The sequence below is a fragment of the Myodes glareolus genome, chromosome 8 (genome assembly GCF_982192425.1).
Source record: "Myodes glareolus chromosome 8, mMyoGla1.1, whole genome shotgun sequence".
In the NCBI taxonomy this organism is placed as follows: Eukaryota; Metazoa; Chordata; class Mammalia; order Rodentia; family Cricetidae; genus Myodes; species Myodes glareolus.
In genome coordinates this window covers 77,630,779-77,701,407 of record NC_142033.1, presented here as the reverse complement: position 1 = coordinate 77,701,407, position 70,629 = coordinate 77,630,779, and the positions used below count along the sequence as shown (strand labels likewise).

Below are 70,629 nucleotides of genomic sequence, written 5' to 3'. Positions count from 1 at the left end.
GCCTCAGTTTCCTTATCACAAGCCAGTGACACCCATCACCAGTCAGACTACCATTCCCTGGCCCCCCAGGAGCATGGATTGTCCCACGGCCTTTCACCTCATACCTGGAAGCCTGACCCTGCCCAGCCCACAGATGGGAAAACTCAAGACAGAGGTCGTAGACTCTCATCCCACATGCGCTTGCTGCCAAACGCCTCAGCTGTTCAATGCCCCTCGATTTTAGCTTCTTCCTAGAGAACCAGCATGGAGGAAGCCAGCAGTTGCAAAAGTAAGCTAATGTAGGGAGGGCCACAGCGGCCAGAGGCAGCAAGGAGAACAAGGAGAACCCACCATGGTGCCATAGAGGACGAGCTGCCAGGCTGTAAACAGAGCAGCATGGGCATGGCATCCTTCGAACCAACCATCGTGGGGCCTGGTTTCACGGCTGTCAGCCTGGAGCTGGGTCCTGGCCAGTCTGTAACAGCCCCTTAATCCCCCAGTCCCACTAGACCTGGACTCAGTGATACCTGCCCAGGCCCTCAAGCAGTTAGCAGAGAGCTCCAGATCAGATGGGGGAGGTGGGGCGGGGTGCCAACACTTCCACAGACAAGCAGCTAGGCGCATGCTTCTGTAGAACTTCCAGGAGTGTACTCGGGTAAGAAAGCCTAGCACAGAAGACAGAGTTGGAGTGAAGGGGCCACATCCAGTCCCCTAACCCCAATTACCAATGCAGTTTTTCCAGAACCTTGAGGGGGCATGCAGAGCAGAAACAGCCTCTCTAAATGATGACCTCCACGAGAGCAATCCTGTTTCCCCCTCTCCCCCTCTCTCCTAACAGCAGATCACAACCTCCAAAGAATCCAAGTGCTTATGGGAAATGCAATTACCCAAAGTACTGACCCCTTTCTAGGACGCCAGTCCTGTTGCCAAGACTAACATCATCACAGAAGCCGTCACCGGGGCTGTCGGACGAGCGTGGAGGGCAGACCAGGGGCACCCAAGAGCTACTTTCTACCTTGTAGGCTGCTGCAGGAGAAGGATGTGAACGCTTTGCGTCTTAAGGAACTCAGGTGTAAGGTTGGGGACAGAGCAGACGGCTGTCTCCGCTTCCCCCGAGCCTGGGACTGCTCGAAACTTTCCCACACTCAAGTTGCTCCCTGAGTCTGACCACGTACCCACGCCTACATGTGCTCCCTCGATTGCACTCCTGGTGACCCGCTCGCAATCCCAGTCAAAAACCCTCCTCGTTTGGGTGAGTCTCACATCGCCTTCCAGATGTTTACGTGGGTGGCCACCTGCTGCTGCCAAGACAACCGCAGTGTCACAGGCATGCAGACCCTGACGCGGGAGACGTGTTCTACTGCACGGTAAATCAACACTCTCTGTCTCTGAAACAAAGTGAGGAAATTGAATATCAGAAGCGGCTAAGGCGCGGGAGGACGGAGGAGAGATGCCCGAGCGGTGACTCATGCTGCCTTCGTTCGCCGTGGCACAGACCTGTGTTAACCCTGTGATGCCATCCCAGAGCTAGCCACTTCACGGCAGGTCCTGATGGAGATCTGGGAGCCAGAAAGCAGCACCATGAAGAAGTGAGAGTTGCAAAGCAACGGTCACGCCCAGGACTCTCCAGATCTTGTCTACGGTGATCCCTAGAGGCCTGATGGTACTGGGTCCCGGCAATGTCTGAGGAAATCGTTCTTGTAGACAAACCTGCCATCACCACTGTGAGGACCTCTGCAGACCTTGAAGATGTCCTTCCAAGGCGATTAAACAGGGGAAAAAGAAGAAGCACCCTTTCCCAAGATCAGTGACAGACCAAAAACATTCTAAACATTAGTTTATATTGAGTTAAAATGCAGGATTCTTTACCCAATAAAAGGTGCCTCTCTAACGAAAGGAGAAGGTGCATGTGAACACATCTCCTATACGCTATTGTTTTGGAGATGGTGGTCCACTCTACCACGCAGTCCTGCCAACTCTTCACCTGTAACGTTCACTTTGGCCTTTAGCAGATCAGCTATAAGGTGTTGACTGCACTTAGTACACGGGGCAATTAAGCAGGCCCACCCTCAAAATCAGACCATGGAGAGAGCAAAGGAATGAGGAGCTGAGACCACTCACCATTGGCAAGCAGTATTCAGACATGGAGGCCAAGACATCACTATGTGGCTACCTGGTCTCCATCTCCCACTGCTTGAAGAAGCCACCATGGCTAGAGGTGATAGTTAAGTGGCCTGTGGAACTGGAAAAACTAAAGGAACCATTCTTCTGGAGGTAAGGAAGGGCACCAAGTTTCCATTTGGGGCTGGTTGTCCCTTCATGTATCATTCCCAGGGGCCACACGGCTGAGTTCTACAGGCATTAGTAAATGTCCTACCCCATACTGGCAGTCCCTAGCCACACAATCTAATCTCACTCCATGTCTCCTAGAAACCCACAAATCCCAGAGGACCCCACTTCTGCAGTTCCCATTACCACCTAGAGTTTCCTTCTCCCTATTCTCCCCCCCCCCAACCCCAGCTCTTGGAGAATATTGGAGAGGAGTGCCCTGACAGAGAGAAAAGAAGACACCCAAAGCCTGGGAGGGCTGCAAGTCACAGGCTCCCCGGTCACTCACATGACCTCCGTGAGCTCTGCTTTGAATTGCCCCCGGGGTCTCAGGGCCCTCACAGGAAGCAGAGCTATCGGTGACACCCATCAACCTCACTACAAGCCGGAGAGTGGTGCTCATGCATCCAATTAGTCTCCTAGGAAACCAACTACCCAGAGCATCCATCCTGAGGAGAGAGAGCTACCTCTCTACATTCTTTTTCATAGCTGTTTTCTTGGGCCCAGAGCCCTTCCCTCCTCTCGGTAAAAATAAGTAACTGGGAATGAAGATGTCTTCAGGCACAGGTGAGCCAGGCCTAGAAACCCCTCCCACCTCTGAAGTCCAGCAAATGGAAAGCTGCTGGCATGATGATGCCAGGCCAGGTGAGTGCTCAGCAAACAGCCCTACTGCCCTTCCTTGGGGAGTGGCTGCAGCCCTACTTCAGCAGCACAGACTTCTGCAAATGCACAGCTCATGTACTGGGTGTCACCTGGCCCAGCTTTGGGGCTGGCTCACCTAACCCCATTGTTCCGAGATCAGACGTCGATGGGTACAGTGGTGGCTACCACCGATGCAAACCCACTGATCTGTTCAGGACAGGTGGCAGAAATGACCCAGGGACTCTGAGTTCTGAATATCAGCTCCCGGCTCTTTGTTTGGGAAGCTTTACCGATACTTCCCAGGGACCAGGAGGGATGCTGGTGAGCATGCTTAGGCTGAGGGTGCCTAAGGCGGAGACAGCAGACTGCCGTTGCTATAGCAATATCCGTGACAAAAATCAGAACAGCTTGTGAGTTTGGAGCAACCGAAGGCTCTACCAATGCCCTTATCTCAAGAGGCACAGCCGCCTTCCAATGGTCATCTCTGAGCCGGGATGGTTGAGTATGCCTTTCCATCTCCTGTTGAGGTAGGAGGCTGGGAACAGGAAGGGACCAAGTCTGGGCTGCCCTATCGTTACTGCAAGTCAAGACACTATCTAAACAAATACGCAAGTTTTCAGAAGAAATGGGGCTGTATATGTTGTTCCTTGACTTTGGGAAAGGAAAATGTAATTAACAAATGACCAGAGAGGGGGACATGAGGGACAAAGGGGTCAAGATCATCATCCCCTAAGGCCCTGCCTACTGACAGAAATGTGCCCAACCTTAAAAACCCAGCTGGAAAGAGACAACTACCATGTGTCTGTCTCCAAGACAAGTGTCAAGAAGGTCCCTTTGGTCTGCCCTCTCCTATTGCTCTGTAGAACTCAGGATAGCCACAGTTCCTGCTGGAAATCATTATAAAGAACTCATGACTAAAGCCATGCTCAGCTTCTAGAAGGTTCAGCCCTCATTATTGTGGCTCTGTGTTATTCTCACCTGGGATTTTCACCGGGAACAGAGGGCCTGAGCCTGATTGTCTCTGAGTTTTTCTGTTCATTCTAATGCCAGACATAGATCTCATGGTAGCATTAATGGCGGGTGTTACTTTAAGGCGCTGCGGCATGCCTTAAATGACAAACAAGCATTAAATTTGGTTAACAGCATATAACCTAAGACTCGCATACATACTGTATGAAGAGACAGCTGATTGGATGTAAGTCAGAACATGCATTCATTTTTAATAAGAATCCTGAGAACTCTGACTCTGCCTAATCCCCAACTCCCAGAGGGCAGGGGCTTTCCAGAAGACGCTGTACACAGCTCAGGATTTTTCAGGGCTGGGGAGCTACAGAGTGACAAAGTCCCAGAAGTCACATTGTGTGTTTCTTAAAGACCTCGGGGACTCTCTGCATGAATCGTTCCTGGATGTGGAAGAGGGCACGGGGCGTGAAGGAACACTAAGTCAGGTAGCCATGTTAGAGCATGAACCACTACTTTGTCAACTCAGGCTTTTCCCTTTACATTCATGCTGTGCTTCTCACGTGGGGAGTGGCTCTCCTTCACTGCATGCTCACATGGACTACGGAAACTAGTGGTGGCTTGCCCTGCCCAGCCTCTCCCAAGGCCCCCCGCTTTCACGTGACGCCTTCAACTGCAATAAGATTTTCCCTTACCTATGCCTGTGTTCCTCTGCCACACAAGCCAGTCACAAAGCAGCTCAATAGCTGGCACTCTTGACACCACCGTATCCAGCCACATAGTCCACCCGGGGGACCTGTTCAGTATGCAGGCCATTCCATTTCATCCCGTCTCTGAGATGTCACTATCATCCTGGCAGCATCTCTGACTGGCCAAAGGAGAAAAGCCTGTGCCAGGTCTCAGTGTCCAGCCACATAGGAGAGACAAACAGTAATTACAAAAGTATCAAACAGGCCAAAGCACGTAGTTTGGAGGGGCATCAGGGATAACATGAATGCGGTGTCCAGAAGGGCCTCTTAGGCCTGCATCTGGCCTGCAGTGGGTAAAAACAGCTATTAGGCCAGAGAACCCATGCCACTCTGACCATCTTCATGCAGGCTCCGTGTGCCCTTCGGGAACTACCCCAAGACATCATCATTATCATTGCTCTCACCCATGGCAGCAGTGAAATTGATGGGGAGGAACAATGGAAAATGGCCAGGTTCCATTAGAACACCCAAAAGCACTGGAGAAGGCAATACTGAATGAATTCGTGAAAACCAGCATCACATACCTTGCCCGAAGTGTCAACCATCCTGCTCTCAACTAGAAACTTCTAGAAATCCAGTGTCCTCCAAGCACGAGCTGTTAATTGGGTTGCATTTCTCCCAACTTGAAAGATACCTTCCTGGAGTGAGCAGATATGCAGCTTCCAAGGCTCAGGAGAGGCAGAAAGTTAAACAGTCTCACGCATTAAGAATCTGCCAAGCTGCCTGCGGGGAGCATTAGAGACACAGCTTTGCTAGAGTGGGCTCCACAGTGATGCCACTGCCCATGAGTCACCTCTGTGCCTGGAAGTAGCTCTCCTGGAAGTAACTCACTCGTTCTCCGGGCTAAAGTCAGATGGGGTCTTTTCTTTGGTCTGTCATCTATGCCCTATCTGAGGTAAATAGACATTATTTCCATGTCCCCCAGAAGTCAGGCAACAGGACCTCTCCAGAATGGCCTCCTTGCAGGGCAGACAAACTTTCTGGTACTGTGATAAACACCATGACCAAAAGCAACTTTGAGAAGGCAGAGTTTAATTCATCTTGCAGGTTATCGTCACTGGGGGAAGTAGAGACAGGAACCCAGGGTGGGATGTTAGAGCAGAAACCAAAGCAGAGGTCATGGAGGAAAGGTGCTTGCTGGCTTGCTCAGCTGCCTTTATTGTACAGCTGCCAGGCCAACCTGCACTGCCTGCACTGGGATGGGCCTGCCTACATTGATTGACAGTTAAGAAAATGCTGCAAATATGGTCACACACCATTCTGATTGGAAAAATTCTTCAGGCAAAGTTCCCTCTCCCTTGGTGAGTCCAGGTTAGTGCCAGGCTGACAGTTGAAGCTAACTATGACACCCACTAAAGAGAACATGGCGGAGGACCAACACTCCTGAAAGAGTGCTTAGGGGAGCTACGAAGAGTGAGTGATAGTGGAATAATAAGGGTGGGAGCCTGACTGTAAAATGGCTGCGTCTCTGCCTCCTGTATCTGCATCTGTATCTGTATCTTTATCTGTATCTGTATCATCTGTATCTGTATCTGTATCATCTGTATCTGTATCTGTATCTGTATCTGTATCATCTGTATCTGTATCTGTATCTTTATCTGCATCTGCATCATCTGTATCTGTATCTGTATCATCTGTATCTGTATCTGTATCTGTATCTGTATCTGTATCTGTATCTGTATCTGTATCTGTATCTGTATCTGTATCTGTATCTGTATCTGTATCTGTATCTGTATCTGTATCTGTATCTGGGGCTAGGAAGCATTCTCAAGCAGACAGTTCTGCATGCCCACAGCTGGAAGCTTCAAGTTCATAACCTTGGGTCTTTGAGGCCTGGTCCAAGGATTTCCTTGGATTGTTCATCCTCCAGGATGTGATCTAGCAGGGAGAGAAGTAGTGCCTCAAAATACAGAAGCCATGTGATACATGAGAATCACAATGTGAAGTCACCCACATTCTTGGGAAACTGAGCCCAAGGGAGAACGAGAAGGGCAATTGGCAAGGAACAGAGATTCCATTGAAACATGGAGGCTATTGGCCAAGAACCTCAGCATGGTTAGCATGAAGCGAGACAGACTGGATCATCCCAGAAATAGAGAAATTGACAGGATAAAGAAGAGAAGCAAAGAGTGGACAGAACTAGAGGGAGAAGGGGAAGCTGGCAGGAGATGAGCAGAATGACAACTCACTGTCTCCGGTTATCTGGAGTTCCCATCTTGAGTCAGTGTTGTAATCGGCACCAAGATCTCAAGGGCTCTCTTACAGAGCTGAGATCATCTTATCTGACCAGGATGCAAATGTCGCACTTCCGCCCTAATCCCAACTGCTATGGCACAGCTGCAGGTACCAGGCTTGGATGTGGGACAAGAAATTTTGTCCCAGGATACAAACAGAGGACTATCGGCTGGGCCAGTGGTGGCTACTTCTCTATAAGTTGTTGGTCAAGTGAGCTCCTTTTTGCAGTAAGCATTGGTTGCTGCAGAGACCCGTTACTGGTCAAAACACTAAGAATAAATGACTGCTGAGTGTTCAGCCCTAAAGTCAACATCTATATCATTCCTTCCAAGACTCAGAGGGCATGGCAGAAGAGAAGGGAGAAAGACTGTTAAAGCACGGAGGGGAGGAGGGATGTAGAGTGCTGTCTTATGGGTAGCGTATGGCCATGGGTAGCCTGTTGGAGTCACATTTCTAGCCTAATTCTCCTTCCCCAAGCAGCCATCAGGTGCCAATAGCTCCTCAGTGAGGGGTGGGACGTCAGGAGTGTTTTCCATCCATGCTGGGTTTTGGCTGGCTTGATCTGGTGCAGATCTTGTACATCCAGTCACAGCTGCTGTGAGTTCATGTGGGCCATAGTCCTGTCACGCCCAACAAATATGGCTTCATTACAGTTACATATTCCCCTCTGCCATCTCTTTCTAAATGTTCCAGGGTTCTAGCTAGAGGGGTGTAATACAGACATTCTTTTAAGAACTGAGAACTTCACAGTTTCTTATTCTCTGCATATTGACCAGTTGTGAATTTCTGTATGAACTTCCAGCCACTGCTAAGAGAAGTTTCACTGAAGGGGAAAAGATACACTGATCAAGTGCAAATCCTATGAAGGCAGAAAGGGGATAATGGAACATGAAGGGTTATGGTGGAGAGGGTGGCACAGGGTAGAGAGGATATGAAGAGGAGCAACTGCCACTAAATGCCTTTGAAAAGCTACATGAAAACCTTCTACAGTAGAAGCTTCCTACGGTATATTGATACAGATATTTAAAAGGAGTTTTAATTGAGTTGCTCTATAAAGAATGGAACAATACCTCTCCCAGCCATCACAGGCTATCAAATAAAATACCCTGTGACAAGTACAAATTACCTCTTTTTAGGTTGTTAGTCAATGATGTCCCATACCCACCAACATTACAGGCTAGTGCCATTGCTCTCAGAATCCTCTATAACTTCATGGGGAGACCCTACTGATGAAGATACCATATACTTGAATCACAGGACATGGAGAAACCACTCTAGTGCTGCCTTGGAAGCTTCAGCCTTACTGGCTAGCTTTCCTAATGCTGGAAGGTTCCATGCATGCCACTGGGGGAGAAAAAACAATCATCAGTCTCACCTAGCTGTGAACGCTGTTAGCTAAAACAATAACCGACCTGGCAAGATAAACCCACTAATACAGTAGTGGCTAGTAGCATGAATACTGTGAAATTAACTAACCACTTTATCTTTGTATAAAATCTCACTCCAACAAGACAGAACTCAAACCTGGTTCCATTAACTGGGCAAAAACACAGTGGGAGACTAAGCCATAACCCCCAGGGGAGAGTCTAACACTACTATCCTGTTAAATGGGCATGGTATTAAAGTGTCCCCTAAGTTCTTATCTTTATTTTTATTCTTTGAGAATTACATGTTTGTAGACAGTAAAACATGATTACATCTACCCCCACAACTCTTCCCAGATATCTCCTAGCACGTCAGACGCTCAACTTTGTCTTGTTCTCTCCCTTTCTCTCTGTCTATCTCTCTCTCATAACCCACACTGCTCATTGAGTGTTGCCCATAATTGCATGAATGTGGGGCTACCCACTAGGGCATAAACAATCCACCAGTGTCCACATGCCCAAATCATGATTCTCCCTCCCCCAGCAACTGCCAGCTCCCAAGAACTCCTTAGTTAGGAATGGGAGCCCTCCAATTCCACCCCCAACCTGTGCTATAATTTCGGCTGACTTACCCTGTGGAAGTCTTGTACAGGTAATCACAGCTGTTGAGATTAATGAGCATAATAATAGCCATGGCATGTCTAAAAGACAGTATTTCCTTCCCAGCACTCCTAGGCATCCTCCGGTATTTCCATCCTTTCTGCCTTCTCGTCCACAGCCCCCCTGAGCCTTGGCAGAGAGGTTAATAAATTGTAACATTTAGAATTGAACACTCTTTGGAAGTCACTTATTCTCAGCACTCTGGCCAGTTATGAATGTCTGTAGTTATAACTGCTGCCCACTGCAAAAAAGAAGTTTCTGGCCAAGGCTGAGAACAGCCCAGGTCTGTCAGCACAAACATAAATATTTAGAAGGTATTTGCTAAATACAACACGAGTATTTTGCAAAACAATAAAAGTAGATTTCACCTCAGGGTCTTTAACTTTTCCAGCCACAGACTTTTGACCAGGTTTACAATAAGTTCCCTTTTGTGCAGCAGGGCTTAAGTTCAATCAAAAAGTAGTTGGTTAGCCCATAACATCCATGTCACTATTGCACCAGTGAACTCCTGGCCTGGAGGTTCAGTGTGTAGCATGGAGGGGCCTCAGCTGGGAAACCCACTCATGTATTTCTCCCCCAGCAGCCTGCACAGTCCTTTCCAGCATATGAGAGCTAACCTCTCTCTGGTTAATCCATCCAACACCTAGCATTAAACTTCTTTGCTTTTTTTAAATTTTGGTTTTCTTTTTAATTTATTAAACTTCATTATAATAACTTGCAAATAAAAGAACATCATGGAGCAAAATTAACCAGACCCAAAGTCTATGCACTTCAATGAACTTCTGTACAGTTAATTCTGAAATCATGGAGCTTCACATTGGCTTTCACACTATCAATACCAAATACATTTTTATGCACTTACCCACCACTAACAAAAAATAAAAAAATCTGGGATAGAGTTGAAACTAGAAAAGCACGTAGCTTTACGTCTTTAATGACTCATGTCCATTGCCTACACTCAATCCTTCATCATTCCCTAATATTTACCTTTTCTTGTTCTCCTTCCTACAATGTTATGCTGTGCCCACATGCACACTTGTCTACATACATACATACATATACACATTATAGGATAGGATTTGCATGCTTTTCCCCAAAAGTCATGTGGCCTCATGTAAGATTATAATACTAAGTTCATCCATTTTTTTCCTGGAAATTTTGTGATTTCATTTGTTAGAGCTTATTTTCATTCTCTAATTATCTGTTGATGGACAACTAGGTTGGTTCTGTTCCCTTGACACAGTGAACAAATCAGCAATAAACATAGGAATACAAATATCTCAATGGCAAGGTATGGAGTTTTCTGGGTGTGTTCCCAGGGCCAAAATCACTGGGTTATGATATGGTAGCTCTATTTTTAATTTTTTGAGGATGTTCCAAAATGATTTCCATAATGGCCATGCTAATTTGAACCCCACGAGTAATAAATTAACCCTATCTTTCTCTCCATATTCTCTGCAACATTTGCTGTCTTCTGTTGACGGCTGCTCTGACTGCAGTAAAGTGGCTCTCAAAGTAGTTTTAATTTAAGTTCCTGATGGAAAAGTCCAGGGTCACCCATTCACAAGAAGAAGCCTTGTCCCTTGGGGGAACTGCTTTAGAAAAAGGTGAGGTAAGACCAGTTAGAGGGTAGCCCAAGGCGTGTGTGGACAAGAGTACTCTTTCCTGCTCACTGCATGAAGAGCCACACTGAACTCTGAAGGTTCTTCTCTTCCAAGGCCCCAATTTTCAGGGTCCACCCCACTGCCATCTGAGCCTTTTTCATCCTTGACAACCAAACTTACCTGGATTCACACTGCAGCCCCTGTCTCTACATGCAAGGCCTTCCTGTCTCCCACCAAGAGAAGTCCTTCAGCACCATGTAGGCTTGGAAAATGTGACCGATCAACTAACATGTACAATGTAAGCTTGGCAAATATGACCGATCTATTAATGTGTACAATGTAGGCATGGCAAATGCGAATGATCAACTAACATGCACAATATAGGTGTGGCACATGTGACTGATCAACTAACGCGTTTAAAGGAGTGCATACAAAGTCATGACAGTCAGGGAGCAGCACAGGCATGAAGTGGAGGAGAGGCTAGTTCTCCCCTTGGTCTCTTCTGGTTGAGCTCTGAGGAGGGCAGCAAGTGCACTTGTTGGGTTTTTATAGCAGTGGGGATTAAGCCAAGGGCTCCGCCCATGCTAGGTAGGCACTCTGCCCTCAAGCCGCCCTCAACCCTCACTTATTGCTGTTTATTCTAAGTTCCCTAAGCTAGCTTGAAACTTTCAGCCCTTCTCCCCGGGGGTCTGGAGTATCTAGGATCATAGGCCTGCTTCACCAGGCATGCCTGCGTGTTTTCTCTTACTCTGCAATTTGGGCTTTGGCGTCTGAACTCCGCCAAGTCTGGAGCAGAGCAATCTTTGGGTGGTAGAGTTGCACACACTTCTAATAGAAAAGGCATTTTAGCATATTTCCATCAGTGACCAAAGAACAAAAGCCACAGCACTGGCCCTGTGCTGGGACAGGAGGTCTGTCACCATGCACTGACCACACAGCCTGAAGCATCTTCTCTGGTGACTAACTCTCACAGGTCAGAAAGAGATGCCTTATCCCATGCTACACACTTAGAAACTGGAGTGGGGAAAGCCCAAATGCTGCTGCAATGCAGGGCAAGGCAGTGCTTCAGATTTTGAAGCAATGGGTGCAAACCCTTCTGTAAAAAGACACCGAGTTAGTAGGCAAACTCTTTCTCTCAACATAACATATGATAAAATGCTCTATGCAAACTAGTTTGTGGTTTTGGTTTTGGTTTTCACTAGATACAGTCGAAAGTTCAAAGGAGACCCATGGGTGTGGCTACTTTGTGTATAGACACTGCATCTCCTGTAAGCTGAGACCTATCGTTTGCTAGACATCTCAGCTCCAGCCAGACATCAGCTAGAGGAGACACTATTGAAGGTCTCCCTGCTCGCCTTTACTGTAACTAAGGCCACCAACATCCCCCTAAAATACTGCATGGGCCACTATGAGCAGAGGTCATCGCCAAAACTTTTTTCTGCATTTCAACAAAATATAATCTATCTTTGGCCATTGAAATGGTTTTCAAGTTGAACTGATGAATCTATGCCAGTCTTGACAATTATCACTTCCTTAATTATTGGCAATTATCACTTCAGCTAATACTTTGCTCAGATTTTAAGGTTAAAGAAAAATGATAAAATTATGGGTTTCCATCTCCTTCAAACCCATTCACACAAAATTCACACTTGGGTGACCGACAGACTCAGGCTCCTACTGTGTGTTTACAAGTGTACATTGACTCTCTTTCCGTGTCTGTCTGCCTGCCTATCTGTGTTCTTTGGAAGAGGATGTTTAAATGTCATAGAAATAAAATATCAGATCAAAATTCTTTCCTTTTGTGTCACTAGAAAATGGAGTTTTATCCAATAATAAAATTGCACCAAGCTCTCCAGAAGGAGCTGGTGGTATGCCCACACAATGCTAGGAGCTTCACTTTGTTTAAGTCTCAGAGTTAGCATATTTGCCTGAACCATCCCGTTTTCTCCCCTAATCTTCCCATTTTATTTTCTGTCAGTCCCTGGGCTTGAATACAGGACTCCCTTGAATAATAGCCTCCCTTTTCATATCCAAGGTCTCAAACCAGAAAGCAAGGACACAATCAATTTATAAATCTACTTATTTAAAAACAATAAATTCTTGAGCTAAAAAGTAGGTAGTTGAATGGTACCCAGTGAAGACATGATCATATGATAGAGCAGGGCCTGTTCTCCAAGGGCAGGGATCATAGGCTCTCTGGTGTGGGCGTTGCCCATTTTTCCCAACTTGATACAAGTTGGAGTTATCTGAGAAGAGAGAGCCTCAGCTGAAGAACTGTCTCCATCAGATTGGCCTGTAGGCAAGACTATGGGGCATTTTATTGATTAATGATTAGTGTGAGAGGGCTCAGCCAGATGGGTGGTGCCACCCCTGGGCAGGTGGTCGTGAGGGGGTATAAGAAAGCAGACTGGGCAAGTCATGGGAAGCAAGCCAGTAAACAGTGTTCCTCCCTGGTCTTGGCTTTGGTTCCTGCCCTTAGTTCCTGCCCTGATTTCCCCACACTGGCTGTCTTTAAGCTCTACAGTGAAATAAACTTTCTTCCCCAAATTGATTTTGGCCGTAATGTTTATTCACAGCAATAGACAGAAAATTAGGGCAGAAATTGGGGCAAGGAATTTGAGATATTACTGGGATAGACCTGACCATGTTGCTCCTGGGTAGGATTGTGGCAGCATTTGGGACTTGGGGCTGGAAAAGCCAGAGTACAACAGCTGGTTTATGGGGTCTTGGAATATCACGAGGGTGAGAAAACTGTAGATGATAAAGTCCCGGCATGTGAAATTTCAGAAGGAAGTCAAAAAGCCTCTCAAGGACTATATTTGGAAAGTTCATGGGATTTATTTGGACTAAGAATCTGTGGTTCTGATCAGCTGGGGTTGAAGAATCAACAGTGATGACCAGCACCACTGAAGTGAAATCGTTGCTTCCTGGAACAATCAATGCTGGTTGGCTAGGGCTAAAAACTAAACTGTGATTTAAACAAGACCAGTACCACTGAGATGGAACCTTGTGGAGAATATTTCCTCAAGGCTATGACCCAACGTGGGTCAAGGCTGCGAAGTAAAACATGCTGTCTGATGAACTTGGCAATGAGTAAGTCTCTCTCATGGTACTGTTTGAAAGCATGGAAGGGTCATGGGGAAAAGCTGAAGTCTACACTGTCAGAGGTCAGGAGTGTCCACTGGTTAAATGTAGGCTGCCCAGTTCGTTTCCCAGCTGCCCAGACATGAATAGTCACACAGAAACTATATTAATTACAACACTATTTGGCCAATAGCTTATGTATATTTCTAGCTAACTCTTCCATCTTAAATTAACCCATTTCTATTCATCCGTTTATAACACACAAGGCTGTGGCCTACCGCTAAGGTTCTTGTTAGCGGTTGGTGGCAGCAGTTACATGGAGTCTCCTGACTCCACCTACTCTCTTTCTATATCTCTGTTCAGATATCCAGCCTGGCTTTACTCTGCTAAGCCACTGGCTGAAATAGCCTTATTCATTAACCAATAAAAGAAACACATATACAGAAGGGACATCCCACATTAGTGAAGGCCCAGCTATAATTGTAGTGGAGGTCCCAGAATTTGAAGGTATTGTGGAGGGAAAGGGAAGGCTGGCACCATAAGTCAGGGTCAGAGTGTAGTGATAGGAGCAGCTGGCTGCAGCCCAGTATCCCGGCTAGCTTTACCCAAAATAATTACATGGAAACTGTATTCATTTAAACACTGCCTGACCCATTAGTTCTAGCTTCTTATTGACTAATTCTCACATCTTGCTTTAACCCATATTTAGTAATCTGTATAGTACCACGAGGTGGTGGTTTACCAGGAAAGATCCTAACCTGTGTCCGTCTCAGGCCAGAGCTTCATGGTACCTGCCTGCCTCTGCTTCTCTCTCCCAGCATTCTGTTCTATCTCCTCCATCTATCTAAGCTGCTGTCCTGTCAAAAGCCAAGGCAGTTTCTTTATTAACCAATGAAAGTAACACATAGACAGATGACCCTCCTACATCACAGAGTCCCTGCAGAAAGCCCAGGGATAGCTCGTGGTAAAGTCACAGCCTGAGGTACAGTAGTAGCATATTGGAGATGTCTAGACCCATGGGACAGATGCCAAGGGTAGCGGCAGATAGGAAAAGAAGTCCGAATGAGTGTATCAGACAAGCTGGGTGTTGCCAGTGGCAGAGCCAAAGGAATAACTGTCCAAGCCCCTTGAGCCCAGAAGTTCATGAGTGAGTCTGAGATGTCAGACACTTACTCAGACACTTACATTTTTACACTGTTGGATGTTTGTTTCAGTCAGATTTGATTATAGTTGTGCCTTTTTTCCTCTTGGAATATGATGTATGTTTGCTTATTGTAGATTGGCCTAGTGGGCAAAACTTCTGGACATTTTCTTAATTGATGATTGATGTGGGGAGGGCCCAGTCCACTGTGGGCAATGTCATCCCTAGGCAGATGAACCTGGGGGTGTATAAGAAAATAGACTGAGCAAGCTGTGATGATCAAACCAGGAAGGATCATTTCTTCTAGGTCTTGACTTCAATTTCTGCCTCTGGGTTCCTGCCTTGAGCTCTGGCCCTGACTTCCCTCAATGATGGACTGCTAGCTGTAACATGAAATAAATTCTTTCCTCACTAAGTTGCTTTTGGTCCTCACATTCACCATAGCAACGGGAAGCAAACTATGACATTCTCTGAATAACACCTTCACACTCCTCATCTGTAAATGTCCTCTATAATGTGCTGTTAGCAGAGAGGACATATTGTACACCACAGGTATACCTTCGAGATGCACCAGGCCCAATTCCAGACTGCAGGAAAATCTTACAATAAAGAGGGTCACATGAGTCTTTGGTTTCCCAAAGCATATGGAAGTTATAATGAATTTACAGTGTAATCTATCATAAAGATTCTTTATATATAAAAACAAGGTACACAGCTTAAGTTGAAATACTTTAATATCTAAAAACAATTCAAAGGCAGTCATCTGAGCCTTCTGTGAATCATGAACTCCCTGTAGAGTGTCTCCCCTTAGGGGTTGAGGTCACTCACTGTTCAAAAGGTGGTTGCTAAAGATTGGGCAGGCTCGGCAATTTCTTAGAATAAGACAAGAGGCAATTTCTTAGAATAAGACAAGGAAAAGTTGGACGATGGAGAGGTATTCTTCCTCAGGGAAGAGCACACCAATTGGGCCAAGTGGTCAGCCACGAAAACGCAATTACAAGTAACATTTTATGGGCTGAACAGATTATATTTAGGATTGATTATATATGTACATACATATATGCATGCAGGAACAATTAGTGAAAAAAGAGACTATGAATTTGGAGAAGAGTGGGGAGGAGTATGTCAAAGGCTTTGGAAGAAGGAAAAGGAAGAGAGAAAAGTTGTAATTATATTATAATCTCAAATCAAAATAAAAAAAAAACTTTAAAAAATCAGACAAAAGTGGATTTTGTGGATTTTGCCACAGTGCGTTTCTTTCACGGAAGGATTCCCTGTGGCAGCTGGTCTGTGTGAGCGTGCCTTCCCCACAGGGGCACTGCCTCAGAGTTGGAACTCATCCTCTCCACTCTCCCATTACATTCCCAGCTAAACTGATGTGGCATTCTGAACCTCTGGTGTCATCCCCACAGCGGCTACAGAATCTACCCCGGGAACAGTTTCCATCACAAGCACCTTTTTCCCCAGTTCTTTTGTTATTTCCACCGTAGCTGCAGCTACCTCTTCCCCTGATGTCTTGAATCCTTCATTCACCCATAAGGGTTGGGATCATCTTCTAAATCCTTGTATATATTGAAACTCTGACCTCTTCCCAGGAATCCCAAGTTTTCTTAATGACATCTAGAATGGTAAATCCTTCCCAGAGATTCTCACACGACGTTCACCAAAGCCATCAAGGAACCTCTGTGTACGGGAGCTGTAATTCCACAAACTGTGCTTTTCTATAACGAGACTTATACCTTGGAATCCCTCTTTGAATCATGGGCTGAGAGTAGGTATACCAGTAGCCACTGAACTATCAAACTCATGGGACATCTTCAGCAGAGCTTTGGGTGATAGGCACATGAATGAGAAGTGGTGTTTGGAGGGATTTTCTTTTTCTTTTTTTTTTCTGAACTCTGGGTCTCAACAGTGAGATTATCACATTCAACAGAACACATCTCAAGCACATGCTCCCAGCTGGGCTTCCCTGCTAATCTCCTGAGCAGAGACTGAGTAGGTTTCACTTCAGCCTTGAGGGCTCCTGGGTTTCCGGGTGGTGAATGAGCAATTGCTTCTCCCAAGCTCTAACTGCACTTATCCCTGGAAGAGAGCCCACACCATGAAGCACTGACTCCAGGCATGGCTCTTCCCCTGTGGCTGTGAAAGCTCTAGATGGCACTGAGGAATAAAGGGCTTTCTCAGAGCCTTTGGAAGATTTCTGCAGCGCTTCGGCCTTCACCAGTTCACTGAGCCAGATCCTCTGGATAACTTACTACAGCTTCCATGTCAACAGCTTCTACATCAACTCTGGGCCATTCCACCTTGCACTTGTATGCTATAGAAATGGTGGCTTTCCTTAATCCTCATTACCAGACTCTGTTCTCTATAGGCTCCCCTTCTGCAGGGTCTCTGCCTCACTCCACCTTCACTAGTAAAGAGTGTTGGGGCCTTGCTCTGGATTAAACTTTATCTAAGGAAATGTTATGGCTGGTTCGATCTTCTGTCTATACCACTGAAGCCCTCCAATAAGATCACTTCTTATCATCTCATTTACATATTCATAGAAGTACTAGAATTTTCTGCAAATCTGCTATGCCAATCTGAGTGTCCTGTGCTGCCCCTAGGGCTATGGTGACACCCAAGCCTGGGCTGCTGCCAGGGACCATGTCTAGGTCTGTGGTCCTATCACAGTGGGGATCTGTGATGTCTGTGTCCCATAGTGTCACCAAAGGACACACAGATGCTAAGAGTCTAGGCCACATCCTGTGGCCATGTTAGTATCTGAGGACTATGCTGCCACTAGGGCCATGGAGTTGTCTGGGCCAGGGCTGCTGCTGAGGGCCATGTCTGGGCCCTACCACAATCAAGGTCTGTGTTGAAGTCCATGGCTCATGATACCACCAAAGGCAATGCCAATACCAGGGGTCTGAGCCACCACCGGGGCCATGTTGGTATCTGAGTTCCTTGCTGCCAGAGTGGCTATGCCAATCCAAGTGGTCTGTGAAGTCAAACAGGGTCAGGTCAGTGTTGCTGCCTTGGGCCATGAATGCATCCATGGCCCAACAGTAGCCAGGGTCTGGGCTGATGTCCATGGCTCATGTCACCACAGGGGATCAAAGAAACAATGCATGTTAAAATCCAAAGGCCATAATGAGCCAGCCCTGTCCCTCATTGGTCCCAGGACAAGCTAACCCTACCCCATGCTGGACACTGCAGCAGGAGAGATGGCCCCACCCCTCATTACAGGTGTGGAAGAGTTGGCCTGATGTCATGGACCTAGGTCGGCAGGCTCTGCCCCTCACCTGAGGTGGTGGTACCAGTGGCCCAGACCAACTAACTGAGCTACCACCCAGACCCACATCCTGGGCCTTGGGTTGGCCCGCCCTAACATCTGCCCCATCGATGACCTGTTGGAGTTCTCAAAGAGACTGGTCGCTCAGAATGATAACCTCAAACTGATGTCCAAGAGGAGTTTCAGAGGGATCCAGTGATGATGGTGTGCCGGAGGGCTTGAACCAGACCAATGCCTCACTGCCATGAGCAGTTTGCAGGTGGGGCTGATTGAACAAAAGGGTACACTGCGTGACACATCACAGCTACCAATGTCACTAGGATGAGTGAAGAGGGGTTGGAAAGATGGAGGAGGGAGGTATCTTGCTTGCTTGCTTGCTTGCTTGCTTGCTTGCTTGCTTGCTTGCTTGCTTGTTTTTAATTAATTTTTTCTTGAGGGGCATACTACAGGGGTGAGAGGCAGATATGGAGGGACTGGGAGATGAGTGGGATTGGGATGCATGATGTGAAATTTCAAAAGAACCAATAAAGCGCTATGTTTTTTAAAAAGAAAAACCTTTGTCTTTGCTTTCATGGCATGACTTTCTCACATAAGACCAGATATGTCTTCCTGACTAAGCGTGGTCATTTCTAGTGTTTAAAATGAGAGCCCTTCCTTCAGTTGAATGCTTAGAAAGCATTAGAAGGTTCTCGCTGACCTAATTTCAGTATTTCTGTACATAGGGAAGAGGGAGGAGTGAGAAGGGGAACTGCTGGTCAGAGATGTGTGAGAACATACACAGCCCTTGTCAAGTTCGTCATCTTAAACAGTGTTGAACTCCAGGACAAGCACAATAGTCACATTAAAGGTCATTATCACAAATATAACGATAATAAAAATGCAAATAAATCGCCCAAATGTAACAGACAGAAAGTTAGCACACGGAGTTTAAAATGGTGACGAACTGGCTCCAGGTAAGGTTTCCTATACCTTTGCTCCACAGAAACTGCGCATTAAAAGGAAACAATGAAATGCACTAGGCCTGCACTTCCATTACATGGGACACTTCAATTGACCACAAACCACGGCAACAAAATTGTATGTAGGCGGGATGATCTCAATGATAAAGAAGAAAAGTCCATAAAGACCAGAGTAAAATTTCTCAGAAGAGGCAGGGCGCTCGAAGGGTGACAACTGGCGGTGCAGTTCTGACCCTGCAGAGCTGGAGTCTAGTCAGACTTCATAGACTGCCTCAGTTCAGATGCCAGCCACAAGCTCATAGTCCCGAAGGCTTCACTTCTGACTAAAGGATCAGAGTCCTCACAGCCCTCTGATATTTTAAACTTCTTATGCTAATCTAAAAAGTGTAGATTTATGTTTGTGTGTGTGTGTGTGTGTGTGTGTGTGTGTGTATGGTTAAAATCTTTTTATTTTATTTTTTTACTATTTTACACAAAAAAGGGGGGAAAGTTTTATAAATAAAGTCTGCCTGAAGAACAGAAGGTAAAACTAAGCCACGAGAGGCAGGCAGTGGTGTCACATGCCTTTAATCCCAAAATTTGGGAGACAGAGCAGATGGATCCCTGTGAATTCAAGGCCACCCTGAGCTACACAATTGCAATGCAGAAACAGATCCAGGTGGTGGTGGCTCACACCTTTAATCACAGGACTAGAGATGAATATAAACCAGGACAAGACAGGAATTTGCTCTCTGTCAGTGTGAGGATTTCTTCGAGGTAAGAGCTCTTTAGTGACTTGGTTGCTTTGCTTTTCTGATCTTCAGGTTGAATCCCAATATCTGTCTCTGGGTTTTTACTATTCATACTACATTTGGCACTATGTGTGTGTGTGTGTGTTTATATATGGATATAAATATATATATATATATATAAACATTTGGTGCTATTTGTATGTTTATATATGGATATAAACATATAAATATATATGGATATAAACCAGGACGGGACAAAGACAGACTCTGGGAGGGTCCTGAATACAAACTTCCCTATTCCCAGGACATGTAACTCTCAAGACACCTTAACATGATTTTTTTGAATTTTTTTAAATAATTTTATTGAACTATATGTTCTTCTCTGCTCCCTCCATTCATTTCCCTTCCCCTTCTGCTCTCTCCCATGGTTTCCATGCTCTCAATTTACTCAAGAGATCTTGTATTTTTCTACTTTCCATGTAAATTAGATACATGTATCTTTCTCTTAGGGTCTTCATTATTGTCTAGGTTCTCTGGGATTGTGGATTGTGGTCTGGTTTTCTTTGCTTTCTGTCTAAAAACCACTTATGAATGAGTACATATGATATTTGTATTTCTGTGTCACCTCATTCAATATGATGTTTTCTAGCTCCATCCATTTGTCTACAAATTTCAAGATATCATTATTTTCTTCTGCTGTGTAGTACTCCATTGTGTAAATGTACCACCTTTTCTTTATCCATTCTTTGATCAAGGGGCATTTAGGTTGTTTCCAGGTCCTGTCTATAGCAAACAATGCTGCTATGAACATAGTTGAACACATGTCCTTCTGACAGAATTGAACATCCTTTGGATATATACCCAAAAGTGGTATTGCTGGGTCTTGAGGAAGGTTGTTTCCCAATTTTCTAAGAAATTGTCATACTGATATCCAAAGTGGCTGTACCAGTTTGCACTCCCACCAGCAATGCAGAAGTGTTCCCTTTACCCCACATCCTCTTCAGCATAAGTCATCATCAGTGTTTTTGATCTTGGTCACTCTTACAGGTATAAGATGGAATCTCAGAGTTGTTTTGATTTCCTTTTCTCTTATGGATAAGGATGTTGTATATTTCCTTAAGTATGTTTCAGCTAGTTTAGAATCCTCTGTTGAGAGTTCTCTGTTTAGTTCTGTACCCCATTTTTTATTGGATTATTTGCAACTTTACCAAAAGCAATCTACAGATTCAATGCATTCAATTCATCGAAAGAACAGTACTCAACTTCATATGGAAAATAAAAAAAAAAACAGGATGACCAAAACAATCCTGTACAATAAAGGAACTTCTGAAGGCATCACAATCCCTGACTTCAAACTCTACTGCAGAGCTACTACAGAAAACAGCCTGGTATTGTCATAAAAACAGGCAGGAAGACCAATGGAACCAAATCGAAGACCCAGATATTAATCCACACACTATGAACACCTGATTTTTGATAAAGAAGCAAAAGCTATCAAATGGAAAAAAGAAAACATATTCAACAAATGGCACCAGCATGGTGTAGGAGGTCCTTCTGTATTTGTGTTGCTTTCATTGGTTAATAAAGAAACTGCTTTGGGCCTGGTGATAGGGCAAAACTTAAGTAGGCGGGGAGACAGAACTGAATTGTGGGAGGAAGAAAGCAGAGGGAGAGAGCCGCCATGGAGCCACCAGGTCAGACACGCTGAATCTTTCTCAGTAAGCCACGACCTCGTGGTGATATATAGATTATTAGAAATGGGCTAAATCAAGATGTGAGAGTTAGCCAATAAGAGGTTAGAGATAATGGCCTAGGCAGTGATTTAATGAATACAATTTCTGTGTGATTATTTTGGGTGTAAGCTAGTCGGGCAGCCGGGACAAACAGGGACCCCTCCTCATACAACACCAGCATAACTGGATATCAACATATAGAAGAGTGAAAATAAATCCATATCTATCACCATGCACAAAACTCAAGTCCAATTGGATCAAAGGCCTCAACATAAAGTCAACCACACTGAACCTCACAGAAGAAAAAGTGGGAAGTACACTTGAACACAGTGGCATAGGGAACCACTTCCTAACTATAACCCCAGTAGCACAGACACTGAGAGAAACAATTAACATGTTTCCATCAGAAGGGAAGACTACCTGGGCTACAATATCACTTCCCAGTCATGACTGATGGTGTCAGTGGAGGTGAGATTGAACTTAATTTCCACTGCCTTTACCTCCCTAGAAGTTGGAATGATGTCACATAGCCAAAGCCTCAATTCCTCATTCTCTTTGTTAGATTTTCTGACATGACCAGGTCCCCATCCTGAAGCAGATGTGGGGGCTGTCCATGAACTAAGGTATTAATACAAATGCTAATATTCTCCCAGAATAACAGAGACACTTGTCACTTGAAAGAGTCCAAGGCTGCCTCCCATAAACCAAAACTATAAAGGAGACAGAACCTCTGCTATATAACAGATTCTAAAACAGTTTCCTATTCATCCTTCCTCTGACTTTCTTCAGTGTTTCACATAAGAACGAATTACCTATAATAAGAAAAAGCTAAATGAAGTGTTAAAAATATTAAATTCATCTATAAGCTTGAGACAGAACAGGGTTGTAAATAACAAGGAATTTTTAAAAGCCATGTCTGACAGAGTGTATGGAAAATATACTAAGGTAAAGCTCGGTAGGTGATATGCTTCCCGCACAGCATGTGAGCCTGAGTTTGGTTTCCAGCACTCTCGGAACAAGAACAAATAAGCAGCTAGGCTCGGAGTGCACATCTGTAATCCTTGCCGCTCTGGGGAGGCAGGAACAAGAGGATACTGGGCCTGCTGGTGAGCCAGTCCCGGCAAACTGGTGAACTTCAGCTCCAGCAGGAGACACTGTCTCAAAATATAAAGCGGAGCACAACTCAGGGAGACATCTGGTCAACCTCATGGCTGCCAAAGGTGCTGAGAGTGACAGCTGAGTGCTTAGCCCTAAAGAGGACAATTACAGGAACCCCTAAAACCCAAGGAGCATAGCAGAAGAGGGAATGAAAACATCTAAGAGAGGGAAGGAAGAGAAAGGGGTTGTGAAATGCCATCTTCTGGGCATGACACAGTCACAGACATCGGAAATCACAGCAGCCAATGGATGCTTGGACAAGGCTGAACAAGCCAGGGTCCATTAACACCCAACCACAGATGGAGCAGGGGCTCATAGGGCCCCACTCCTCCATGATTAATTATTGACTGCAGATGGGTACTTGAGAGAGACAGCCATTGTCTTATGGCATGTATCCACTGGTAAACCCACCAGGCTTCAATGGATACTTTCAAACTTCTGGTCGAACAAAGGGCCCTGGTTAAACTCAGGGAGTCACAAAACAAAAAGTCACGAATGTGGGAAAGGGACTTGGAGTGAGGAGATGATAGGGGGAGGAATAAAGGAGGTGTGGGTGACAGTAAACAGAATGTATTATATACGTATATGTCAAAGAGTGAATTCAATCAATAAAAAGAAGCAGGGAAGCATTAAGGGGGATTAAATAGGATAAAACCAAATAAAACCCAAAGATTTCTTAATAAAGCTGTAGAAAACAAAAGAAAAAAAACCCAAAGAGCTGGGAGGGTGGGAATAATGCATTACTTAAAATGGAACACAGCTGCGAGTGTCTGAGAATTTCCGGAGACACAGGGAAGCAGAGGCAGATTAGAAAGACAACCACAGATTAGCGATGTTTCCTAGTGGTCAGATCCCAATGTCTGCACGCATCACTTGAGACCTTTTGACCTTTGACCTGCCACTAATGGGGAAAGCAGAACTTTAAGGTTATTCTGCTTACTAGATAGTGGACTTCTGAATGCTCCCCTGGAACTTGGAAGCCAGGGGCTCCAGATATGCAGACAATGTGAATGTCTATGCACAGTGAAGTTCAGAGGTAAAGACTTGCATTGTGACCACTTCCAGGCTAAAGCCTTTAGCAGGCTCTGGTCTCAGACGAGATATTCACACAATCAGGTCACTCAGCACTGCCACTTGGAGACTTGGAAGCATCCACAGCCTTTCTACGGGACATCTGGAAAATTGCTGTGAGCTGTGTAGAACCCAGTGGAGCCCCAGAGGCCTCTCTATAGAATAATTGTCTACACTGTATCCTGAGAATCTCATGCAGTCAGAAAACAGGTAGCCTGCCCACAGACCTCCTCTCTGTCTGTTCCCCAAACACAATCCTTCGGTCTTGTCACTGGCCCTACAACAAATCACCAGCTGCAGCCTCCCTTCCCTGTGCCCACATTTCTGGTGAACCCCACAGCCCATCCCCTCCAAACCTCCCTCTCCCGCCAATCACTGTATCCCAGCTCCCAACCCCAGCAGGCACCTTCTGCTCAACCACAGGCCAAAACCGCAAGAAAACCAGGTAGACTGTCAAAGACTTTCTCCTTAATCTCTCTCTCTCTCTCTCTCTCTCTCTCTCTCTCTCTCTCTCTCTCTCTTTCTCTCTCCTTCCCTCTCTCCCTCTATCCCTCCTTCCCTCTCTCTCCCCCCACAGATGCAATCCCTAAACCTCATCTCTAACCCTGCAACATATCACTACCTGCAGCCTCCCTTCCCCGTGCTCACATCTCTGTGGATCCCACAGACCACCGCCTCCTAACCTCTCTCTCTCCCTGCTCATCACTCTATCCCAACCCCCAACACCAGCAGCACTCCCTGTGAACACACACCAACTGAGCAGGTCAGGAAAACAGGCAACACAGCCATCAAACTCTCTGAAATTCCAGAGAGGAAACAGAAACCAAGGAACAAAACCCTGACAAAGACAAACCCAGAAATCAACATCTAGACCTATAAAGTACCCCTTGCCCAAATGCATGCCTTTAATCCCAGCACTCAGGAGGCACAGGCAGGTAGATCTCTGTGGGTTTGAAACCAGACTATTCTACAAAGCAAGTTCCATAACATCCAGGGCTGTTGACACAGATAAATCCTGTCTCTGTTAAAAAAAAAAAAAAAAAGTTGAGGGCTTCAAGACACAACAGGGATGGCACACATATGAACTCACAGAGACTGTGGCAGCATGCATAGGACCTGCATGAATCTGAGCTGAAAGGAGAAGTGGACACACACACCCATCCATAATGGCATCTCACCAAAGAAACAAACCACTCTTCAGGGTAGCCCCACGCCTAGCAGTAGATGGCCAACACAAAACAAACTCAATAGCATCTTTGGAAGTCTTTTCTCTTATAATGTTGTCAGGACATTTTTGGTTTGTTTTGCTTCTCTTTTCTTTTGTTTTCTCCACCTCTCAAGTCCTGTGTGTGTGCATGTGTATACATGTGTGCATGCATGTGTGTGCATGTGTATGTATAATGGCTTCTGGCTTGGAGATTTTGTAGGATTTCTGAGTATACAAACTGGTGTCTCTCTGCATCTATATGCATTTCTTGGGGTTTTTCTTTGTCTCCTTTTCTTGTTTGGTTGTTTGCTCCTGTTCCAATTTGTTTGTTTTTTATTTATTTTATTTTATCCTACTATTATTCCTTAGATGCCTGTTTGTTTTCTAACGAGAGACAGAAAGGGGGTGAGTCTGGATGGGAAGAGATATGGGAAGGTACTGGAAGGAGTAGGGGAGGGAGAAAAACATATATAATATATGTAGTATATTCTGATTATATATTATATACATATATGTATTGTATTATATAATATATAATATTGTATAAATCTATTTTTAATAAAAAAAGGACAAAAAGAAAATGACTACTACAGAAACATCCTAAAATATGTAAATGTGTGTGTTGATAGACAGATAGATAAGTAGGTAGGTAGACAATAGATTGACAATGGAGTTACCCTCCCAAAAGGAGATCATATCCTAACTAGACAGACACTGCTTGCTAGAATAAAACCTCACTGCACAAAAGGGCTGTCCTTGAGTTGTGGGTCACTGGGGTCCCGTAGACTCCCAAGAATTACAAGGTATCTCTAGTACTCTTTGTTATCTTTCAGAGACTGACAGTAAGCCCAATTGCTGAAGACAACACATACTTGAGTCACAAAACATGAAAAAAAATCAAGATAGTACTTACCTGGAAGCTTCACACCTATTTCATGGTTTTGGAATGTGCTATGCATACTTTGGGAAGAAAAAGTAATCCTTATTCTCACCCAACTGTGAATCATGCAGACTACAACAACTGATCTGACCCTATATATGCCCACTGTGCAACAGTAGCATGAATGTTATAGAAGCAACCAACCACTTTCTGTTTGGATCTAAGACCCACTGCATAAGATGGAACACATACCAGGCTAAGAACATACGATGATATTGGTCATAAACTATATAGGAGAATCTAATACTGCGATTCTGCTGAATGGACAAAAGACTAAAATGACACCTGACGATTACCTATAGATTGGAGCACCTCTCAACCCTCACCAAAGAACTTTTCATTGCAGAAAATAGCAATTGACACAGCTATTGGTCAATTGCAATTGGTCAATTGCAGAGAATAAGAGACTTGTTCTCAGCCCTAAATAGAACATACATATCACACCCACCCCTGAAAGTCTCACGGATCTTCACAGGAGAAGGGACAGGAAGAAGTTAAGAGCCAAAGGTGATAGATAACATCAAAAGAATCATTTTCAGGACATTAGAGTTGCACATGTGAATTCACAGCAATTGTGGCAACCTGCTCAATACCTGCACAAGCTTATGCCAGACAAACCCCCAACAGAAAGTGAGGAAGATGGGAAGAAACCCCACAACTAGCTGAGGGACTATTGGAAATTGATAGCCCCTGGGAGAGGGAGAGTCAGTTTTCTTTAACGATATGACCCCTGGTAGGTCAAGCTGCTTCTAAGACTATTTGGACAACACAAGCTGGACTCACTGTGGGGAGGGAGAAGAAAACTCTCAGTTGTGTGGGAAGGGAGAAAACAGTAGAAAGAGCAGGTATGTGAGGATTTGGGGTTATTGAATACATTCAAAATACAGTCTATAAAATACTCAAAGAATTAACAAAATATTGTTGTGGTGGCTTGAATAAAAATGGCCCCCATAAGCTCATCATAAAATGCTTAGTCATCAGAGAGTGGCACTATTTGAAAAGATTAGAAGGATCAGGAAGTTTGACCTATTGAAGGAAGTCTGTAACTGGGATGGGCTTTGAGATGTCAAAAGTCCACGCCAGGCCCAGAGTTGCTCTCTCTCTCTCTCTCTCTCTCTCTCTCTCTCTCTCTCTCTCTCTCTGCAAATCAGGATGTAATTTTCAATTACTTCTTGAGTACCATGCCTGCAATACCATGCCTGCAATGCCTGATGTCAAGCTCCCTGCCATGATGATAATGGACTATATCTCTGAAAATATTAGCAAGCCCCAAATTAAATGCTTTCTTTTATAAGGAAGAGTTGCCTTGGTCCTGGTTCTCTTCACAGTACTAGAACAGTGACTAAGACAATTATTTAAGAGAATCTCACCATGTTCTACAACAAAAGAGACATATCAAGTATGCAAGTATACATTGAAATAATGAACTATGCACATATAACATACAGCTAGCCAAGAGAAGTCAATGTAATTGGATTTACTATCATAGAGAGTAGATGTTACAGTCAAAGAAGAATTAGAGATAAATATTGCTGCTTTAGAAAGACTAACAATTTGATAAGCCAGAAAGACACTAAATCTTTATGTATTTAAACACAGGACCTAAATATAATCAAACAAAAACCCATCAGAGGCATAAGAAGAAGTCTGACAATGCCAAAGCCTGCTTTTTGATGTTTGTTTCATGTAGCTGGAAATTGAACCCAGTGCCTCACGTAGCCTAGATGATGTTCTACCACTGAGCTATAGCCCCACCCCAAGCATTGTTAACACTAAGATACACAACACATAGACATATCACTGAATGCTGTAATGTTAAAGTAAAATAAAACAAACTTTACATTCCTGAAAATAAAAACCCTAACTGATATCTAATCAGTGGATCTACTCAACTCAACTAAGGCATAGTAGGACCATTCAGAGCATATCCTCTGACCACAATATACTTAAGTTAGAAATAAAACAAAATGATACTTAGTCACGCTTTATAAACATAACATTCTTAAATATTTTTCTAAATATATTATGGATCAAAGAAGAAAAGATAGGGAAATATTTTGAACTATATTACAAAGAAAGTGGTGCTATGTATCAAACTTGACTATAATCTAAAACAACTCTTAGAAGGAAATGTATCTCATTTCAAATGTGAATGTCAGAAAGAACAACTAAAATTAATATTTCCTTTCCCTTCTTCTGCTTAAGTCTATAACAGATCATTTCATTATAGTATTATTTAATGTGTAAACTATATTGCTATACATAAAAATAAAGTATGTTTTCTTAAAATAAGAAAGATAAATAGAAATTAACATTCTGTTCATCTGTCTCCAAAGATTTTTAAAGAACAGCAAAATAAGTTTCCTCCCCCCAAAAAAAGGAAATAATAAAAACGAGAGCAGAAACTAATGAAAAAGCGAACAAGCACAGAACAATAGCCAACTCCACCCCTAAAAGAAAATAGTCGGTCTCGGAAAAACTAATGACAAAACTTACAAACCACAAGCAAGAAGAGGCAAGCAAAATAATGAATGTCACAAAAGAAAATGAGGCCCCACTTACAAATCTTGTCCAAGGAAGATGATAAGAAAATGTCATAAACAAGTGTTATGTCAATGACCATAAAACTGGGTCACAAGACTTTTCAAAAAGTCAAATATTAACTTAAAATATTCTAACAAAGAAAATTCTGAATCTCCAAGTTCCCCAGTGATTTAGGAAATGCTCAAATGACTCTAGCCTTAAACTAACTCTTGAAGAGTAAATAAAAAATAAGAAGATGATGCATTCACTAACATATTTGAAGGATCTGGGGCAACTGTAATGAAGCCTAGCCAGCAAACTCCTGACCACTGCCACGGCAGTAAGCTATGTTGGCATCGTGATGAGATATTGATACTCAAATCAGCAACAAAAAGCAAAAAAAAAGGATCCTTTAACTCACTCAGTCTACCATAAGAAACATCACACACACACACTGATAAAGGCTCTTCAAAACACTTGACCATTAAACAACAAGCCAGGCTTGGGAACACATATCTTTAGTCCCAACACTTGAGAGGCAGAGGCAGATAGACCTCTGTGAGTTCAAGACCAGCCTGGTCTTCAGAGTAAGTTCCAAGAAAGCAAAAAGAAAAAAAAAGTCAAAAAAGCAAAGAGTCCTAAGCAAGGAAAATTAGCACAGATGGGTAAATTAGAGACACAGAGCTAAGTACAGCACAGAAACTGTGACCCAATAGGGTCTTGGTGCTCTGGAAAATCTGGTCAAATCTGAATGGCGTCACTTCAACATTGAAAAGTTTTCTTCGTAAAATGGTGAGCCAGGTGTGATAGCACAGACCTGTAACACTAGCACTGGTGAGGCAGCGGCAGGTGGAGCTCTAGGAATTTAAGGCCATTTTGTCTGCACAGCTCCAGATTAGTTGGGCACATGGAGAAACCTTGACTCAGAATGAAAATAAGGCAACCGAAAGGTAAGTCCACGGACACAAAATCTTAAACACTAGCAAACTTGACTCAGCTGTACACAAAGACTAAGAAGAAAGAAGGCGCATAACTAGAAGGGGGGGCAAAAATAAGAAAGAGTAGGACAAACAGTTGGGGTTGGACAGACAGCTCAGCAGCTATGAGCCCTGGCTGCTCTTTCCAAGGACCTGATTCAATTCCCAGACCCACAAATGGCTGCTCACTCTATCACGAACTCCAGTTCTCTGAGTTAGACACACTCTTTTGGCACCAGGCATGAACATGGTGCACATCCATACATATAAGCAAGACACTCTACACAGAAAAATTTTAAAATAATTTTTGTGTGAATGGGTGTAACATGTTCTGTAACATGAGGGCCTGCTTGTGGGGATTTTCTTCCTGCCCAGTTCCCACAGCCGTTAAGCCCCAAAGAATCACACAGAGAGTCTACATTAGATATAAACTGATTGTCCCATTAGCTCAGGCTTCTTATCAACTCTAATAACTTATATTAACCCATTATTATTATCTATGTCAGCCACATGTCTCAGTACCTTTTTCAGTGGTCACATGCTGCTTCTTCAGTGTCTGGGGAGGACTGGGGGTGGGCAGAATGGGCTTCCTCCTTCCTAGAATTCCCCTGATCTCATTGCCCAGCCTCTATTTCCTGCCTGGTTGATCCAACTATACTTCCTGCCTGGCGTTTATTTAAAACATGATTGATAGAATACAGACAATTCTCCGGCACCATATGGGTATTTTGCCTGCATGTGTGTCTGCATATCATATGTGTTCACGGTGCTGACAGAAGCCAGAAGAGGACGTTGGAGCTCCCAGAATTGGATTGTTCTTCTGGAAGGGCTCCTAACCACTAAGCAATCTCTCCAGTCCTTAAAATAATGCTTTAAAAGAGAATGCAATGAGACCTGAATTGAATGACTATCTAGGCCATGGTATTGATTAACCTATAGAATAGGACATAGTCTCAGCACTAACAAACTAAAGTGGAGCTCAATGACCATCTTAGCAGATGCAGTCATAAGCAACTGACTTCATATGTCTGTGTCTAATAGACCCATAGAAAACAACTCAAACCTACTTAATTATACATTAGAAATGGTGAATTTTATAGTATGTGAATGTTTTAGTTACTTTCCCATTGCTGTGATAAGACACCATGACCAAAGCAGTTTATAAAAGAAATTATTAGGGGCTTACAGTTTCAGAGGGCCAGAATCCATGAGCATAACAGCAGGGAACATGGCAGCAGGCAAGCAGACATGGTACTGAAGCAGTGGCTGGAAGCTCACATCTTCCTCTACAAGCAGAAGGCAGAGAGAACTAACTGGGAATGGTACAGGATTTTGAGACCTCAAACCCTGCCTCAGCTATCACACCTCTTAATCTTTTCCAGACAGTTCCACCAACTAGAGACCAGGTATTAAAATATATGAACCTATGGGAGCCATTCTCATTCAAACCACCACAGTAAATTAAAATGGCTAACATAAATGAACAGACAAGTAGAATTTTATGTGTGCCTTTGAATATGTGGGTAAAAATGCCCCTAGAGGTGACCTCAGCATAAACAGCCCCTTTGTGCCAAGATAGTAACAGAAAAGGAGACAGAAAGTTCTCTGTCTGCCTTAGAGAAGACTCTGAAGGGGCAGAGCTGACAGAATGATCACGTATTAAAAAGGGATTTGCTAGACTGGCTTTCAGGATATAGTCCCAGTTACTCCACAGCGGCTGCCTCAAACTCGAGAGGCTGAGAAGTTGGTTTGGTTCCATTCAGGAGGCGGGATGTCTCCGGAGTCCAGTCTGGTGCTGGATTCCAGATGACTCTAGAAAAGCTCCTAATCTTTAGTCTAGGATGGAATCTGAAAGAAGTTGGTTCTAAAGCCAGCAAAGGAATGTCTCAGGAAGAAAACAGATGGACCGTAAGAATGAGGGAAAACAGGCGAAAGGAACGTTTCCTCCTTCCCTGTCCTTTGATCGGGGCTCCCACCAGAAGCTGAAGCACAGATGAGGTTGTCTTCCTGCTTCAAATAATCTGATGAAGAAAATCCCCCATGAACATACCCATCCATGTGCAGTCAAGTTGACAACCAGAATTAGCTACCACATTGGCTAACCACAATGCTTCATAAACATCAGTGACCATCTGGGTGTCCACGTGGCCATCCCTGTGCTTCCATGCGTGCAAGGGGGACTGTAAGGGTAAGAGGAATGGTCGGCTCCAGGTAAGATGAACAAACACACCCTGCCCTTTCTCCCCCACCGAAAGCAGCAACAAATCAGTGGGAAATGAATGGGGCAAAGCTTAGAGAAGACTTACAAGGAAATGGTATGAGGCAAACAAAAACAAAAAAGGGTCAGAATTCAGAATTCTAAATCCCACCAAACTAATGGCGAATGTCTCAGTTTTCCTATGCTGTTTCCTGGACCAGGACCAAGTCATTCCAAAACCTAGAGTTGAACCCTGGTACACTGGAGAGTTCTCAGAAAAATGCTCTGGTTCTGGAGTGTTCTCATGTGCATCAATATTCACTTATCTCCACAGTAGCAAGGCAACCACGGCAGTGACAGTGCCTAGGACGACTGACACCTAAACCTGAGTCTACGGACCTGTACCCTGTAGCCAAGAGAGTGGTGGCCCAAAGAGCTGGGGAAACTATCACCACTTTTCTCCTCTCCTAATGCTTGGCCTCACACATGCACACACACACACACACACACACACACACACACACACGTGCGCACATGGCGGGGGGGGGAGGTAGGGGGGCACAGACACAGGCATGAGATGTAGGCAGTGCACTAACCCCAGGGTTTAAAAAAAAATTCATTGATATCTATGACCTTCTCATCTTATTCTCTCCAGGGCTTGTATCATGGTGGTGTGTCAGATTTGTCCATGGCTTTCTACGCATCTACTGAAATGGTCATATGATTCTTATCCCTAAGTCCCTTTATATGACCTGTCACATTTAGAGACTTATGTGTGCTGAACCACCCCTGCATCTGCAGGACGAAGCCAATGTGCTCTTTTTGGTACATGCCTGAGTTTGACTTGCAGCTATTTTATTGAGGATTTTTGGACCTATGTTCAACAGAACAGTCTGTTTTTTCTGCTGTGGTTTATAAAGAGTTAGGGAGTTGAAGATCTGGTTTATGCCTTTGACCTGGGATTCCTCTTCTCTGCCTATAATCTGACATTTTGTTTGTCAATAGTCCAATAGAGCCAACATTGCCCTTTCATATGCTTTTCATTTTTTAAATATTCTTTGTGTGGGTTGTCTAATTCCTCTACTTTATCTGCAAGTTCTGACGTTCTGTCTTCTACTTGGTCCATTCTACTTGTAAGGCTTTGCCCTGAGTTTTCTGAGGTTTTGAGGTTTTTCAATTCCTTCTTTATGACAACTTGAGTTCTCACCAATATTTCTATCTCTTTATTATATTTTGTTTTCAAATCCTGGATTGCTTTCATCATTTCATTTAGTTTTATATTTGTCTTTTCTTGGACATCATTCAGGCATTTATCATATCCCCATTGAGTCTGTCTGTGTTTTTTTAGGATTTCATTAATTCTTTGATCAAGTTTATGATTATTCTTATAAATTCTGTGTCCTGTGGTTCATTTAGGTAATTCTCATCAGAAAACAGACTAATGGGTTTGGGGGAGGGGGGGTGCATGCTGTTTGGTCTTTAATATGGTCTGTGATTTTACAATGTGACTTGGGCATGTAGACTTTGTTCTTTGTGTATCTGAGGTAAAACACTATCCCGCCTCTTGCTTAGACACCAAGCAAGAAGCTGCACAACAAGAGGTAGGCCTGGGAACATGGAGATGGTCCAGACAGGATTTGCTTTGCGGGGACTCACTAGGAAAAGCCAATGTGGACGAGCTTTGCATCAGGAGCTAGGACTGGGAACATGGAGATGGTATGGGTATGCTTGGTTCTAGGCAGGATCACTGGGGATGGGGGGGTGGGTCCTAGTAAGTTCTTTCTAATAATAACCTTGAATGTAACTCTGTTCAACTGATCACTAAAATGATCCAGGCTAGCCAGCAGAACTAAGAAACACGAAGTGTGCTGGGTAGATGGCTGAGCAGGCAAAGGTGCCTACCCCAAACCTTATAGCCTGAGCTCAAGCCCCAGACTCCACAGGGTGCAAGGAAAGAACAGACTCGGGCCAGCTGACCTCTGACCTCCACACCTATATCACAGCATCCGTGCACACGCTAGAAAAATGAATAGAAAATGTTTTTTTTAAAAGAAACAAGAACCAACTCCCTGATGTCTCCAAGAAACACACTTAGCTAGCCAAGATGTCCATAAACTAGGTGTCTAAAAATGGAAATCAAATCGGTAAGCAAATGGAAGCTATACACAAGCAGGCACAGCTCTTCTTGTGGCAGACAAAGTAGACGTCAAACTAGAGTGAATCGGAAGAGATAAAGAAGACCACTACATATTAATAATGGAGCAATGGGATAAAAAGTACAACAATTATAAATATTTATGCAGAGTATCAAAGCTCCCGACTTCATAAAACATGTGCTACAAGGCATGAAAGATCACACAGTTCCTGACACAATTCAAGTGGGAAAGGTCAGTGTTCTGCTCATATTTAGATACTTCTTCCAAATCTAAAATCGGCAGGAAAACTTCAGAGCTAATTTATATCACAAATCAACTGGATTTACAGGCTATTGTATCTGACAAACAGGGGCTACACATTCTTCTCACCAGTGTATGAAATCTTCTCCAAAGCTAACCCCATTATAGGTCACATTAAAAGCCTTAAAAATACAGAGGGAGAAAGAGAGAGAGAGAGAGGGAGGGAGGGAAGGAGGGAGAGAGAGAGAGAGAGAGAGAGAGAGAGAGAGAGAGAGAGAGAAAGAGAGAGAGAGAAAGAGAGAGAGAGACATTAGGCCACAGTGGAATAAAGGTAGAAATCAACAGCAAGGGGAACTCAGAAAAACCACGTGAATGTCACACAAGTCAAAGTGTGTCAAGCTGCACACTAGGATCCTGTCATCTATGTTGGTTATCTCTTAGCAGAAAAAAAAATCTATTTATCTACTAACCAATGAGATGGAGAGTGGACTGCGGAATCTGAGATGAGTGCTCTAGAAACCCAGTCAAAAGAAAGGGAGGGGAAGGGGAATGAGAATGAGATGGGAGAGAGAGAGAGAGAGAGAGAGAGAGAGAGAGAGAGAGAGAGAGAGAGAGAGAGAGAAAACAGGCCTCTGAAGCTCTCAAGGAGGAATTGGTGCTAGGGGAACATCAACTGGATGAAAAGCACTCACCAGTTGTCTTTTCTTCTAGATTCACTGGCCAAGGGAAGAACCTGTTATATTCAGGTCAATGTGAAGACCACATGTATCATATCCGCAAGCTGGAAGCATCACGTGTAGCAGGCTATCATTTGGAACAAGGAGACAAGGGCATCTGGGCTGTAAGCTGGCACCCACTGGAGGACCAAATTTCACGTATAAGATTTGTTCAGATGAGTAGGCAAACACAGAAATGAGGTCTGACTTCCCATCCACGAGTATCTAAGAGTTGTTCCTTCCATCTACACCATGAATCTACTTCACCCTATACTCAAGGTTTGCAGTCTGCTTCAAGCCAGAGTCAGCAAGGGAAGAATGAGCCAGCAGTACCTTTGTGTGTATTCTGCACATTCCCCAGCCTTTCTTACTATTCTTGATATTATGACCTTGGTTAACAGTGAGATCTACCTCCAAATTGTCAAACCAGACAGCACTGCCTCTGAGCAAGCCCAGCCCCTAGGATCTGCATCCCAATGCCATCCTCTCCATCCCACTCTATCCAGCCACCTTCGCTTCCACACTTCAGAAGTCTGCCTGCTCCAAAGTACACTTGCCAAGGCCAATACTGTCTCTTCTCAACCCACCCCACCTTTTCTGAACAGAACAACTCTCTGAGTGGGGGTTCTCAACCTTCCTAATGCTGAGACCCCTTTATATAATCCCTCACGCGTGGCGACTTCAACCAGAAAATTATTTTTGTTGCTACTTCATAACTATAATTACTCTACTGTTATGAATCATAGTGTAAATATCTGTATTTTCTAGTGATCTTAGACGACTCCTGTGAACAGATGGTTTGACCTCCAAAGGGGTCGAGATCCACAGTCAACAGCTACTGCTGTTCTGAGAAAACACTTCCTAGTCTCCCTCTGCTGGCCTTGCAGTTCTGTGAGGCTCAAATGCTTCACCCCTCTGAAGCTTGTCCGGGCCACCTAAACAGGTCTGTCCTTCAACTGTTGGGATACTTCACTTGTGAGGCCCCTCTACTCTCTGCGGCCATGCTATCCATGAGCCTTTGGTCTCTGCTAATTTCCCCTGGACTGCCTGTGGATCTCTGTGGTTGGTTCAAGCTTCAATGGGGCTCTTTGGGTAAGTCACCTGCAACACTATTAATGGCAATGATTTTTGGTAGTTAATGGTTCCGTAAAAGTCTGGAAGATGTAACTGTGGGAGACTCACCCAGAAGCTGACCCGAGGGCGGGAAAATTAGGCTCTTTGCCCCACCCACTTACCCTGCAGGGAGTTCTCGAGTTTTAGACTGAGTAACACTGAGTCCTAGAACTAGGTCTCCAACACTCCCTGCCCTTAGGAGTCTGGCCCTTCCACCAGGAGACTAGTAGAGATCAATAAATACGACAGTCACCTTCCTGGGGAATCTGGAGCCAGTGCCTGCTGCCTACAATGCTAAGGACTTGAGGCTCTCTGTTTGCTTGGTGTGATAATTTGAATGTATTTGGACCCATAATTGCATAGAGAATGACACTATTAGGAGGTGTGGTTTTGTTGGAGTGGGTGTAGCCTTGTCGGAGGAAGTGTGTCGCTGTGGGGGAGGGCTTTGAGGTTTCCTATGCTCAGGATGCCACCCAATGTTTCAGTTGACTTCCTGTTGCCTGCAAGATGGACTCTGAGCAACACCTCCCTCACCACGTCTGCCTGCATACTGCCATACTCCCCATCATGATAATAATGAACTAAACCTCTGAAACTGTAAGCAAGCCCCCTAAATTAAATGCTTGTCTTATAAGTTGCTGTGGTCATGATGTCTCTTCATAGCAATAGAAACCCTGAGACACTTAGCCAGCCCTGAGCAGAAGAAGAAAGACCAATATCCTGCACAAAGGTATCCAACTAAAGATGATAGCTCCAGACAGTGAGGAGTTTGTATCAGTTGGGTAAGATAAGCAGCTGGCAGTTGGAATCTCTAATTATAGTTAGGTCAGTGGGCGGGGCTCTGTTCGGAAATACTGAGCCCCCAGCCCATCGTCATTATTCACAGTTGAATGCCAAGTCCCTTCCGAAGGGAAGAGCACATCTTCACCACTGCACATGTTACATTCCTAGCCACAAACACCAGTTTTAAAGTTTGGCATAATTAACTAACACGTCATAAAATTACATTTTCTCCCACCTAAATCCTTCCAGAAATAATTATTTTCAGGGGAGGGGCGCCCTAAAGTTTTTGTCAAAAAAAAAAACCAGCTAAATATTAAAGCAAAATTCTCCTCGTCTAATTGTCACTAATGTACCCAGTTGGTGCACGATTCCACGAGAAAGCTGATGAAGGTCAGCACTTGCAGGGACCGAGCCTCTGAAAACTCTTGAGACGCAGGCGGAGACCTGGAGCTTTGGCGCCCTCTAGGAGTCCCACTTGGAACAAGCGTTCATTTCTCAAATTGCAAGGGCTCCTTCTTTGTGAAGAGAGCCACTCTAAAGACCCTTTATCTTTTCCAAGCCATTCCTTCTAGGAGTCCCCCGCCTCCTAGCGTGATGATAAAGCCGGGTAAAAGTGCTACACTGACCACCGACCAGACTGGTTTGGTGTGTAACATTGTACCTAACAGAGGGGAAGCCTGCCACTTCTAGAATCATTTTTGATACTGAACCTTGTTCTAATTTTGGAGTCAAGGTCTCTGAGGTTATTTAAAGAACAAGTGTAACACTGGGTTTTCTTTTTCTTTCTTTCAATTTTCTAATGAAATCAGAAGCCCTATTCTTGGGCGTTGATACACGGGAGAAAAGGAGGGACAATCAGGGCAGTTTTTGGTAGACGATGATAAGTCTAACCGCAACCTGAACACTTTGAGGAAGAAATATGTGAAAATTGGGGTGCTGGGCCTTGGCTGGCTACCACGGAGCCCAAGTCTTCACATTTCTGATCTTCGAATTTTTTCCTTTAATAATGCCAAATTTTAGCATTATTATTTAATAATAAAGAACTAAATTTAAAACAAATCATTTTAACTAAAATTAAAACAAATATATAGATGGAAAGTGAGTCACAGATTCAGGGAGACATCAAGACACATGAATCAGTTTCATCAAAAACTGCATGGTGGATAAAGGAGGGATATGTGGGGAAGTCGTCTTGGTTTCCTACTACATAAAATTGCATTGGGTCACCCCCCCCCAAAAAAAAAAACCTCTCCAGTCCCTATTGTAAACACTCATTTCAAGGGCATCCAGGGAAGTCTTCTTCCAATTGCTCCCACAAGTTCCTGCCGCTCATCCGCAAACGATTAGAAAAGAAAAAGAGGAGAGAAAAAAAATAATAATAAAAGGCCGAAAAGTTTGTCAATTCAATTCTGGACCACTGGCGTCCTCTGTTGGTCGCCTCTGAAAGGAGCGTGTAAACTTTCAAGAGAGCTAGACAAGAGAAAGTTGGATGGCTGAGCACTATTGCGTCAGGATTTCAACTCTTCGTGGTGTTCAGGATGTGCCGATTAGGCTGCACCGGAGCGTATCGCAGAGAATTTAGTACAGGGATGCAACGATGACTTCAAAAATGGTTGTGAAAATTAAACGTCTTAGGGACTCTCGTTATTAATCATGTTTCAATGGCACCCGCTTCAGTGTCTCCGTAGTTACTTCATCGCAGATGTATCTGCTTAACTAAAAAGAAACTCCAAGTAAGAACTTGTGGAACTTAACATCTTTGAAACCACCTTCCCGTAAGGACGCACTCGCTGCCCATTCGGCTAACTGGAGAAGTGTGGCCAAGTAAGAGATTTGAGTCACAACCGCTTTGAAAAGCAAATCTTTAGAACCCACGACCGTCACGTTCGATTGTTCAGTGCGAGACTCTGGAGGCTCAAGTGGCCAGCGGTGCAGATTTAAATATGATCCGAGCGTTCTCGCTGGGAAATGCAACATGCTCTACAAGAGGCATTCAATTACAGAAACTTTGCAAAGTACACAGGAGTTGAATGGGCCCACGCCAGCTTCTCAAACATAAATCAGCTCAGGAGGGCACCTAAACCCGGCATCCAGGGGGGAGGGGCTGCAGCGTCCAGGGCGCCAAGTTGGCTGAGAGTCATTTCATTGGGGGGAATCAAGAGGCCCTGAAGTGACTAGGGCTCCAGTGCCCACGATTCCCGGGGACGAAGGGGTGGCTCGAGTACCGGGCGTGCGCACACGGAGCAGGTGCCCAGTGAAGACGCGCGCAGCGCGCCCCCGTCCTTGGTCCCGCTTCCCAGGGAGGCGCGGGCCCCGGAGCCGAGCCTACGCCAGCCCACCCCACCCCACCCCCACCCGCGCCGTTCCGGGGCGTGTCCTTCCACACCCCGGCTTCTATATATCTGCCTGCTCTCCCAGGCTGCCCAGATGCGAGCTAGCGCGACTGCTGAACGCTGAAGACTTGCTGCTCGCTTCCCTACATCCCGCAGCCTCGTCTCGCGTGCTCCACTCCGCTCCCCTCCGCCGATCCGCAGGCCCTCCGCCCGCCGGGCGCCATGCATCCCGCGCGCCCCGCACTCTGGGCGGCTGCGCTCACCGCACTCACTCTGCTCCGCGGGCCGCCGGTGGCGCGGGCCGGCGCGGGCGCGATGGGCGCGGGCCCCGTGGTGCGCTGCGAACCGTGCGACGCGCGTGCGCTGGCCCAGTGCGCGCCTCCGCCCACCGCGCCCGCGTGCACGGAGCTGGTGCGAGAACCCGGCTGCGGCTGCTGCTTGACTTGCGCGCTGCGCGAAGGCGACGCGTGCGGCGTCTACACCGAGCGCTGCGGCACCGGCCTCCGCTGCCAGCCGCGGCCCGCGGAGCAGTACCCGCTGAAGGCGCTGCTCAACGGCCGCGGGTTCTGCGCCAACGCCAGCGCCGCCGGCAGCCTGAGCGCCTACCTGCCCTCCCAACCCGCTCCAGGTAAGCTGCTCGCACCACGTGCGCCGAGCGCGCTCCCTGGGACCCGGCGGGGGTGGCAGGGAGCCTGTGTCCTCAGAGGCTTATCCAGGTGTTAGTGGCTAGACGGGCACAGGGAGGCGAAGGGAATCCCGCAGCCATCGATCCACTTGCTTGGTTCTCAAAGTGCAGCCTTCTTGTAAGTTGCAAACGCTTTCCGTGAAAATGGGTAGATTTCCACGCAGGACGAGTAGACTGCCAGTGGACGGATCCCGGTCATTGGAGAGTCATGCTGAGCGTGGATACCAGGGTTTGGGCTGTGTAGCCGAGTTGTGGACCTAGGTTTCCATTTTCCACAATTGGGAAGGCGCATGTCTGTCCCAGGGAAGCTTGAGCATGGGATTCCGGAATCGGATCAGGACCAGGAAGGTTTGCTGGCAGGCACCTGTCTTGAAAAATACTAACATTTGCACAGGCTGATTGGCAAAGTAGTATTGTGTCCCAGTGTATCCAAAAACTAACGAGATGGAATTAGAGTACTGATGTCTTTGAGGCTGTGTAACCTAAAGTTCAAAAGGTAAGAACCGGGAGCTGCAATTGGGTTTGAGCCCGGTTTGCCCCGGTAGTCACCATTCCACGCCCTGCGGCGCCTGGGGGCCGGGAAATCACGTCCCAGGTGCAGGCCGTGCAGATCCAGGCGGTTTCCCTGCTGAAGCAGACTAGAAATGCTACGCAGGAATGTTCCTCCTTCCTAATCCTATGCAAAAGGAGTGGGGTGCAGCGGAAACAGCTCCTAAGAGGAAAATCGCAAACCCTTGGCAGTTACCCATCCTGGGGCTGATCCTATCAAGCAGGGGGCCATTCTAAGGGCATCGCATTGTTCCCTTAGGAAGACAAAAAAAAAGGAAAAGATTTAAATGGATTTGGCAGCTGTTGCTCGAAATATCCAGCATTCCTAGCCAGTCTTCTGCTTAGTTATGTGAGTCAAGTTCTTGCCCTGCACAGATGAAGGCTAGAATTCTCCAGTTTCCCCACGTCAGGCAGGCAGAAGGTGCAGAGCAAGACCCTGGGACCAGAGTGCGCTGGGCTGACGGTCCCTTATGATTTCTGTGGCTGTAGCGCTACACTCCTGGGTACAAGCAGGTCCTGGTTTAGACATCCCAGAGAAGCACCGGATTCCTGGCAAAGCAAGATTCCCGTTGTTTCGCTGACTCAGTCAAAAGCAAAATTAGGCTGTTTGCCTTGTGTGTCTTTGACTTACAATGTATTCTGTGATATCCAGAAGCGATCCTAAGAAATACCAACATGCCATTTTGAGTTAGGCTTTAATGGCCATTATTAGTAATGACCATTGAAGCTCTATAGAATAAACTGATGTGAGCTTTAGTTCTAAAAGAGTTCAGTGACTTCTAATATTCATTGGGTGGAGGGAAGGGGGAATGATACTTCTATAACATAATTCACACTTACATTTTTTAAGTTGAGCCATATTCTCCCCTGATAAGTAGTGTAAGGATAGCAAACAAAGGAAGTTTAAGAAATTCCTTCAGCTTCTCAGGAGACAAATGCAAATATTTTTATTTACATATTAGCATTCCCTCTATCCCTGTACTTCCAAAAGACAAAATCACTAAGATTAAGGCAAATTGAAACCAAGTCCATCAATTTAATTATGGACCTCCTTTGCCAGGTGCTAGTCTAGACCCTGGGAATTTGTGCTTAAGAAAGCACAGACATCATTGAGGGGTTTGCAGCTGGACTATTCAGTAGGTGAGAAATTGAGGGTCCTGGGCAAGAGGGCGTCCCTGGAAGTCAATTGCTCTCAAAGACATCAGATTCTGCAGCCCTCTGGTAGTTCCCAGGGAGTGAAGCATTTGCTTCTCTTGGCCTGGAACCAGAGACCCATGTCGTCCCCATGGGCCGGGTGCCTCAGCCTGGCATTTCCTGAGAGACAAAAAAAAAAAAAAAAAAGCCAGCTGGAGGCCTGCACCTTGCATCCAGACAGAATAAATTCAGAACCAGATGCATAGCCAACTGGGCCTTCCTGCTAGGGAGGCTATTAATGTCCCTTTCATGGGAGCAAAGGAATTCTGTGGCCATGACCTGAACATTGAACTTGAAGCTTTGGAGTGCAGAGCTGGGCACTGGGGGCTGATCATCTGGCATTGGTTTCCATATAGCCACAAATGTAGTCACATACATAAGATCTCAATTAATCTATTAACCTTCCAGCATCTCATCAGCTGGGGCCCTCTCTTTTGCACCTTGGATTATGAAAGAGGCCCCTGCCTAAAGGAGCTTTCTTTTCCTCTCCGCTCCCCATCTCCAAGGTAAAATGAATGCATCTTGGCACCTAGCGTCTAAGCTATGAGCAGTATGTTGGTGCTATTCTGTGTGCTCACTGCTGAGGGGGATGGGAGAGGTTCCCCCAAGAAGGTGCCCCTCCCACCCAATACACAAAGTCTTTGTGGACCCTGAAATGGAAAGATGTACGGGCTCCTCGTAAGTAGGCGTCTCTGACACGCCCACATAGTCCCTGCAGTGAACTACTTCACATGAGACCCGAGTGAATGCCAGAATCCCCAGGCCAGTGTGATGCTGCCAACTGGGTGGAGTTTTTTTTTTTTTTCCACTTTATCCCATCCCCAACAGCTGTGCCCAGGACTAAGAGATTTGGAATCTCTTGTAAGTTTTCAGGTCCGCTCCCCAACAGCATTCGATGGTGCACAACTGCCCCCTGCCGGTGGAAGGGAGAACTGACTGCATTCTCTGCTGCGGAAGGACCTTCACTTGTAACTGTATACCAAAAACACTTGACAGAGTAACTTTCAAACAGATGGCTTCCTGAAGTAGAGCAGACAGGGTCCAGCAGGCAGTACTCTACGATGCTTTATCCGATTACCTTTTTCTTAACTTCTTAAAAATTGTTGAGTGGTGCTGCCTTTTAGGTGTGACCTAAATAATCTGCAGAGATTATTATTCCGATATCAATCATGACCATTTCCTTATCCCCATGTCCTTTTTCAGGAAATGCCAGCGAGTCTGAGGAGGACCACGGTGCTGGGAGTGTGGAAAGCCAGGCTGTCCCCAGCACACACCGAGTGACCGATTCCAAGTTCCATCCTCTCCATGCAAAGATAGATGTCATCAAAAAAGGCCATGCCAGGGACAGCCAGCGTTACAAAGTTGACTATGAGTCACAGAGCACAGACACCCAGAACTTCTCCTCTGAGTCTAAGCGGGAAACAGAATACGTGAGAACTTTTCCTCTTTCTTTGGGGGATAGGGCATCCCAATACAGTCTTCATACAGTAAATCCCAGGGGTCCTACCTGATAAGTGGGCAGCTTCTCCCTTCCTATGTGAAGACCCACCTCCTATGTCAGAAACTCTTGGGAAGTTCAAGCTGAACTGTACTAAGTGTGTGGTGGACCCTGCAGATAAAGAAACAGTCTTCCCACGAGAGGCTGTATTTTATTCGGTGGACTTTCTGAAGTCTACTGGCCTAGCCTTAGATCACATTCCAGAGTCTATGTCTTCCTCTTGAGAAAGCAGAAGAGACAAGGAGTGATGGTGAGCATCCTCCTGGGACCTTCTCGCTGACCCAAGCAGAATGTCCTGGAGAGGCATGTCACAGGTTCCTCCTGGGATGGTCCTGTAGCCATTGGAAGATTGTCAAAACAATAACTGTGTCCTCAGGGTCCCTGCCGCAGAGAAATGGAAGACACACTGAATCATCTGAAGTTCCTCAATGTGTTGAGTCCCAGAGGTGTCCACATCCCAAACTGTGACAAGAAGGGGTTTTATAAGAAGAAGCAGGTGAGTGGGGTCCCCAGGATGGTTTTTCCACTCCTTTCTCCAGGGGCTCTATAGGAATTGGTCTCACCTAATCTCCAGGAAGCTCAACGGGTGGGGCGCTCTGCCAACTTTTTGTCCCCTCTTCTGAGACATGTATACATCACCCAGTGACGATATTTTAGGTGGCTTTCTAATTGGGTAGTTCACAGGAGCCTAGGAAACAGAAGCGAACAATCCTCGCCACAGCCTGTCCGCATTCCATTGTTTACACTGCAGTCTTCACCGGGGGCCTGAGCCTCGGCACCAGCCGCTGACTAGCTCAGCACACTTCCACTAAGGAGAGAGGAGACAAGGCTGGCCCTGAGGTCTGAGATCCAGCCTGGTGGCCACAAGGCAAAGAAAGCTCAGCATTCTCTCCGCACAAGTGTGCATGGATGTACCCATGGGTGACCCTTTAGGAGGCAGGACTGTCATAATTTTCCCTCAGCCCAGTTGAACAGCATTGGGTAACCACTACGGACCCTGGTTACCAGCTTACACCCCAGTGTCTGGGTTAGGGTTTCTGTATCAGATCACGGTTCATCCCTGAGGAAAGTCGCGGCAGGAGGAGTGTTGCTTGCTGGCTGGCTCCCCGTGGGTTGCACAGTCTGTCCTCTTTTAGCACCCAGGGTTACCTGCCAATGGGGTCCTGTCCACAGAGCTAGGTCCTCCCACATAGATCCTCGATCAAGAAACACACCATAGGTTCATCTATCTGTCAATCTGGTGGGGACATTTTCTCAGCTGAGGTTTCCTCTTCCCGAATGACTTTTGCTTGCGTCACATTGATATAAAACTAGACGATACACGTGATATTCATGCCCTGGTCTTGTCCCTTCCTCCCTCAGTGCCGCCCATCCAAAGGCAGAAAGCGGGGCTTCTGCTGGTGTGTGGACAAGTACGGACAGCCCTTGCCCGGCTACGACACCAAGGGGAAAGATGACGTGCACTGCCTCAGTGTGCAGAGCCAATAGATGCCGCTGAGCCACGTAAGCCGAGGGACTAGGCCTGAAAGAGGGAGAGGGTCAGGGGATGGCTCGGGGCAGCTGTGACCACCAGGGGAATTGCTAGGGGCAGCTGTGACCATCAGGAGTATTGCTCGGGGCAGCTGTGACCACTAGGGGAATTGCTAGGGGCAGCTATGACCACCAGGAGTATTGCTAGGGGCAGCTGTGACCACCAGGAGTATTGCTAGGGGCAGCTGTGACCACCAGGAGTATTGCTAGGGGCAGCTGTGACCACCAGGAGTATTGCTAGGGGCAGCTGTGACCACCAGGGGAATTGCTAGGGGCAGCTGTGACCACCAGGAGTATTGCTAGGGGCAGCTGTGACCACCAGGAGTATTGCTAGGGGCAGCTGTGACCACCAGGAGTATTGCTAAGGGCACCTGTGGCCACCTGGGGAATTGCTAGGGGCAGCTGTGACCATTGCTAGAAGCACCTGTGATCACCAGGTGTCCACCTGTCATCCTCAGCTCATTGACCCAGGAGTTGCAGCCTGGCCCAAAGAGAGGAGGACAAAAGGGGGAAGGAGGTCCCCTGCCCAACCACAGGCTTAAGGTCAGGGTCAGTGTGACTTCAAAGATGCTCTATTGTAAATAACTTTGTAGATATGCACTTTTTGTGTGTTTTTCGAGACAGTATCTCTCTGTGTAGCCCTGGCTGTCCTGGAACTCAGTCTGTAGACCAGGCTGGCCTCAAACTCACAGAGATCCACCTGCCTCTGCCTCACCAGTGCTAGGATTAAAGGCGTGCGCCACCCGCAAGCGCAGGCCCACACTCTTTCACATGCAAACGCTGTGAAGATTTTTTTTTTAGCTAATAGGTAGAAAAAAATTTCATTTGTAGTTAAATTTTTTTTTCTTATACTTTGGAAAAATAATTCTAATTTAGAGTAACGCTTTTTAAGAATGATACAATGAAAGTATCTTAGGGCATTCTTTGGCTTGTTGAGGAAGGGTAGACTGGGCCCCGCCCGCTTGCAGTGCCACACTGAGTGTTTGGGGGCTCCGTGAAAGGCTGAGCCCTTTGGGTTTTAGGGGTAGTCACTCTAACATATGTCTTACTCTTCTTTTCTCCCCTTAGTTGACGTGGAGAACAAATACGCCTTATTTTGCACAAAAGACTGCCACCAACATGATCAGCAGCTGGCTACAGCCTTGATTTTTATTTCTTTTTTTGTGGTGAACTGATTTAAAAAAAAAAAACAAACAGAAAAACCAAAGTTTAGACAGATTTTTTGAAATGCCTCTGGTTGTTTAAGTTGTAAACTTGATCGTCTTTCTGTTCTCCGGTAGTCAACAGACAGCAGTTTGAATTTTCCTGTTGCTTCCTATGAAAACACTTGTGCTCCGGGCCCCGGATGCCCTCTTCCCCTAACCCACCCAGTACGGGCTGCAGTGCTGCTGGCCCTTGGCCTGCTTGACGTCAGAGGTTCTGTTGCCGATAGAGAAAAACCCTCTTTCCGTTCCCTGTAATGAGTGCAGGCACTGTGGAGAGTGGGGAAAGCCCTAACCCAGTCACCAGGACATCTGGACACACACACCCGAGGCTTGTGGGCCTTTTGGTAACATCTGAACCCATGCAAGTGACCTGATCTTCCTGGGAACTGTGGGGAGAATAGGCGAAGTCTCTCTTATTAAGAACGGCCAAGAATGTTCTAAGGCACTCTGGGAGCCCATAGAAACAAGGACGAGGACCTTCCTTTGTCAGGCAACTTCCTGATGACTTGGCCCCAGGTGGGAGGAGCAGTGAGTGTCAGCCTCCAAGTTCAGAGATGTCACAAATGGTACAGTTAATTCTTCAGATGATTTTAAAAACAAAACAAAACAAAACCAACCAACAGTGTTTTCTTGTCCAACTTCTCAAAATAAAGTTTATTGTGGGGTGGGGGGAAGCTTTTTTTAAAGAAAGAAAAGGGGGTTTAAAGGGTTATTTTCATCTCCCCCTCCCTATCTGAACAGGAAAGAGGAATGGCTTGTTGGAGAGCCTGGCAAGACCAAGAGAATCACCCGTTTGTTGATCTTGGGGTTCTTCTCAGACTTTCTTTATAATTCACGCATATATGCAGACAAAATACCTTCGTGATTGTTAACAGTATATACGACATAGCCCGAATATAATAGAATCTGTACTAGATAATCCTAGGTAAAATGTTAGAGACGCTAGGTGATGTAACCACAGGCACGCCGAGGGAAAGGAGCCGGCGTCTGGAGGCTGGGCTGCTCTCCCCAAGGCCGAGGAGGTCTGGCAACAGAGGGTGCGAGGAGACTGCACTGCATCCCACGGGGTGAACGTGTGCTGTACAGAGCTTGTCTTGAGAGCACAAGGGATTCTCAAGATGTTCTGCCTGCCTATCAGCTTTTCTTTATTTTTTTTAATTAAGTTTTTTTGGGGAAAAATGTATTTTTGAAAAGTTTGTCTTGCAATGTATTTATAAATAGTAAATAAAGTTTTTATCATTAAAAAATAACTCCCTACTTTTGTTTGCTTCTGGGTCTTGAGTCACAGATGAGATCATTCTGAGAGGGTAGAACCTTCTAGACATAGCAGAAGATGTCGTGAACATGGCTAGATGTCAGAGCTGCGTCCATCTCTCACTGAAGAATCTCAGCGGCACGGCCGCTGCAGCCTTCTTTGGCATTCATGCAGCACCGGGTCACATAGGTCCAGTAGGTTGGGTTGATGGTTGTTATGATCTAGACAGGGAAAGTAGATGGTCTCCATGACAGTCTGGTCCTTGCTTCCGCAGTTTGTTCCTCTGGTCTTCAGAGGAGCTTCCCCAAAGAGATGATGGTACATCCTATAAGTCACTAGTCTTTCTGCTACTGGGTGCTTGGAGAAGGGAAGTGAACTGAATCCAGAAAAGGAGGACAACCCCAAAGGTTGGGAGGGCTTCTGTTACCTCGGTCCCTCTCTATGGCTTTGGCACACCTATCTCCCTTGCCAAAATAGTTTCAGGTACATCCTGAGACCATGACATGCCTGTTTAGAGTCATGTTTAAAGTCACCCAACAGACGTCCAAAGTGACTGCAGAATCACAGAGTTGGACACAGCAAACAGCAAATTGATTCCATGGGTATTCGGAGATCTGGGGGTGTACAGCATGACCACAGGGTGGGAACCAGGGTCAGAGGGCAGCACCCTTGGAGTGCTGTGCTGGTGGTGCTTCACCAATGAAGAAAGCACATTGAACTCACTGGGGATGGAGGGACAGCATGCACGGGCTACCAAGTGCCCTGAGGCCAGATCCAGAGTGCATCCAGGACAGAAACTTGGGAGGCCTTTTGCTGCCACTGCCGAGGCATGAGTCACAGGGCAATGCTTCTTCATAAACCCAATGGACTAACCTCCCTGAAGCTACCAATTCACACACTCTTCCTTGACCTCACCCTTTCACCTCTGACCTTTCCCCTACATGCCTGCCATGATCAGTTCCTCATATCCACTCGGCCGGGCCACTATGAGTACGAAGTTAACATCATTTCAGGGATGGCTGTGGGTGCCTCCAGGTGAGATGCACAGACTGACTCCCCAACACCTCCACCCCCACCCCGACACTAGCTGCACGCTGTGCATTCTGGTCAGAATCTGAATAAAACAAAATGGCGGGGAGGGGAGTCAAGCCATTCTTCTTCCTATCTGGGACATTTTCTATTCTCTGGTCCTTGAAGTGGAAATTACATCATCAAGAAGTCCCCTGCGTTCAGGTCTTTAGCCTCAGGCGGATCACACTGCCAGCTTCCCTGTGGTAGATGTGGGGACGTCCCAGCCTCCCTGGCACATGAACCAATTCTTCACAACAAATCTCCATTGAAAGGTGGGTGAGTGGATAGATGATGGGTGGAATGATTGACAGATGGAATTCCAAGTCAGACAAACAGATCATTGAAGAGCAAGTGTGCATTAAGTACATAGAGAGATGGTTGATAAGAGGTAAGTCGGTAGAGCTAAGGAAATGGTTTGGCAACAGGACACTTGTCTTGCAAGTATAAGGCCCTGAATTCATTTGCCATATAAAAGATAACAATCTAGAGAGAAAAATGGCAGGTAGTTAATTACCAATTGAAGATAGGTCATGGACAGAGGTGTGTGACCTACTGGCTCCGGCTCTGTGCCCTTGAGCGAGTCCTCTTTAAATGTTCTCCCACGCCCTTCAGGGACTCATGCCCGCCCGCTGTGCCTCTTGCTCTCCGTTTATCTACCTCTTCTCCTAGCCTGCCAGCTAGAAGCTCCTCCAGCTCGCTGCCTTCTTCTTGGCTATCCTCTGCTCTCTTAGGGGTTAGCCATCACCAATCCTAAAGGTTAGCATGCCCAGCAACCTTACACACACAGGGAAATGGGAGATGCCTGGTTCCCTGAAGTAGAGGCAGTGGAGAGGCCTCAGCTTCCCTTTCGGACATCAAACAGACGGGAAAAACCTGGGATAATCTATGGGAAGATGGGGAGCAGAGCGAGAGGCCAGTAACAGCAAGGGGAGCAAGGCAAGGCAACTGGCTCAGTTTCAAGAACCAGGCAATGGAGCGAGTGGAGAAGACAGCTGGGAAAGTCTAGCCTGGGCTACCCTGCCTCAAAAGCACAGGAAGCCAGTGGCTACTTCTCTCTATCTGTATGTAGTTCAGTTGAGGAAGCCCAGGTATACCGATGTGTTGAAGAGTGTTAAGCAGGGGAGAGGCAGAGGACTCTGGGGAGAAAGAGAGATGGGCTGCAATAGAATTCCTGCAGCCAGTAGCCTTTAAGCTACCCGCCCACTTGGCGGGTTTATGCCTCTTGTACTATGTATGCCTATGTAAAGCTCGCTTCCTGCCGGCTGCAGGCTTCTGTTGCTGTTCTCCAGTCCAGCAGAGGATTGGGACTTGTGAGTCTACCCCTAAATAAATAACCCTCTGTTATTCTCAATGCTGAGCTAGTGTGCGATTTCTTTTAAGCATCTTTCTGCAATGGGCTGAGGGGAGGGGATCTCTAGTGTGGCCCAGAGGCCTGATGCTGCCTGGAAATGGGGCCACAAGATCACGGCACCGTCTGTCACACTGTCTGTCCCCAAAGCATAGACTCAGGGGCCAGTGAGGGCGAAAGATAGAGAGATCACAGGAACAAAGGTGACGCTGGGGCACCACAGGGACAACAGTATTTCCAGGTAGAGTATTTATTCCAGATGTGCAGTTAAAAATGCACCCAACACAGGTCTCCACACTTAGCTTTGATTACATAGTCAACATCTCAAATTGCCCCGACAAATGGGCATCAGACCCAGATCCGTGGCTGCAGAGAGCTGACTCCCCTCTTTAAGACCACTGGAGACGTCCCTACCTCAGACTGACGTGTGCCTATTCTAGGCAGTATCACGCTGCCCTTTCAAAACAGAAGAATGGGCTGTGGAAGAGCTGAGACACAGTATTTACATATACGGTGATGAGAAGCGCTTCATGGTATATAAATTAATATAGCACAGGTAACTGTGTAGAAAAACATAAAGTTACAGTGAATAAATATGAACCAACTTTATATATCAAGCAGTATGTGGAGTATAAAAAGTAGTTCCTGATTATATACATATACACATATATAAAATGGTGTGCTCCGGACTATAAATATTCTATATACTTAAATATCTTGTGTGAGAGAGCGTGTGTGGAAGTCTTCAGTTATGTACATTGAAATACTGGTGGCAGTTGGGGTCCCCTCTGATCTCCAGAGACCCAGGGATCTTCTTCCCACTCCACGGATAGACACACCAGCAGAGACCCGCTTCTCCATCCAATGAGGTCTCACACTGTAAATAGAGGACCAAGGTCAAGAGCAGCAGGCAGTGGGGGCTCTGGCCACCCCGTCCCTGAGCGAGGCAGTGGAGGCTCTGGCCACCCCATCCCTGAGCGAGGCAGTGGGGGCTCTGGCCACCCCATCCCTGAGCGAGGCAGTGGAGGCTCTGGCCACCCCATCCCTGAGCAAGGCAGTGGGGGCTCTGGCCACCCCATCCCTGAGCGAGGCAGTGGGGGTTCTGGCCACCCCGTCCCTGAGCGAGGCGGTGGGGGCTCTGACCACCCTGTCCCTGAGTGAGGCGGTGGGGGCTCTGGCCACCCCATCCCTGAGCGAGGCAGTGGGGGCTCTGGCCACTCCATCCCTGAGTGAGGCAGTGGGGGCTCTGACCACCCCGTCCCTGAGCGAGGCAGTGGGGGCTCTGACCACCCTGTCCCTGAGCGAGGCAGTGGGGTCTCTGGCCACCCCGTCCCTGAGTGAAGCTGAGCACTGCAGAGCTACCCACTAGCTAAGACTCAGCAATGTCAGTGCCCATCTGGTTGCCATGACAAAATGGAGACACTGTGTGGCGCATGTGATAACGATCTCACACATTTGTTCAATGGTGCAATGTTTTGACAATTATCTCTTCATGGCCCTGCTGACAAAGGCGTCCAGCAATGGGTCTCACTGATTAACCACCTCTATCACTTAGCTGGGCCTAGATCTCAGGTTTTCTCAATGAAGTCACAGAACTTTCACTTCTCGAGTCCTAAAGGCTCCTCAAACTTAAGCCTTGGCTTGTTGGATCTCATTTATTACTGGGCATAGCACACAGCCTACTGTACTTTACTATAGAGTTTGTATTAATTTGTGGGAAGACAGAGTGGGACTTCTGCCTCCCAAGTTGACTGTGTTTCTTTCCTCTAGTTGCAGGTGTTGATCTGAGCGAAGGTGCACCTCCTTACTGACTTCACGCTGTTGATCTGAGTAAAGGCAGTCCTCCCTACTGGCTGAAGTGCTCCTCGCCCATCACACTACCTCCTTGTAAGGACTAGCTTCTCCCAACCACGCAGCGATGGGCCTCATGTAAGAAAGTCACCCATGTTCTGTATTTTGAGGCTCTAACCGGGATGTGGAAGAGCAGAGCTAGCATGTGAGACCACACAGTAGCAAAGCCACCTACCTGTTTGCTGTGATAAAATCCATTCTTGTTGCAGTTTGGCAGATAAAATTTGTAGATTTCATCTCCTGCTTTCTGTTGAGCTGCAGCTAATCTCTCCAGCACTTTATAGAGCTCTCGTTGGCAGGGCTCCTAAAAGAATAATTTTATATTAGCATGGATACAAGAAAAGAGATTTGTCATTTGAGACAATGACTGAGACAGAGCAGGAGCAGCTAGTCATGATATTCTAGGGCTGTGGGTGAAACACATGCTCTCCCCAGGCCTCATTTCCCACTGTGAGTGGGACAGGTTGGTCTCAGGCTTGAGCTGTGTGGACAAAGAATGGGAGCACCAGCCAGATCCTCTCTGGGTGGTGCTTTCTAAAGACCTGCTGAGTGACATCCCGGCAAGCCTGGCCAATGGTATCAAATGCTTCCCGATCCCTGCCATCTGCTGAGTAATTTGGGCACCTGCACTCTGGTGGGAATGACAGTGGGCGCAATCTCTGTCTCTGGAATGTAGCATCAGAAATGTGTAGATTTTCCAACAACTGTCCTTTGCTTGACATCTGTCACGTTTACTGTGGAGCAAGGCACTCACCCGGATGGCTTAAGATCAGGATGAGATTTCTTACAGTTACCATAATTTCCAGATAAAATCCTAAAGGGTCCCTAAAAATGGTCATTCTCTTGCTTCCCTAGTGCATTTGTTTAAGGCCACTGTAGTAATTTAATCTCTAACTTTAGTTCTCTGTCGCCCCCAAGTGGTCACATTAAAACCAGCCATTAAACTAGAGAAGTTCTTGCTGGATTGAGAACTGGAGAGGGAGGAAGAGAGCTGGCTGGTGGGGACAATTGCTGAATGGACTTAGTGACAAAGAAACCTAGACTAAAAATGACCGATTTTATGCTCTGTGTTATTTTGCCATAGTTTTTAAGAAGGCAAAACTACAGCAGGGACAGGGGTAGTTGTGGCCCTGTGCTCAGCTTCAGCATGCTCGGTGCCTTTTAGACGTTGTCTAGACTAACACCTTCACTTAGAGATAAAACTGAGGGTTCATGTGCAGGGTCTCACCTTCCATTTCTTGAGGTCGGCGATCTGTCGGGCCCGTATGCTGTTGTAGGTGCTGATGGCATTCCACAGGATGGGCCGGTCCTCACTGGAGGGAGCCATCAAGTGGAAGCTTTCCAATAGCTGCTCCTCGGTCATCTCTGGGCTCTCGGGAACCTCATCCTCAGGGCCGACAGCAGTCTTTGCTTCTGAAAAGCAAGCACCACAGACCCGTGAGCCTCTGGAAGCCTTGCTCCTGTGCCCGGTCACTTCTTCTCCCTAGAACCAATCTAGAGTGACCTGGCAAATTCAGATTTTTCACCAGCGGCGTTTGGGAATGATTATGACCAGACAGCAATACTAATTCTGTTCTGAGAAAATAGTATGCCAAGGTGAGGCAGGGGAGCCCTGTGGCAGAGGGAGCCTCATGCACAATTGGGTGGGGGAAAGGCAGGAATTATATCCCTGAAGAAGTCAAGGACTGGAGTCAATGCCTGAGTCTGTTAGTGGTAAGACTGGGGCCCTTGGCTCTCCTCTCCGCTCCACAAGAGTCTACTAAGATCCCAGGAACAGGTCTGGGGTCCTGTTGGTGCAGGGAAAAGCAAGGTCTAGAATGTAGCCTTCCTTACCTAAACCACCACCCTCCTCTCTTCTGGGGACCTTGCTTTCCCACACACCCTCACCTCTGTGCACCCCCCCACAGAGGAGGACATTATTAGACACTTTGCAGACAGAGGCCATAAAGGCTCAAGGGGAGGAACAATGAAGGAGCCCAGCCCCACCCAGGGGAAGTCCATTTCAGAGGACCACTGGGATCGCTCTAATTTCATTTACTCGAAAGGGTCACATGCTTGCAGGACAGCTTCCCATCAGAGTATGGAAGCACGAGGCCCCTCCACACCCACACAGGACGTGCATGCAGCCCAGATGGGGAGATAGGGGCTGGAGCAGAGGAAGAGGCATTTCCCAAGCTTCCTACTACAAACAAACCAGTGCTTAAATTCAGGAAAGCGCCTGATTGTCAGACTTCTAGCCGGCAACATACACATCAAACGCTGTTTGTCTATAGCCATGAATGGAAGTGAAGGTTTGGGCCCAAGTTTTCACATTATGTTCTGTAAACATCTGGGAAGCACATACTGTGTAGCAGGATATATGCTACAAAGAGCATTGCAAACCTCCTGGGGGCAGCGGGAGGGCTCCCATCCTAAACCTTCCTGGATCCTCCAGTCACTGGAACTGCCAAGGGCAGGACCCACTGGAGGAGGCCTTAGGTGCTTGAGCCAGCACCCCACCCACCTGGCAGCTCCATTGCTCCTCCACCCCAGCGAGAGACCAAGTACTAATCTGTGTATGTTCTTCCCAGCTCTTCACTAAGCGCCCCACCTTTCTTCAGATATCCCCGCCCCCAAGACCAAGCAACGATGAACCTCAGTGGGTGATCTGTTTGCCCATCACAGCTGAACGCTTTTTGTGGGCCTGGAGTGTCTTTGTCCCACCTAGTATAAGCTCCGGATAGGTCTGTGCTGGCCTAGTGTCCCAGCCAAGAGATCTAAAAGTAGAATGGGGCTGTAGTACCTTCGTCTTTGCGCTCAGTGCTGGACAAGGTTCTTGTGGCAGGTACAGCGGGCTCTGGTACACAGGCTCCCTGGCCACGGGTGAGGGCATGCAGGGGACGAGGCTCCCCCGGCAGCGCACGGCAGCTGAGTCCCTGGGCACAGCGTGCAGTGGCCACGCCGCAAGCGGCGCCCAGTGGCAAGGCACATGTCGGGCAGCAGCCACAGCCTGCAGGCCTGGAAATCTCAGGGCACGAAGCGGGCACAGGTGGACAGAGGCTCAGCTTCTCAGCAGTGCAGGGTGCACAACGCCATGGCTGGGGGACTCCGGTGGTCACGCCAACCTGGAAGGCTAGAAGGATCAGGAACCGCCAAGAAACAACAGCAAGGAACTCAGGCATCGCAGCCCAGTGCAGCAGGCAGTGGATGAGGGCCTCTAGGTAGGCAGCAGTGGCGCCGGTGCTCACAACTCTCTGGGCAAGTGGTAGTAACAGCCGGTGGTCACAGCTCTCTTGGCAGATGGCCGTGTGCGGTGTTCAGTGCTCGCTGAGTGTGTAGTGGCGGGCAGTGGACGATGCTGGCTGGTTGTACCCAGAGCCTTATGAAGGGCTGGCTCGAAGGCACAGGTTAATGATTATCAGGGCAGCATGCTAGGATCCCAGTGTCCAAAATAAGTTTGTTTGGCTGTGAGCTCTGCGCAAACTGTGGGTGGAAGGGGGGCAAAGGGATCAGGATTCCTACTATGTTTGTCCTGTTGTGATGAGCTAGGACAGGAGCTAAAGTCCAATTCTGACAGCAAACAGGTAGCCAGATGGGGGAGGGCACTTGTTTTTGTTCAAGGGCCATCAAAGACCTAGCCGACAGGCTCTTCAAGGGACCCAATGATAGCCTAAGAGACTGAGGAAGGACAGGTTAGGCCAAGAAGGCTTCAGGCTCCAAAGGGAGGGACAGAAGTGGAATTCTCTGTGACAAAGCCCACAGTTGTTTCTCCCACCTCCCAGAGAAGCCCCTAGTCAGCAAGGATGGTATCGTGACTGCAATTTCAAAAGTATAATGGGCCTCCAAAGAGGAAAGAGGCCCAGGGCCTTAGCAACCTGCTCTGTGTGGCTGTTGAAGGCAGACCCACGCTATCTCTAGCAGTCTGACATTCTAACTTGAGATGAGATGCTTGTCAGTGATCAAGTGTGGCAGCTTTTTCTTCACCATGTTTCATTCTTTTAAATTACAAGGGAAATTTAGAAATCTTTAAGGACAATCAGAAATGGGACACACCCCAGAAGCTCCCCCCCAAACCTTCCAGAGTAAACTGATCAGAACCCCCATTGCCCCTAAGTATCTTCTATGTCCCCCCACCCCCCGCCGGTCTAGATTTCACCTTCCAACCACCTTCACCTCTACTTCCTGACCCAGGTGCCAACTCAGAGCAACCAACCTCTAGCAACGGTTTCGACCGTCTTGTCTGCCCTTCGTGGTACTGGTTTGGAGCAGGGTGGAACCCTACAAACCACCCAAGTGTTCTACCAGCGTTCATATACCAGTCCAGCCCCTCAAGGTCTTTAAGAGTGGTACTTCAGACCTGGGGCTTTGGAGATCTCAACTTTAGCTCCTGGCTCAAGAGGAGGACATTGAAGACAAAGGTTGCAGGAGATTTCAGGTCAAGGTCACGGAGACTGTCATGGAACATCCTGTACAAAAACTCACATCCCTGTTACCCAGAAGTTCAGTACTGCTTGTCTTTGAGCCTTGGACAAATGGCTTTCTGGGCGGCTTGGCTAAAGTACTCTAAACACATGCACATTGACATATCACCTGCTAACAGTCATTCTTACGTGCAAAGGAACCAGCCTAGGTGCCCTGCTACAGTGCAGGAATGGGGGGAGGTGTCGGTGGTGGCTGAGAGTTCCTGAATTTGGGTTACAGCCAAAGCCCTGACAGATAAGGAATGCTATGTCCAGGGCCAGAGAGATGGATCAGTGGGCCACAGTGAACAGCAGAACAATCACCAAGAGAGGACTCATGGGGGGGGGGGGTTGAGGAATGGAGAGGATTACGCTAGGTAAAGGGCTGGGGGGGGGGTTCTGGAAGGAGTAGAGAATTTAGGAACTCAACTCCACTACACAGCAATAGGCAACAGGCACAGGCTGATCATTCACATCCAACCACAGAAGCACTCTTCTTGATTCACCAGAGAGGGGCCAGGGAGTTGTACCAGCTTACTATTGGTGCTGCCACTGCATTGCCATGGACATCACTGAAGGAGCTGGCTGGGAAGAGAAAGGGACACCAGATGTCTGCGCAAGTCCGTGGCTACAGACGATGAGATGGGTGTGAGAGCTCTCTCTAACGCTGTCCCCCACACAGCCTAAATGCCTACAATCAGACAGTTAATTCTGCATTTCCTGGTAGCAAGCCTTTACAATAAGGCGTTCTTCAATGAAGGAAAACCTCCATCCTAAGACATTGGGAGGGTACGAGATCTGCTGCCGTCAGTGCACAAGAGGCCCTGTGATTCTAAATGTAGTAAATGTCTTGAGAAGAATGCAGAACACAGGGCAGGGTGACCACTGGGGCAGGACGTGATTTAGGAGCCCGAGGACACACTGGTTTTTCCTATCCCCTTTCTTGGCTTTCTGGATCTGTACCATGTGCTTATGCTATGTAAAGGAATTATCACACTGGGCTGCAGATATAGGCGAGGGATAGAAGGCTTTCCTGACATGCACAAGGCCCTGGGTTCAGTTCCCCAGGCCTGAAAAAACGTATATGGAATTACCCTGATACCTATCCCCGGCTGAACTTTGCAAAGTGACAAGTTTGCAAAGCTGGCTTTTGTTCAACTTGGACAGTCTCAAAGAAACACAGCTGGCTCAACATCTGCCACAGTCAACTGGAGAAAGGTCAGGCAACAAACCTGCTCCCAAACACCCAGGATCTCATGAGAGTGTCTCTCATTATTTTTGTTGATTTGTTGATTTATTTGAAACAGGGTCTCACTATACAGGCTGGACCAGGCTCAGACACATAGTAATCCTCCTGCCTCAGTTTCCTAGATGCTAGGATCACATTAGTGTGCTACCATGCCCAGCTATGCCTTTTTTTTCTGTCTGATGAAGGTGCCTAAGTTCAGTACCTTGTTAAGGAGTTGAACAAATAATTCTCATTTTAAAACATTTTTATTTTAAATAAACATTCCTTTTGTAAAGAGTTTATATCTGATTCTGTGTAAGTTAGAAGGGTTTGTGTCCACGTGATGCAGGTGCCTTTGGAGCCCGGAAGAGGGTGTTGGATCTCCCTGGCATTCCAGGTGGTTGTGAGCCACACAACACAGGTGCTAGGAACTGAATCAGGCCCTCTACAAGAACAGGCCAGCGCATCTCTCCAGTCCCTAGCATCTCACTGTAAGCTGTTTTAAATGAATAGCTTGGATATAAGTCCTTAAATAATTTTATTTTCGGAAGTGGAATTTCTACTCCAAAGTTCCCCTTTGACTTCCTCAACTTGTTATCACTGTCCACACTTGAAAAGTTGCCTTAATGACACACAGGGAAGGCAACACACTGACAAATATTTGGGACTCTGTGCCAGGCAGGAACCCGGGATGCTGGTCAGTTTACTCTGCTGCACACTTGCCCGGTACACATCCAGTTGTCCCTCCGCTGCTCCTGCACATAGTGGCTCTGCTCTCTGTCCAAGAATCGATTTCCCCAAATGTTTCCATCGCTAACCTCACAGGCACACAAGCTCCACATTGATTCCCAACTCTGTCAACACACATGAAGCCAGCCCCCCACCCCACCCCAGGCCCGTGTAGACAGCCCCTTTCATTGGCCTGTGCTGCGTGGGGTGGGGTGACTGGCCCTTCTCCTGAGTCACAGCTTGACTCAGCCACCTGTCCTGCCTAGCTCTAATCCTGAACCTGGGAAACCAGCTCACTTTCCAGTGAGATGCCGCCAACGCCTCAATTTCACCTTCACACTCGAGCTCCACATTTTCACACTGGAATTCCCGTTGTCCCTTTAACCTTATATCTTTGTCCATGGTGCTTTGTCTCCCCCAAAAGCCTTCTTTCAGGACTCCCGTAGCTTCACAGGGCAGATGACCCTTCCTCCCAGCTTCTTAGACGTTTGCTCTCTGAGCTTCTGTCTGCATGTCTTTCCTCACCCCCCCCCCACAGTGGAACAGAGAGAACTGTCTTCTGGGTGAGGGGGACATAGCCGCGCATAGACTGATAGGATGTCCCAAGCAGAGTCACAATCTAGCATGCTCACAGCCCAGCAAGCCGGCAGTCTCTGGAGGGCTCCTAAGTTCATCCCGTGCTGCCCACGGCAGGAAGGAAGAGAGCGTCCAGAATGTCTGGGCATCCTGAGGATACGGTAGTGTCACAGTGGGCCTTAGAGGGAAAATGAGCTCCTCCGAGCAGCAAAGGTAGGGGTGACATGACAGAGAGAGAGAGCAGAACGTGAGGGAAGCCATCAAGTTCTGTGTTCCCTGAGAGTAGCCAGCAATTATCTCTGCCTGGAAGCACAGAATACTAAGTGTCTATGCATGCTGACCATGGGAAAACCTTAAGATGGACTAAAAAAACTTAAATTTGGAGTAATCGCCAGGGATGTGATGGGCGTCCTATAAGCCAGAGCTAAGATTCTTGAATGACAGGCTGGGAGCAACCAGGGCTATCAGGGCAGGAGAACAATGTTTTTGTTTTGTTGTTTGGGGTTTTAGTGTTGTTGCTGCTGTTTTCCTTGTTTAGTTTCCTTGGGCCAGGGTCTCACATGGTTCAGGCTGTCCTTGAACTTACTATATCGCCAACACTGACCTGAAGCTTCTGATCCTCCTGCCACCAACTCCCAAGAACTGTGATTCCGAGCGTGTGCCACCACCCTGCCCGTCCAGTGTCTTGTGGGTGCTGACCACGGACACCTGGTGCCAAGAGGGGTGCCTAGGCACTAGCAGGTCTCAGTGTGAGCAGCTAGGGTGACGTTCTTACTTTATCCAAATCAAAGCCTGTGTGTTTCCTGTCCACACAGACACTCCTCCTGCTCTGTTTGGGTAAGCTCAGCGTGCCACAGAGGAAAGGTATTAAGAAAAGTCGGCAGAGACATTTGCAGAGCAATCCCAGGCTGTACTCCAGAGGGAGCCAGCCACACTCGGCATCTCCCTCAAGGATTCTTCACACCTCTGCCTTTTTGTTTTGACAACTTCTGCAACACTGTTGAATATCACATGCGAGAAACCTCAGCTCTGACAGTTTTATTAGCACCAGAAGAGGGGGGGGGGTCATATGGGAGCAAAAGCTGCATTTTCACCTCGGGTTTCCTCACCCCAGTGCATCACACAGCCGAGGCGGTAAGGAGCTGAAGGGACCCTTGGCAAAGTGGCTGCCAAATAAGTGTGGGAAGTAACTCTCTGGGCTGCCGGGCTGCCAGGTGGGGGCGGGGCTCCCTGGGGGAAGCTGCGGGACCTGGGAATGATGAAAGCAAGGGAGGCTCTTCCATCACAAGCTGTTCCCAGTCCTGCCTTCATGCAGGGCGCCGCTCACCCACAGGCAGCTACAAAGTTAGGCAATCTGGGCTCTGGAAAAATGATCCAAGAGTCAAGGGCAAAGGGGACCTTTCAAAGGGGAAAGTGCTGCAATCCAGGGGAAACCACAAAAAGAGAGGTTGTTTTGAACCTGAGGGAAAACACAAAAAGATGTTCCGCCTACAGCCCATGATCAACATTGGGATGATGTAAGCCCATGCAAAGGCCTGGCCTGCTGCCCCCATCTCCAGAGCAGATGAAAGGTACCGCGCGCTGAGTCGCCATCTGGAAGCAAGGTTGGTGGGGGGAATAGCTCACCCCTACGCTCCCTAAGGATATGAACAGCCCAGGCTCTAACACAGAGTCAGAGAAACAGGCTTCCTACCAGTGTTCAGGGACCTTGTCAAAAGATGTCAGCTTCAATCTCATCATTGGCACGCCTTCCCCGGTGTATTTGAGGACTGTGTTGAGGTTTGAGAGGGCAGATATTACGTGCCAGGCACAAGGAGAGTATACACACAAAATATTTCATGGTCTAGTTAGTATAACGCTACCAGGAGCTGGAGAGCGAGGCCAGCCCCTGAAACCTGATTTCCAGGGTAGTACCTGTCACTCTGTTAACAAGTGTCTAGGGTTCTGATACACACTCCTGTGGAGCCGGCACCTCGCAAAGCCCCTGATCCCATTTTCCCTTAAAGCCACCCCTTTAGGGGAGGGAGGTGTGGAGTGTTCAGGGATAAGGGACATGTTTGGTAAGGAACAGCCCCCAACTCCCAACAGTGGCTAACGGTTGGGTGTTGGGACGGAAATGAGAGTGGAAACAAATTCTAGAACAGTCTAGAGGAGCGCAGTGATGAGAAGGACCGAGTGCAGGCAGGAGAAGAGCTCGCAGCCCGTGGGAAAGAATATAAAGCCGATTATTCCTGATTTCAAATCTCTCATAGGTTTCTCTCTCTTCGAGGGAGGTAGGTGAACTCAACTCTCTGGGTATTAAAATAACGAGAACCAAGGGTGGTTTTATTATGTTTCCCCCACTGCTCTGTGTTATCCAGTCCAGGCAGTGAGTGTGAAAGCCAGGCTTGCTTTCAGTCCCATTAGCCGTTAGTGCAGGGATTACGGATGACTAGCCACTGAGTACATGTCATGTTGATCACTTTTAAAAAAGTGGTTTTTTTTTTTAACTCTGCTGAAATTATATCAAATCATTCTATTATGTTGTTTAATATATTAATAAAAATGCATTTTTAAGGAAAGAAACCATGGAGCCAGAAGGTTGAGAGACTGTAGAAGTCAATGAATGGCCTGGTGTGTTAAGCCTTGTGCTTGACCCGGGACTCTGAGGTGGGCTAGGCTGTGTCTTAACCTTGAACCTTGACCTTGAACAAATTATCTGACATTTCTTCAATTTCTCCTTTGGCAAATTGACCAATACCTGCTACATAAGAATATATAGCAGGGGTAGAAAATGATTAAACCTAAAAGGTCATGTTCACCTTTCTGAAAACAGGGGTGGCTGTGGTAGGTAGCTGGTATTTTCTTTCTCATACTGGACTCAGTTTTAAATGAGTCTTAGGGAATGTCATCACGTTTTTTCATCCCCTGTGAGACTGCAGGCCCCACCCTGGGAGACCTGTGCAGATGGGCGGCCTGGTCCTTCTCCCTCCATCTTCTGTCTTCTGCTCTCTCCAGGCACCCCAGGCTCTATCACGCCAAGACTTACTAATATCTTGCCTATTGTGAAGACACTTCTTACTTCCATGAAAAGTCCCTCTGTGTGCAGATTTTAGCTAGAGGAACCAAGACACAGCTATCTCTAAAAGCCAGTTCTGGGGTCACATGTTATACTTGTGACAAACCCTTGTCATGTGGCCTGACCAGTCCTTGCCTTGGACAGTTAAGGCCTGTGGTGGACACAGTGGTTTTGTTGGAAACTCACGTGCTGTCAGGAGCTCAAGGACACATCCGGAAACTCAGCACTCGGTCACGTTAGGTCGCAGAGCCTGGGGGGCAGAAAAGCCGACCCGGTTTACTAGATAGGGAGCTTTACAGTTTAAAATTAGTGTGTGCTCATTACATGATCTCTCAGGGAAATGTGAAATAGAACTAAACTTTCATTCCTTTTTTCTCCTTTAGCCCCTCTTTCCCTTCCTCCCTCCCTCCTTTCCCTTCTTTCCTCCCTCCCCCTCCTTCCTTCTCTTCCTTCTTCCCTCCCTCTCTCCCTCTCCCTTCCTTCCTCCCTCTCTCCTTCCCTTCCTCCCTCCCTCTCTCCTTCCTCCCTTTTTCTTCCTCCCTCCCTCTCTCCCTCCCTCCCTCCCTCCCTCCCTCCCTCTCTCCTTCCCTTCCTCCCTCCCTCCCTCCCTCCTTCCCTCCCTTCCTCCCGCTCTCCTTTCTTCTCTTCCTTCCTCCCTCCCTCCCTCTCCTTCCCTTCCTTCCTCCCTCTCTCCTTCCCTGTCTTCCTCCCTCCCTCCTTCCCTCCCTTCCTCCCTCTCTCTTCCCTTCTTTCCTCTCTCCCTCCTTCCTTCTCTTTCTCCCTCCTTTCCTCCCTTCCTTTCTTCCTCTCAGAAGGGTGGTTCTACAATGTTTCTCCCACTGCTCCTAAAGAGAGCAGTCAGAAAGTTAAAAACCCCTTTATGGAAACAACTCCGAAGAGTGCCTTTAGGCAATTTCAAAACATTGTTTACATAAAGACCAGATGTGACTGTGAAAACAGAGGCCAGTGACCATCCAGGGGATTTACCCATGACTGTTGTTCTTAGATACAGTCTGTCTCCCAACCCAACACTCTCCAGAGCAAAGCAGTTCATCTGCCTCTTAATGAGGGAAGGGGTCAGAGAGTGGGGTATGCTGCTGAAATGATAGGGAACTCAGCACCAAGATAAGACCCAGGATGTCTAAGGCTAGCATGTGCTTTCTTCCCTAGTGATTCTGGGTGTGTGCTGGGCCATCACTGCTTCTCTGAGCTTTGTCACTAAGACGCAGAGTGTTTCTGTGGAAACCCCTATGAATGCAGACAGCTGTGGGACATCACATGGACTCAGCACCTGGCCCATGGGCAGGGACAGAGCTGAGGCTGTGGTGTACACACCCACCAGCCAGGCTCACTTTGGGGATGGCATCTATGACAAAAGAGACCAAGATCCCTCAAGACAGGTCTTCCTAGGACTTCAGGGAGTGAGACGGTAAGATGGGAGATGGTAAAGACTAGGGGGGCTCTCCTGCCCTGTATAGAACGCAGAGGGCTAATCTGCCACAGGTGTCAGCACTACATGGTGCTGGAGAGTGCTATCTTGCTGGTGGGGCTCTGGAGGTACAGCCCTCTGGGGGTACGAGTTGTCATTAATGTGCTATAAGTCTCCAAGTATGCCTGACTTGGAACCAGCAATCCTACTTACTCGAATGTGCCACAGACAGAGCTGCCTCTTAGTTCTGTGGGGTGTTATTTTTAAGTGCCCAGCTAGACAACATGCCCAGCCAGAAAAGACACAGACGGAGGAAGTTAGGATACATCTAAAGAAGGAATAGTTTGTAGTAATTTGTGTGTGAACGTGTGTGCAGGTACATATTTGTTCCCATACGTATGCACAGATAGATAAATGTGTACACGATAGACAGGGTCCTTATTTGTCAATTGAGAAAGGTTATAGAATAGCCAGCATAATGTGCGACCATATAAAAAGTAGATATCTAATCACATATTCCGAAAGAGATTCAATTCCAGTCTTTGATCTCAGCACCAGGGAGTTCCAGGCTAGCCAAGGCTACACAGTGAGACACTGTTTCAAAAAATAAACAAACAAAAACCTAAAAAATAGCTTAATCAGAAGAGTAATATCTAGGATACCTGGGAGGCAGGAGGTAAGCTGAAAATAGTTGGTTAGGCCCAGTGAGACACACCTGTAGACTTAGCTCCTTAGGATCTAAAGGTGAGTTGAGTTTAGGAGTTCAAGGTGAGTCTGGGAAACATTAAAACCACCTTTTATTTTTGTTCCCCTCAGACTCCACCGTGCTGAGACTTACTAGCATGCCTGACTCAGTTGCCATCCTGGCTCCACCCAGTGCCGTCTTCTGGGAGTCCTTAGAAATGTGATTATGAGAGCCAGGCTCTCATAATCATCAATTTAACCAGGGATTTGGCTCGCCCAGTGCTCTGGGCTCTAGCAACTCAAATCTGAGAGCCACTGAAGGGAGAAGTCCTGTGCCACAGACCCGCTTAAGATTCTAGCGCTTTCCAGGGCCAGGTGGTGGGTGGTGGCACTGGCCTTTAATCCCAGCACTCGGGAGGAAGAGGCAGGCAGACTCTCTGTGAGTTTGAGGCCAACTTGGTCTAGGACAAGCCCCAAAGCTACAGAGAAACCCTGTTTTGAAAAGAAAAAAAAAATGGCTCTCAGCGTCTCTGAATGCGGAAGTATCTTTGGCTGGACAGCCCTTTGCGTTGCGAGAATACAGGGGTATTCTAAACTGCACGTGGGAGAAATCGGCCAGGTGATGAGCACGGCCCCCTCCCCCGCACTGCCACGTGCTCACGTGCTCATTAGGTGTGCGCGTGCGCACCTGTCCAGGCCTGAGGGAGCTCTGTTGCCGGGCGTATTTCCAAGTACTCTTGTTCCGAGGGCCAGGCGCTGTAACTGCCCAAGGACACCCATTTCAGAGGGAAGACGGGATGGAGTTGGACACAACACAGGTAGGCATGGAGAGGGGTGTATCTGGGAGTAGGGCTGAGTAGTGCATGGTGTGTGGGGGAGAAGTCCGGCACCTAGTCCTACTGATTGCTCTTAGGCTGCCTGCGGGTTAGGACCCAAGGAGTTCCTAGCCTGTGAGAAACTGTCATAGGCCCTGGATGTGCTGTGTGTTAGATGGGTCATGGCCCAGTGGCCTGGCCTGGAGCCCCGGTACCACACACCTTAGACAGCTCTGGGCTTCTTGCTAGTTCTTCCTAGCTAGGGTCAGACCAGAGTTTTCCCAGCCTGATGCCGAAGACTCAGGAACATCCCTGACCTCTGTGTAGTAGAGAATCTGGGTTCCTAAACTATATAGCGTTGCTCTGCCTCAAGAAATGTCAAAGTCATTTTCTTAAAAAAAAAAAAAAAAGAAAGTAAGAAAACAAAACAAAACTGCAAGATAGTGGTGGCACACACCTTCTTTAATCCCAGCACTCAGGAGGCAGAGAAGCAGGTAGATCTGAGTTCAGGCCAGCCTAGTCTACAGAGTAAGTTCCAGGACAGCCAGGGATACACAGAGAAACCCTGTCTTGGAAAAGAAAAACAAAATAAAATTATAACGTTTTCTTTTGGAATATTCCAGTTCCCCTACCCCCAAGTAGTAAGGCTTCCTTAACGGTTTGGGGCTGTCACGACCTGCAGTGGACACTGTTACTCTCCTCGCTTCACAAAGGTGGAGTAGAGCAAGATGGACAAGCGGGCACAACTCTCAAAGTGACCTCAGTCGGTGCACGGGTGTGTTGCCTGCTCGAATTTGTCTAAAGCCCTAAGAAATACAGAAAACACCAACCAACAGAGCACGAATTGCTGCCTGGTGATTTCACATGGAAGGGTTGGCAGGGAAGGAGGCTCGCCCTATGGTGAACACAGATGTGTTTAATTCCAGGACCCTCCTCAGATTCCAGCATCCACTGATGTTCAGGTTCCTTACGTAAAACCTGACAGTGTCTGTGCAGAACCTAGGCAAACCTTGCTTTATCGTAACCCAGCATGATTCAAACAGTGTGGAATTTACCACTGGGTTGTGTTGTGGTTGGAATAAATGTGAGCAAAACCCTGCATGCTCTCGTGCATGCTGCTACTACTTTGAAAATTACCTAAATCGGACAGTTTTTTTTTTTTCTTGAGCATTTCCCACCTGTACTCAGTTAAATCCACTGATGCAGGGCCTGCGGGTGTGAAGGCTTTCTGTGTCCGTCATCTGTGTCTAAGATAAGGGGTATGCATGCGGGAGCATTGTTGGTTTCATCTAGGCTTTTTCCTGGAGGAGAAAGGTCATCAAGATGACTGGGTTGGGAATATGACAGCTAAATACAGCATGTCCCATCAGCTACAGCAGTGGATCTCGGGCTTCCTAATGCTGTGACCCTTCAACACAGTTCCTCATGTTGTGCTGACACCCCCTCAACCAGACAATTATTTCAGTTGCTACGTTCTAACTGTAATTTTGCTACGGTTATGAATCATACTCGAAACATCTGTGTTTCCTGACAGTCCTGGGCTGCTGTGGAAGGGTCATTTGATTCAAAATGGTGGAGAACCTCTGAACTAGAGCCACCTGCCCAGCTGGCTTCTTCATTTGCCAAAACGTATTGTCTTTTTAATTCTTCCTATGTTCCGATTCTGTTAAATGTTTCACTGATAACACTTAGCTGTTTTCCCTGCGGGAAGGCGGTTTCCTGAGACATTCTCTGTGCTTCGGCCCTGTCCTTGAGACCCATCTCCAGCTGTGGCTCACTGCGCTCTCATTAACTTTCCTTGGAAAGGAACAGGGGAGTGGGAATGTCCTATCATGCACGTGGTTTGATCTCCAGCCATGGGCGCAGACCCTCAGTGTTTAATGTTTCCGTCTCTGTGGCCACCAGATAGGTGTCTCTGGGCAGTTGTGCTCGGATAAGAATGTACTATGTCTTCACGAAGCATGCCGCAACTGTCTAGGGCCCAGATTTGTGTTCTTTGTCTCTAGGTTCTGGAGTTGAGCTCCTATCTAACAACAAACAGGCCAGGCTGGAAGAACCCTGTCGTGCACAACACTCCTCAGGAGATGGCTCTGGGCTGGAGCCCAAGGCCCCCAGGGAGGAACTTCCAACACCACTGGTCCATCATATCTGAAGACTCCGCCGAGGATCCTGGGTCCCAGCTGGCAGGGTCCAGTCCCACAGCCACCTTCAGAAAAGAGAGGCTTTCGACTATCGAGGACCTAGAGAATTCCAGTGAGCAGGTGGAGCCCCATCCAGACCCTTTAGCTGTAGAGGAAGAACCATGTATGTCAGCCTCGTTGAACAAGGAGCAGTATCAGAAGACAGAAGCCCTGCAGGAAATGAACTGGCCAAGGAACCCAAGGATACCTGGAATTTCAGACAGCCCCTGGCAGAGAAGACGAGACCCAAAGAAGCGGGCAGCTGCAGTAGGTCTCCTGCCTCCCACCCCAGCCCTGTCCCTAGGGACTCTAGGTCCCTGTGTGCTTCCCAGCTGTGGTATGGAGGGGGTAGGGGAGCATTTACCTTCCATCACTCAGGTTCCTCTGGCCCCAAGCATGGGGCTGTGCACAGTGTACCAATCTCTGCACATGAGGTCACAAGGCCTTCCAGCTTTCTGACACCCGATGCTTAGATATCTCAAGACAGGTTTTGTTCAGAAGGGAGGCTTTGCCTGAGGACACCATGACTTCCCAGCGCTGGTCTCTGCAAACCTAGTCCCCAGAGCAGGCTGTGGCTGTTCTTTGCCTTAGGTCTCTACCTCATGGGCATCTGGATGCTATGAGTGTCTGTCTCCAGTACTGAGGGTTCAGTAGAGAAGCTGTTGACAGGAATTGGCTATCTAGGTTCTTTACTGCACTTTGATCTGTGCCCTAGACACAGCAGGATGCTGTTACTGCCTGGGAGGGTCCTGAGTTCTCTGGGCCTGGCTGAGCTGCCTCAATCCCTTCCCTTGCCACAGTACTGGGACACAGGTGTCTCACTCTCACACAGCAGGAGCACAAGCCACACCTAACCCTTGCTCTGAGGGGCTTCTGCCTCTCTGGATGTCAGGGCCAGTCTTTACCAGAGCCCTGGTGATTAAGTGAGCACCAGGAAGCATCCTGGCAAGAGCAGAGGCCAAAGCAGCCAGAGCATTAAGAGCATGGATCTTTAGACCAGGTGTGGGGGACACTGTAATCACAACAGTACAAGTCAGAGGCAGGAGGCCAGCCTAGGCTGCATCAGGGAGACCATCTCAGCGAACACATGCTATGTGCCAGTTTCCAGCTCCCGTGCACAGATCCTGCTTCCAAGCTCTCACATCTATTAACTGACCGCCGGAAGCCTGTGGTGTTGTGAGAGGGCTGGATAGGGAAGCTCTGGAGGAATTTTCTTCCAGCTCATTTCTCCCCTGTATCTCTCCGGAGGATGCTAACCTGTGGGGTAGGAATATCAATACAGCCAGCCACTTTCAAGGGCCTTCGACCCACCGTCTGCAGATTTTAGACTATCACTCCGATAAACTTCAGGTGCTGACCTCCTCTGAGACTGAAAGCCTAGGTCTGGGATCTATACTTGGGGTAACACACAGAAGACAGGGAGGGAGAGCCCTGTGGGTTTTGCTGCTGTCTTAGACCTGGACGAGGGTCCCAGGCCTGCTGGTACTTTTTTCCCAAGTGCATTGTGCATATTGGTTACCAATAGTGACAGCAGACTGTTGTCTGTCTTCTACACAGATGCAACGTTTGCAGCAATGGGAGGCCCAGATGCTTCTGGAAATTGAAGAGGCGGTCCAACATGAGCTTACCATCCAAGACGGGATCCTTAGCACGGAGTTCCCTGACCAAACCCAGGGGCCACTTAGCTTTGGCACAGTCAGGGTAGAAGCCCAGGACCCTGCTACCTTGGAATAATTGGATCATGTACACCACACACTACAGCTGGCCCAGGTGAGTAAGGTGGGAACAGACCTTGTTACCCAAACTGTAAGGTGAGGAAGAACTGGCTAAGCCTGGGGGAGGTTGAGAGGCACAGTCTGAAAGAGAATGAGCTTCTTCATGTTCTTGAAAAGGTCACTGGGCTTGATTGAACCCTGTGCCCTCTAGTGCCTGGCTGTGACCTCGGGGACAATTGCTCTGCTCTCTGACCCTTGTTTTCCTTATCTGAAAACTGACAAAAACTTATCAAGTGCAATACAAAGCATATGGACCCAGCTGCGGCTGACTTGGCTCCCTCTGCCCTGGGAAAGCCCTGTGCACTGGGGACTTCCTGATTCTCTGGGCTGAGTTCACTCAGGTCTCAAGTGAGGCGGGACCAGAAGGAAATGGGCCATGGAGTTCTGAAATACTAGGCCAAGTACAAGAGCGTGGTTAGCCTCAAGTTCCGACCTTGCCCTTGAAATTCAGCTAGGCCCAATGGTGGAGAAGACAGGCAGACAGAGGGCAAGGCCACCTTCTGGGTGGGATCAGGGATGATACTGATGGAGAAAAAGAGGTTGGTGCGTGTCTCCTGAGGTGGAAGAAACAGGGAAAGAGTACAGTTTAGGATTTGGGTTTAATTTCCTCAAAAATGGATGGGATTGATTTCCCACTTGTCTTCAGGGGAGCATGGTTAGAAAGGTCTGATTTCTAGACACCTGGAGAGCTGCAGCTGCTGCTCAAGGTTATGCTGTGGGCGGGGCCAGAATAGAGCCAGCCCTGTGGTAGCCTGGGTAGTTGCTTCCCTTGTACGGTGTCTCCCCAGGTCCTAGCTAATGATGTACCTCCAGATAATGTAAGGGAGGAGACACTAGATGGCCACCCCTGGAGCTTCAGTTAACACCAGACTGCCCCCAAGTACTCTTGGGCTGACCTCTTCATGTAGACATGCTGTGGCCACTTTAACGTAGAGATCAATTTTACTCTGGGATGTTTGCCGTTTTTCTTGCTAAAAACAGACATGTTTCTAGTCCCAGTGTCGTCTTCTCCGCTTCTTGCCTGTCCTGTCCACAGTGGCTGTAGACAAACAGTTAACACGACAGTGAAATGTTTTAAAAGGAGAAAGCGATGATACAAAAGTAGGGTCAAAGTGTATGTGGGGTCCAGGGCCTTCTGCTTGCAGCCACAGGTAACAGGATGCATTGTCTGCTTTCAGGAGCAGGCCACTCACTGCAGCTGTGGCAGGAACTTCGGATTCCGTGTGATGTTCTCTATGAGTTGTAATTTATTTTATATTTAAACATCTGCATATTTTCAAGTCCCTTATTATTAAAATAATCCTCTATTTTCATTTGTGTAATTATCTGGTTAAGAAAATCAGTCTTGAGAGAGTATCAGGGCTTTATTAATTTTTCAGATAAGACAGAATACTATTTTTAGACCTGATGAGAATTGTGTAACATAGAGATGGAGAAGAACGCATCAGAGAAAAGGCCTTCCAATCTTCGCTATTAAAAATAAACTCTTTGCATGAGAACTATTTCCAAAGTTTGTGCTTGAATGCAAATCAATCCTATGTGTAGCCAAGAGAATTCTATTTCAACCTCACTTTTCAAAGACTGAAATTCAAACACAAAATGAGTTCAGGGAAGCAGTTTGGGCCAATGTGTTCTTAAAAGAAAGAATTGCAGGCCTCGGAGGAAGGACTTAGGTGACAGATATTTTCTGGACATTTATGTTAGTTTCCTGGGTTACTGTGTATTTGCCTGGTTAGAGTACACTTTACTAACAGACACTCAGCTGAAGACATTAGAATGTCATTCTTGGGGCTGGCAAGATGGCTCGGTGAGGTAAGGCTGCTTGCTGCCACGTCTGTCAGCCTGAGTTTGGACCCTGGAGTCCACACAGCAGGAGAGAACTGACTTCTTACACACTGTCCTCTGACCTAAAACACCCACTCGTGTTCCCACATACAAACAAAACAAAATGTAAAAAAATTATTTAAAACATGCCATCTGGGAGGACACTTCACCAACTGGGCAGTATAAATCATCCACACTCATCTGCAGCAAGATACTGATGGGCAATCCAGATAATGCAAGGTCCCTTTTGGACTCTGATACTTTCTGGGTCGCAAGGAGGCCTTAGCTTGAGAGAAACAGACCAGAGACAGGCCGTTCCCAGACTGCAGTGGCAAGGTGCCCCTAGAGCAGGCTGTTCAAACAGCAGGATTCTCAAGTTAACAATCCCATTGACTCACCATAATTGATGAGTCATGGTCCTTGGTGATGTGGTCAACAATGGCTGCTGAGGGATAGGCATGGATTATCTGAGTATTCAAGACCATGTTTTACAAAACAGCAGTCCTAAAACTTGCAAGAAAAAAATAGAAATAGTCTGCTTCCTGGCAGCTCCAATTTGCAATGTCCTCAGTCTCTGAGAGGATTTTCCCTCTAGCTAATCTTTTGCAGTTACACTTGTCTGCACACGGTGCCTCGACACTGGCACCCATTTCTCATGGAGTATGGTTGGGGAACAAATTTCCAATCCTATGACATGCCTGTCTTGGGTTTGAGTTCCCTCATGGAGGGACATCTCCTTTGTTCTGACTAGAAATCATGGGCTTCCTGCTGCATTGCCATTTCCCATGGCTGCAGAATGAGGGACCGGGAGCACAGACTCACAAGCACGCCCCTTTTCCATGGCCCTGC

The 70,629-nt window shown here is 47.0% G+C and overlaps 3 protein-coding genes across 5 annotated transcripts; 2 read left to right on the top strand and 1 right to left on the bottom strand.

The window, feature by feature from the left end:
- Positions 1-38,955: 38,955 nt before the first annotated feature.
- On the top strand, positions 38,956-46,768 carry Igfbp3 (insulin like growth factor binding protein 3). Its single transcript, XM_048449857.3, has 5 exons — positions 38,956-39,485; positions 42,489-42,715; positions 43,160-43,279; positions 44,146-44,286; positions 45,382-46,768. Exons 1-4 carry the CDS (start codon positions 39,080-39,082, stop codon positions 44,269-44,271), a joined length of 879 nt encoding a protein of 292 aa, XP_048305814.3. The 5' UTR covers positions 38,956-39,079; the 3' UTR covers positions 44,272-44,286; positions 45,382-46,768.
- Positions 46,769-49,426: 2,658 nt separating this feature from the next.
- On the bottom strand, positions 49,427-54,396 carry Igfbp1 (insulin like growth factor binding protein 1). Its single transcript, XM_048450101.3, has 4 exons — positions 53,826-54,396; positions 52,272-52,456; positions 51,219-51,347; positions 49,427-50,069 (listed from the first exon to the last, which is right to left on the bottom strand). Exons 1-4 carry the CDS (start codon positions 54,202-54,204, stop codon positions 49,938-49,940), a joined length of 825 nt encoding a protein of 274 aa, XP_048306058.2. The 5' UTR covers positions 54,205-54,396; the 3' UTR covers positions 49,427-49,937.
- A 5,070-nt stretch (positions 54,397-59,466) lies between these two features.
- Ccdc201 (coiled-coil domain containing 201) lies at positions 59,467-69,458 on the top strand. Of its 3 annotated transcripts, none has more exons than XR_015738603.1 (4): positions 59,467-59,619; positions 66,008-66,448; positions 67,739-67,951; positions 69,135-69,458. XR_015738603.1 is itself a non-coding variant. In XM_048449845.3 (4 exons), the coding sequence occupies exons 1-3, from the start codon at positions 63,984-63,986 to the stop codon at positions 67,913-67,915; spliced, it is 639 nt and encodes a 212-aa protein (XP_048305802.2). In that variant the 5' UTR covers positions 63,878-63,983; the 3' UTR covers positions 67,916-67,951; positions 69,135-69,458. The 3 variants fall into 3 exon arrangements, 1 of the variants encoding a protein (XP_048305802.2); XR_007235036.3 differs by lacking the exon at positions 59,467-59,619 and adding an exon at positions 60,136-60,288; XM_048449845.3 differs by lacking the exon at positions 59,467-59,619 and adding an exon at positions 63,878-64,004.
- The last annotated feature ends 1,171 nt before the right edge of the window (positions 69,459-70,629 follow it).

Coding starts and splice junctions, on each gene's coding strand:
- Igfbp1 (XM_048450101.3), bottom strand. CDS start 54,204: ATGCCTGAGTTCCTTGCTGTTGTTTCTTGGCGGTTCCTGATCCTTCTA. Junction 51,348..52,271: donor CCGACCTCAAGAAATGGAAG/GTGAGACCCTGC, acceptor TTATTCTTTTAG/GAGCCCTGCCAACGAGAGCT. Junction 50,070..51,218: donor GATTTTATCACAGCAAACAG/GTAGGTGGCTTT, acceptor CTCTATTTACAG/TGTGAGACCTCATTGGATGG.
- Igfbp3 (XM_048449857.3), top strand. CDS start 39,080: ATGCATCCCGCGCGCCCCGCACTCTGGGCGGCTGCGCTCACCGCACTC. Junction 39,486..42,488: donor GCCCTCCCAACCCGCTCCAG/GTAAGCTGCTCG, acceptor GTCCTTTTTCAG/GAAATGCCAGCGAGTCTGAG. Junction 43,280..44,145: donor GGTTTTATAAGAAGAAGCAG/GTGAGTGGGGTC, acceptor TTCCTCCCTCAG/TGCCGCCCATCCAAAGGCAG.
- Ccdc201 (XM_048449845.3), top strand. CDS start 63,984: ATGGAGTTGGACACAACACAG. Junction 64,005..66,007: donor TGGAGTTGGACACAACACAG/GTAGGCATGGAG, acceptor CTTTGTCTCTAG/GTTCTGGAGTTGAGCTCCTA. Junction 66,449..67,738: donor CAAAGAAGCGGGCAGCTGCA/GTAGGTCTCCTG, acceptor TCTTCTACACAG/ATGCAACGTTTGCAGCAATG.